At 33.9% G+C, this 70,059-nt stretch overlaps 2 protein-coding genes across 6 annotated transcripts; one reads left to right on the forward strand and one right to left on the reverse strand.

Moving 5' to 3' along the window:
• Positions 1 to 3,288: 3,288 nt before the first annotated feature.
• Positions 3,289 to 16,802, forward strand: LOC129739247 (uncharacterized). Of its 2 annotated transcripts, XM_055730672.1 has the most exons (5): positions 3,289 to 3,389; positions 3,453 to 3,638; positions 9,553 to 9,738; positions 16,187 to 16,357; positions 16,424 to 16,802. In XM_055730672.1, the coding sequence occupies exons 1-5, from the start codon at positions 3,299 to 3,301 to the stop codon at positions 16,654 to 16,656; spliced, it is 867 nt and encodes a 288-aa protein (XP_055586647.1). In that variant the 5' UTR covers positions 3,289 to 3,298; the 3' UTR covers positions 16,657 to 16,802. The 2 variants fall into 2 exon arrangements, with proteins under 2 accessions (XP_055586647.1, XP_055586648.1); XM_055730673.1 differs by lacking the exons at positions 16,187 to 16,357; positions 16,424 to 16,802 and adding an exon at positions 14,155 to 14,560.
• A 2,276-nt stretch (positions 16,803 to 19,078) lies between these two features.
• LOC129756719 (uncharacterized) lies at positions 19,079 to 58,986 on the reverse strand. 4 transcript variants are annotated; one of them, XM_055753733.1, is made up of 4 exons: positions 58,747 to 58,986; positions 21,069 to 21,401; positions 20,756 to 21,008; positions 19,079 to 20,620 (listed from the first exon to the last, which is right to left on the reverse strand). In XM_055753733.1, exons 1-4 carry the CDS (start codon positions 58,756 to 58,758, stop codon positions 19,296 to 19,298), a joined length of 1,923 nt encoding a protein of 640 aa, XP_055609708.1. In that variant the 5' UTR covers positions 58,759 to 58,986; the 3' UTR covers positions 19,079 to 19,295. The 4 variants fall into 4 exon arrangements, with proteins under 4 accessions (XP_055609708.1, XP_055609702.1, XP_055609695.1 ...); XM_055753727.1 differs by having other exon boundaries at positions 19,079 to 20,320; positions 20,444 to 21,008; XM_055753720.1 differs by having other exon boundaries at positions 19,079 to 20,329; positions 20,444 to 21,008.
• Positions 58,987 to 70,059: the final 11,073 nt, after the last annotated feature.

Below are 70,059 nucleotides of genomic sequence, written 5' to 3' on the forward strand. Positions count from 1 at the left end.
AATGACAAAAATGACAAAAATGACAAAAATGACAAAAATGACAAAAATGACAAAAATGACAAAAATGACAAAAATGACAAAAATGACAAAAATGACAAAAATGACAAAAATGACAAAAATGACAAAAATGACAAAAATGACAAAAATGACAAAAATGACAAAAATGACAAAAATGACAAAAATGACAAAAATGACAAAAATGACAAAAATGACAAAAATGACAAAAATGACAAAAATGACAAAAATGACAAAAATGACAAAAATGACAAAATTGACAAAAATGACAAAAATGACAAAAATGACAAAAATGACAAAAATGACAAAAATGACAAAAATGACAAAAATGACAAAAATGACAAAAATGACAAAAATGACAAAAATGACAAAAATGACAAAAATGACAAAAATGACAAAAATGACAAAAATGACAAAAATGACAAAAATGACAAAAATGACAAAAATGACAAAAATGACAAAAATGACAAAAATGACAAAAATGACAAAAATGACAAAAATGACAAAAAAGACAAAAATGGCAAAAATGACAAAAATGACAAAAATGTCAAAAATGTCAAAAATGTCAAAAATGTCAAAAATGTCAAAAATGTCAAAAATGTCAAAAATGAACAAAATGTCCAAAATGTCATAAATATTGAAATTTTAACAATATTAAAAATGTCAAAATAGTCAAAAGTGACAAAAATGTCAAAAATGACAAAAATGTCAAAAATTTCAAACATGTCAAAAATGTCAAAAATGTCAAAAATGTCAAAAATGTCAAAAATGTCAAAAATGTCAAAAATTTCAAAAATGTCAAAAATGTCAAAAATGTCAAAAATGTCAAAAATGTCAAAAATGACAAAAATGACAAAAATGACAAAAATGACAAAAATGACAAAAATGACAAAAATGACAAAAATGACAAAAATGACAAAAATGACAAAAATGACAAAAATGACAAAAATGACAAAAATGACAAAAATGACAAAAATGACAAAAATGACAAAAATGACAAAAATGACAAAAATGACAAAAATGACAAAAATGACAAAAATGACAAAAATGACAAAAATGACAAAAATGACAAAAATGACAAAAATGACAAAAATGACAAAAATGACAAAAATGACAAAAATGACAAAAATGACAAAAATGACAAAAATGACAAAAATGACAAAAATGACAAAAATGACAAAAATGACAAAAATGACAAAAATGACAAAAATGACAAAAATGACAAAAATGACAAAAATGACAAAAATGACAAAAATGACAAAAATGACAAAAATGACAAAAATGACAAACATGACAAAAATGACAAAGATGACAAAGATGACAAAAATGACAAAAATGACAAAAATGACAAAAATGACAAAAATGACAAAAATGACAAAAATGACAAAAATGACAAAAATGACAAAAATGACAAAAATGACAAAAATGACAAAAATGACAAAAATGACAAAAATGACAAAAATGACAAAAATGACAAAAATGACAAAAATGACAAAAATGACAAAAATGACAAAAATGACAAAAATGACAAAAATGACAAAAATGACAAAAATGACAAAAATGACAAAAATGACAAAAATGACAAAAATGACAAAAATGACAAAAATGACAAAAATGACAAAAATGACAAAAATGACAAAAATGACAAAAATGACAAAAATGACAAAAATGACAAAAATGACAAAATGACAAAAATGACAAAAATGACAAAAATGACAAAAATGACAAAAATGACAAAAATGACAAAAATGACAAAAATGACAAAAATGACAAAAATGACAAAAATGACAAAAATGACAAAATTGACAAAAATGACAAAAATGACAAAAATGACAAAAATGACAAAAATGACAAAAATGACAAAAATGACAAAAATGACAAAAATGACAAAAATGACAAAAATGACAAAAATGACAAAAATGACAAAAATGACAAAAATGACAAAAATGACAAAAATGACAAAAATGACAAAAATGATAAAAATGACAAAAATGACAAAAATGACAAAAATGACAAAAATGACAAAAAAGACAAAAATGACAAAAATGACAAAAATGACAAAAATGTCAAAAATGTCAAAAATGTCAAAAATGTCAAAAATGTCAAAAATGTCAAAAATGAACAAAATGTCCAAAATGTCATAAATATTGAAATTTTAACAATATTAAAAATGTCAAAATAGTCAAAAGTGACAAAAATGACAAAAATGTCAAAAATTTCAAACATGTCAAAAATGTCAAAAATGTCAAAAATGTCAAAAATGTCAAAAATGTCAAAAATGTCAAAAATTTCAAAAATGTCAAAAATGTCAAAAATGTCAAAAATGTCAAAAATGTCAAAAATGTCAAAAATGACAAAAATGTCAAAAATGTCGAAAATGTTAAAATTGTCAAAATTGTCAAAATTGTCAAAAATGTCAAAAATGTCAAAAATGTCAAAAATGTCAAAAATGTCAAAAATGTCAAAAATGTCAAAAATGTCAAACATGCCAAAAATGCCAAAAATGTTAAAAATGTCAGAAATGTCAAAAATGTCAATAATGTTAAAAATGTCAAAAATATCAAAACTGTCAAAAATGCCAAATCTTCAAAAATGACAAAAATGACAACACTGTTAAAAAAATGCCCCAAATTCCTATCAAAAATGTCAAAAATGTCAAAAGTGACAAAAATGGCAAAAATGACAAAATGACAAATATGGCTAAAATGACAAAAATGTTAAAATAGATTTAAAAAAACACATCTCTGATAAAAATGACATTCAAAAATTAAATATATGAGGTTAAATTTTAAAGTTTAACGGCCATTCTAGAGATTGTAAGTATGTAAACTACAACGTATAGGGAATCTTTTTTGTCCGCCCCTTATTCAATGGTTTTAGATTATTATTTTTTTTTTTTAAGAAATTGCAATGTTGGTCTGCCGCAGGTAGAAGCTTATCGATGGGAAAACCTGAAAAATTAACAAAAAAACACAGTCAATTCAAAAACAATTTTTCGATAAGAATAGCGAAAGCATTAAGTTTTTACATGAAGAACCTCACAATGCAATTTTGGAACACCCTAATGAACATACATGTCGCTTGAGCAGCAAAAATATCAACCATTCATGGAAATGAATCTCGGCGTCAAGACGCTAGCGTCTCTCATCGATTAATAAAATGCTCAACCGAAGCATCAACAGGTCCCCGGCTCAAGATAACCTCATCTGGGTAGAGCAAAAATTTCCCCAGCTTAATAAAGTGTCTAGTGTTAGTCAGTCAGTTGACTGCCAGATCCCGTACCATGATGATCGCCAACAGGTTTATTCTAATTGGTTCCGTTTTATGTGCCGGCATTTTGCTTCTCTGTGATGCGCAGAGCAGCACAAATCGAAGTTAGTTTGTGTTTTTAGTTACTTAAGTTTTATGGAAATTATGAAAAATAATTCACATTTTAGGATTCCAAAATCCATCATCGGAAATATTGGTGTACGATGCCGAAAGGGCAAGTTGGATATCCGTCGAAACGAATCACTCGCCCACATCGCAAGTCGCGGCTCAGGGAGTGCGACCATCATCTGTGGTAGGACCGAATATATCCGGTAACTCGCAAGGGTCGGACCGAAGGAATAATCCAAATGAAGGTAGGTTGAACTGATAGATTTTATTTTAAGAATTAAGGTTTTGAACTGACGATTTTCAATTCATCAATTTGATAATTTCTCACAAAACCTAACATTGTATGGTTTCAGAAATATTTTTAGAAACATGTTTTAAACTTAGCTTAGCTAAGCTTGATTAACTACTCACATCCTGCTTTAATCATGTTTTAAACTCTATAGATACTACTATTTTTTTATTATGTCTTACACGTAATCAAGGTTTTATCATGAGTATGAACCATTTGATGTTCGAACGTATTCGAGGAAACTTGAAATTTTCTTCTAAAAAATATCAGAAAAAATCAATTAAATGCATTTTTAAAAGTGCTTCAAAGAAAAAATACATAAGAAAATAATTTGTCCTAACATTCAATGGAAAAATATTTCCTTTAATCCATACTGGCATATTTAGGTAAGTAGAGCTATTTTTTTTTAAATAATAAATAAGTGTTTTTTTTTTATGATAGATCCTATCTTTTTCCCAAAAAAAAATTGGAGTTTGCTCAATATTTTTCGACAAAATTGTGTAAATTCGAGTAAGATTGCTGAAATACACACTAAAAATTAACGTGATCCGATGTTTAGACATAAGATGATTTAAACTTTAGTTATAATTATCCCATCTGATTTAAATCGATTCACTGAAGGCCCCTCACTTCCTCGATTTTTTTTTTAAATTTTCCCTCAAATCTAGCCCATACTAGGTTTGGAATATTCAAGACTGTTTAAAAGTTGTCTCAAATTGCCAAAGTCGTCAGAGAATGGGGAGATTTGTTTTAAATTTAGCTCTTGCAAAAATAATGTAGGTACCTTTCAAATAGTACAATGAAATTGAAAACTACATATTTCATTTCCCTGTTGCATGCACAGCTACTCATTCATAAGCTTCACTCTTCACTTTTTATCATTTTATGAACAAAAATGCGGACCGAAACAAAAGTCCCAATCCAAAACGAAATGCTTGTATTGGATAATAAAACTATTTATTAGTCAAACTTTGAATAACATTTCAATAATAAGGAAATTTTAGAATAAAACACAAATTCAAAAAAAATCAAATAATGATGAGAATTTATTCTCGGATGTGTTGATGAGCTTTTGAATTCGAAGAATCTCGAAATTTATAGTAAAAATATTTTTCCCTTAAAATTAATATGATAGACTAAAATCAGCTAAAATGTTCCATTGTGGAGATCAATTTTCCAATCGGGGCTTTAAAAGCCAAAAATATCTACCCATTTTTTTTCGCTGAAAAATTTAAAAAAAACGTTTAGTGCTATGATTACATACCACTTTAGTTCTACACTTTATCATTTAAGAAACCATTTTTGCGGCTTTATTCGCCAAAAATTGTATAAGCACAAGGGCTAAATAACTTAATTTCAGTACTTTTCGGTATGCAACCATTTAATATATCTGTAGATTTGTTGTCGTTTTTCAAAAACTTTCTTTGAGAGGTGTTTTACATTTATTATTTTCTACCTAACACAAAATCATTTTTAAGTAAAACTACAGTTTTTCATAAAGTAACAAAATGAAAACGAATGTGTATAACATAGAAAACACATTTTTTAAATTATATTTTCTATTTCATGTGAAATATAATTTAAAAAAAAAACCTTTGTTATTGAGTTTATCGGCTTTATCGATGAAAAGTGATGTCCTTCTAAGAAGCGACATCTCAAGATAATGATATTTTATAGATGGATAGACTGTTAGAAGAAATGAAAGATGGTGAAAACGAAAACATACATAACAATGATTAACTTCTTCATAAAAATTAAAAACTTTTAAATGAAGGGAATTAATTTGTTTTCTTTTGGGATTACCTTTAAATCTACTTCAATACTAAATGAAATTATTCCATGTTAATTGCAAGTTCCGATTTTGACAGTCAGCATAATATAGAGAATTAAAATAACTAGAAACCTCCAATCAGAGGAGCCTTCCATACAATTTTTTGCAAAATTCGAGAACTAATCAGGCAAATGGAACCAAAGTTGACATGGGTGGTTATTCGGGTACGAGGAATGTTTCTATGATTTTTGGGACTCCGCCCTCTTCTATTGGGGACAATCAAAAATGGGAGGAGGTTTTTCATACCATTCAATGCATTATTCGATAACTAAGGGTCAAAAATGACGAAATGTTTAAGCAAAACTTAAAAAAAGGGGAAATACCCCACGAATCTGAAAAATGGGAATATAATCTAATTTAAAAATATGTGAATAATTACATGAGTGAATCAGAAATTACACGAAAAACAAAAACATTCTCATAAATGACAGGAAAAAATGCTACAAAAGAACAAAAACATGACCAAATGACAAAAAACTGGAACAAAAAAACACAAATATGAAAAAAATGACACGGAAATAAAACAAAAATGACTCATGAATGTAACAAAATTTACAAAAAAAAACGATGCAAAACAGAAAAACCATGTCCTGAAATGACACCAAATACAGCAAAAAAAAATCTAAAATGACACAATTTATTTTGTCTTTGTGCCTGATTTTTCAGGATTTTTCATGATTTTTTGAGACTCAGCCTTGCAACCTTATTATCCAATGGACTTCCCTGATTTTTGAAAACAAGCCCGATTTGTGCTTATTTATCAGAACTGTCAGAAGTGTCAGAAATGTCATAAATGTCAAAAATGTCAAAAATGTCAAAAATGTCAAAAATGTCAAAAATGTCAAAAATGTCAAAAATGTCAAAAATGTCAAAAATGTCAAAAATGTCAAAAATGTCAAAAATGTCAAAAATGTCAAAAATGTCAAAAATGTCAAAAATGTCAAAAATGTCAAAAATGTCAAAAATGTCAAAAATGTCAAAAATGTCAAAAATGTCAAAAATGTCAAAAATGTCAAAAATGTCAAAAATGTCAAAAATGTCAAAAATGCCAAAAATGTCAAAAATGTCAAAAATGTCAAAAATGTCAAAAATGTCAAAAATGTCAAAAATGTCAAAAATGTCAAAAATGTCAAAAATGTCAAAAATGTCAAAAATGTCAAAAATGTCAAAAATGTCAAAAATGTCAAAAATGTCAAAAATGTCAAAAATGTCAAAAATGTCAAAAATGTCAAAAATGTCAAAAATGTCAAAAATGTCAAAAATGTCAAAAATGTCAAAAATGTCAAAAATGTCAAAAATGTCAAAAATGTCAAAAATGTCAAAAATGTCAAAAATGTCAAAAATGTCAAAAATGTCAAAAATGTCAAAAATGTCAAAAATGTCAAAAATGTCAAAAATGTCAAAAATGTCAAAAATGTCAAAAATGTCAAAAATGTCAAAAATGTCAAAAATGTCAAAAATGTCAAAAATGTCAAAAATGTCAAAAATGTCAAAAATGTCAAAAATGTCAAAAATGTCAAAAATGTCAAAAATGTCAAAAATGTCAAAAATGTCAAAAATGTCAAAAATGTCAAAAATGTCAAAAATGTCAAAAATGTCAAAAATGTCAAAAATGTCAAAAATGTCAAAAATGTCAAAAATGTCAAAAATGTCAAAAATGTCAAAAATGTCAAAAATGTCAAAAATGTCAAAAATGTCAAAAATGTCAAAAATGACAAAAATGTCAAAAATGTCAAAAATGGTCAAAAATGGTCAAAAATTTCAAAAATGTCAAAAATGTCAAAAATGTCAAAAATGTCAAAAATGTCAAAAATGTCAAAAATGTCAAAAATGTCAAAAATGTCAAAAATGTCAAAAATGTCAAAAATGTCAAAAATGTCAAAAATGTCAAAAATGTCAAAAATGTCAAAAATGTCAAAAATGTCAAAAATGTCAAAAATGTCAAAAATGTCAAAAAAGTCAAAAAAGTCAAAAATGTCAAAAATGTCAAAAATGTCAAAAATGTCAAAAATTTCAAAAATGTCAAAAATGTCAAAATGTCAAAAATGTCAAAAATGTCAAAAATGTCAAAAATGTCAAAAATGTCAAAAATGTCAAAAATGTCAAAAATGTCAAAAATGTCAAAAATGTCAAAAATGTCAAAAATGTCAAAAATGTCAAAAATGTCAAAAATGTCAAAAATGTCAAAAATGTCAAAAATGTCAAAAATGTCAAAAATGTCAAAAATGTCAAAAATGTCAAAAATGTCAAAAATGTCAAAAATGTCAAAAATGTCAAAAATGTCAAAAATGTCAAAAATGTCAAAAATGTCAAAAATGTCAAAAATGGTCAAAAATGGTCAAAAATTTCAAAAATGTCAAAAATGTCAAAAATGTCAAAAATGTCAAAAATGTCAAAAATGTCAAAAATGTCAAAAATGTCAAAAATGTCAAAAATGTCAAAAATGTCAAAAATGTCAAAAATGTCAAAAATGTCAAAAATGTCAAAAATGTCAAAAATGTTTAAAATGTCAAAAATGTCAAAAATGTCAAAAATGTCAAAAAAGTCAAAAAAGTCAAAAATGTCAAAAATGTCAAAAATGTCAAAAATGTCAAAAATTTCAAAAATGTCAAAAATGTCAAAATGTCAAAAATGTAAAAAATTGTCAAAAATGTCAAAAATGACAAAAATGACAAAAATGGCAAAAATGGCAAAAATGACAAAAATGACAAAAATGTCACAAATGTAACAAATGTCAAATAATTAAATTAGTTAAAAATGTCAATGGACCTAAATGTAAAAAAGGTCCTTAATAAACAAAAAAAAATCAAAAATGTCAGAAATGTAAAAATGTAAACACTTTCAAAAATGTCAAAATTGACAAAAATTTCAAAAATGTACAAAATGTCAAAAATGTCAAAATGTCAAAAATGACAAAAATGTCAACAGTGTCGAAAATGTAAAGATGTAAACATTTCCAAAAATGACAAAAATGTCCAAAATGGAAAAATGACAAAAATGTCAGAAACGCAAAAATTACAAAAATTACAAAAATTTCAAAAATTAGAAAAAATGACAAAAATTTCAAAAATTACAAAAATTACAAAAAATTACAAGAATTACAAAAATAACAAAAATTACAAAAATTACAAAAATTACAAAAATTACAAAAATTACAAAAATTACAAAAATTACAAAAATTACAAAAATTACAAAAATTACAAAAATTACAAAAATTACAAAAATTACAAAAAAGACAAAAATTATAAAAATTACAAAAATGACAAAAATTACAAAAATTACAAAAATTACAAAAATTACAAAAATTACAAAAATTACAAAATTTACAAAAATTACAAAAATTACAAAAATTACAAAAATTACAAAAATTAAAAAATTACAAAAATTACAAAAATTACAAAAATTACAAAATTTACAAAAATTACAAAAATTACAAAAATGACAAAAACTACAAAAAATATAAAAATTACAAAAATTATAAAAATAACAAAAATCATAGAAACGGCAAATTTGACAACAAAGACAAATTTGAAAACTATGACAAAAATGACAAAAATTGACAAAAATTGACAAAAATTACAAAAAAAATTACAAATATGACCAAAAATTACATTTTTTCTTACACTTTAAGTTTCCATTTTAAGTACCTCACAATGCAATTTTAGAACACTCTGATAAACATTCAATTCGCTTGACCAGCAGAAATATCAACCATTCATGATAATGAACCTAGGCGTCAAGACGCTAGCGTCTCTCATCGATTAATAAAATGCTCAACCGAAGCATCAACAGGCTCAAGATAACATCATCTGGCTAGAACAAAACTTCCCCAGCTTAATAAAGTGTCTTGTGTTAGTCAGTCAGTTGACTGCCAGATTCCGTACGAAGATGATCGCCAACAGGTTTATTCTTATTGGTTTCGGTTTATGTGCCGGCGTTTTGCTTCTCTGTGATGCGCAGGAACGCACAAATCGAAGTTAGTTTGGTTATTATGTGACTTAAGTTTTATGGAAATTATAGAAAATAATTCACATTTTAGGATTCCAAAATCCATCATCGGAAATATTGGTGTACGATGCCGAAAGAGCAAGCTGGATAACCGTCGAAACGAATCGCTCGACCACATCACAAGTGGCGGCCCAGGGAGTGCGGCCATCATCTGTGGTAGGACCGAATAAGTCCGGTAACTCCCAAGGATCGAACCGATGGAATAATCCAAATGAAGGTATGTTGAACTGTGTTTCGGGATTTTGCTTTGTAAAAGATTTTAGTTAAGGCTTAAGGTTTTGAACTGACGAATTCAAATTCATCTACAGACCCCGTTCGATTTTGGCAACACGCCCGTACATTTTATGTTGCCAAAATCGAATGTTGCCAAAATCGAACGGTTTTTTTTCTCAACTTATTTTTCAGTTATTTTTACAAAATAACTATTATTATTACCAAAAACGTTATTTTTAGTCCATTTCCGACCATTTGTATTAATTTTTTTTATTTTTTTCATCATGTTTTTGATGCATTTTGCACCTTTCTTGTTTTGTTTATAATGTTTGTTTTCATTTGACATATTTGCTGTTTTTGTCATTCTCCATCATATTTCAGTTGTTTTTCATCATTTTCAGTCTTTTGTTTGAATTTGTTTTTTAACTTTTTGAATTTTTCATCTTTTTGTCATTTTTGAGTACTTTATAAATTTATTAAGAATCTTTTGTTTTTATTGTTGCATTTTATCATCATTTCAGAACATAAATACGTATGTATGGTGTTTGTATAAATTATATTGTTCCTGTTATAAAGAAAACTTACAGGTAATGTTGTTTCTAAAAACCGTTCGATTTTGGCACATGTGCCAAAATCGGATGTTGCCAAAATCGAATGTTGCAAAATCGAATGTTGCCAAAAACGAACGGGGTCTGTATTTGGTAATTTCTCCCAAAATCTAAACTTGGATGGTGTCAGAAATATTTCTAGGGACATGCTTTAACTCTATTCGATAAAAACTTTTTTTTTATCTTGACTAACAGTTTGAACCCTTGAATGTTCGAACGTATTCAAGAAAACTTGAAATTTTCTTCACAAAAATTACAGTAAAGATAATTTAGATTCATTTTATGAAAGCTTTAAAGAAAAAACACTGAAGAAAATATTTCGTCGGGACTTTTGATTTACCATCAAATCTTTCGTTAAATTCTAATTGTTTTTTTTTAGGTCAGGAGAACAAATTTGCTATTTTTTAACCATTTACAAGTGTTTTTAAATAATTGATCCCAATTTCATGGGACTTCAAATTTGAGTTCGTTCATTATTTTTTGACAAAATCGTATCAATTCGAGTTAGATTTTTGAAATACTAGCTTAAAACGAACGCGATCTGATATTTGGACATGAGATAATGTAAAATTAACTTATAACTATCCTATTTGATTAAAATCGATTCACCGAATGCTTCTCACTTCCTCGATTTTTTTTAAATTATCACATGGAAAATTCAACACTGTCTCAAAATTGTCTAAAATTATTAAAGTCGACGAAAAATAAACGAATTTTTGAAGATTGGCTCCAGCGAAAAAAAAGGGAGGTACCTTTCACAAGTACGATGAAACTTGAAAACTAAAACTTTCCTTCCCCTGTTAAATGCGCAAATGCGCAAATGTAAAATATTTGTACAAACAAACAGACAGAAACAAGTGTTCCAAACTGAAACGAAATGCTCTGCAATGGAAAATAAAATTATTCTAAATAGTCAAACCTAATATCTACCAGAATTCAAAAAAATTAAAAATTTAGAACACATGCAAAATTTAAAAAAAAAGTAATATCAAACAAAAATTAGAACTTATTCTCGGATTTAAACCAACAATGATGAGCTTTTGATTGTATAGAATCTCTGAATTTATAGTTCGAAAATTTCTGATCAGTTTTTCCTTAACATTCAGGTGATTGGCTTGCAATTGAAAAAAAGCCTCATAAAAAATTTATTATTATAGTTATATAAATATTAAAGGGTGATACGGTCAAAATATGGTCAATATCAACTTGACGTATTTCGTTCAATTTTGCATTGAAAAAACCTGAACACCCCTCATTTTGAAGGTGTGTGTGTAGAATGTTGCTCCTATTTTGATTTTGGAATTCACTCTTCAGTTGTCAAAATGCCGTCCAAGGAAGAAGAACAGCGTATCAAAATTTTGCTCGCGTATCGCGAAAATCCGAGCTACTCGCACGCAAAGCTGACAAAATCGCTAAAAGTTGCCAAATCAACCGTTACAAATGTAATTCAAGTGTATGGGGAACGTTTGTCGACAGCCAGGAAGTCTGGATCGGGGGGAAATCGAAAACCGGAAGCCGCTGAGACGACAAAGAGAGTTGCCGGTAGTTTCAAGCGAAATCCTAACCTCTCTCTCCGAGATGCCGCAAATAAGCTGGGTGTATCGTCTACAACCGTGCATCGAGCCAAAAAACGAGCCGGACTATCGACTTAAAAGATGGTAGTGACTCCAAATCGCGATGATAAACAAAAAACGACGGCCAAAGCACGATCCCGGAGGCTGTACACGACGATGCTGACGAAGTTTGACTGCGTGGTAATGGACGACGAAACCTACGTCAAAGCCGACTACAAGCAGCTTCCGGGACAGGAGTTTTATACGGCGAAAGGAAGGGGAAAGGTAGCAGATATTTTCAAGCACCTGAAACTGTCAAAGTTCGCGAAGAAATACCTGGTTTGGCCAGCCATCTGTACCTGTGGCTTGAAAAGCAGCATTTTCATAGCTTCCAGGACTGTCTACCAAGGAATTTACGTGAAAGAGTGTTTCATTAATCTTCTGCTGTCTTTCCTGAAGAAACACGGTTGTTCTGTACTGTTTTGGCCGGATTTGGCATCTTGCCATTTCGGTTAAAAGGCCATGGAGTGGTACGCCACCTACAACGTGAAGGTGGTTCCCAAGGACAAGAACCCTCCCAACACGCCAGAGCTCCGCCCAATTGAGAAATACTGGGCTATTGTCAAGCGGAACCTAAAGAAGACCAAAAAAAACTGCTAAGGACGAGCAGCAGTTCGAGGCAAACTGGCTTTCTGCGGCGAAGAAGGTGGACAACTGAATATTTTTCCTGACTTTTATACATATTAAACTTGTAAAAGAAATTTAATTTGATTTTTTAAATAAACAATTTCACCGATTTACACGCGTTTTCCCTTGACCAAATTTTGACCGTATCACCCTTTAATTCAATAGTTTTAATTATTGAAATTAAGAACGAACACGAAATAATTGCGACACATTTCTACCAATAGGTAAAATCAACCAAATTTTGCACATTTTCTCACTGATGTGTATTGTTAACACGCTGTCAAACTCGAAAATGTGTTTTTCGATTCACCGAAAATGGAGGTGAACCAACGCGAGTCAAGAGAACAATTTTTTCCGAACACCTGGAATTCCCTGACCTGTCGCATCGGCAGTTGGGAAAAAAAGGTTTAACATTCACCATTCAATCGTCTCCACAGTGTTAAATGGGTTTAAGCAGCGGTTGACGCTGGACCACGGCAAAAAGCTGGAAGAAAACCGGGACCGGGACCGGTGAAGCGGAAGATTATTTAAAGCAAATCCCAATGTCTCAAGCCGTGATTTGGCTATAAAGATAAGCATGTCGCAGAGCTACGTCCATACTGCAAAGAAGAGAGCTGAACTACATACATACAAGGTACAGAACTTCCCAAATCGCGATGAGCGGCAACAATCGACGACTAAAACTCGGGCACGAAAGCTCTACGAGAAGATGCTGACAAAATATGGATGCTCTGTGATGGACGACGAAACGTATATGAAAGCCGATTTCAAGAAAATTCCGGGGTTGGAGTTTTTCACCCTCTTGCCGGAGTTCGATTTGGACGACAAATTGTCGAAGTTCGCTTCCAGATATCTCGTTTGGCAGGCCGTCTGCTCTTGACGAGTGAGCCTTTCATGACAAAGGGCATAGAAAATTGGTGAGATCTACAAATCTGAGTGCCTCGAGAAGCGCCTTTTGCCGTTCATTCAGCTTCGCTATTTTGGTCAGATTTGGCATCATGCCACTATTCTAAAAGTGTCCTGGAGTAGCATGAACTCGCCAGAACTGTCCGGAGCTGCGCCCGGTGGAGCAGTACTGGGCAGTAATGAAGCGGGAACTTCGGAAGAGCAAGAAGACAGTCAAAGACGAGAAGGACATGACAAAATGAAACAAACTGAGAAACTGGTATTGAATGGCACTGTAAAGGCTTTGATGGAGGCGAAAATACGAAAGTGCGTTAAATTAAAGGCTCCATCGATTAATATTTATTTTAATTTTAGAAGTAATAAAACTACCCTAGAATTTTTATTTCAATCTAAACATTATAAGAAAATTAGCATGACATTCTCGGTGTCATAATAGTTTCGTGTTTTCCCTTTAAATGGTTTCAGCCTCCAAAGTTTTGATAACGGAACATACCCCCAGCTTTGAACCAAGTTAACCTACATGCAAGTTTCTTAACAACCATAAAACTAAAAAAAAAATTTTTTTTTTTGTAAGTTGAGTAAGGAATTATGAATCTCAAGAACGAACAGAATCATTTTAATTTATTTCAACGCTAACAGTTCCATAATTGCTCTAAATTTTTCTAGGACAACCTTCGACCATTGATGCAGATCCTTCGATGCCGATTCAGAGTTACGACACAGAAACAAGAACTAGGGTCGATACTCGGGTAGCTGAATCGGAAGATCAAGAGTATATTAAAGAATCCGGGGTTATGCCCATCTCAAGACCTGAACCAGCTAGAACGCAGCGACCTTTTATCAGTTGGGCTTGGGTACCAGTCCAATCCAATCCACAACGAATCGATCCCAGTACTCCAGCTCCAGTCAGTTATTATGATACCAACCAGAAACCAAAGGCTCAAAAAAATAAATGTTATTATGACTGGTTTTTGGGTGAAATTTTTTGTTATCGGGAGTCCGATCCATACATGATTTTTTGGTAGTAATTTTTTAGAAATAAAGTTTCAACTCTCTTCAATGTGAACTTTCTGTACATAGAATTTGGAAAGAAAACCTTCTCAATTTGTAGGCCGATTTAACACCCATCTTCCAGCACATGAACTCAAACCCGGGCGATGGTTGTGCTCCTCTCCAAAACTGATAAGCTACTGAAATTCTTGCTCAACTGGGTTTTCTCCACAATTAAGAAGAAACCGGTATCATTGGGGGTTTTTTCTTCAATGTTCTAAACAAGATGCTAAACATATGTCTGCCTGAAGATGAGAATTTCAATATTATTATGAACATTTTTTGTCGAAAAACTTGCATCCTTAATAAGATCATGTGGTAACAAAAAATTATAAACATTTGAAAACTTTGAACATCTCTAAACTTTAAGAAGAATGCAAAAGTTCCATTTTTTAATTGTTGTGTTTAGTTTTGATTGACAATAATTTACCACGTTTTGTTTCATTTTTGTCATTTTTGTCATTTTTGTGATTTTTGTGATTTTTGTAATTTTTGTAATTTTTGTCATTTTTGTCATTTTTGTCATTTTTGTCATTTTTGTCATTTTTGTCATTTTTGTCTTTTTTGTCATTTTTGTCATTTTTGTCATTTTTGTCATTTTTGTCATTTTTGTCATTTTTGTCATTTTTGTCATTTTTGTCATTTTTGTCATTTTTGTCATTTTTGTCATTTTTGTCATTTTTGTCATTTTTGTCATTTTTGTCATTTTTGTCATTTTTGTCATTTTTGTCATTTTTGTCATTTTTGTCATTTTTGTCATTTTTGTCATTTTTGTCATTTTTGTCATTTTTGTCATTTTTGTCATTTTTGTCATTTTTGTCATTCCTGTCATTTTTGTCATTTTTGTCATTTTTGTCATTTTTGTCATTTTTGTCATTTTTGTCATTTTTGTCATTTTTGTCATTTTTGTCATTTTTGTCATTTTTGTCATTTTTGTCATTTTTGTCATTTTTGTCATTTTTGTCATTTTTGTCATTTTTGTCATTTTTGTCATTTTTGTCATTTTTGTCATTTTTGTCATTTTTGTCATTTTTGTCATTTTTGTCATTTTTGTCATTTTTGTCATTTTTGTCATTTTTGTCATTTTTGTCATTTTTGTCATTTTTGTCATTTTTGTCATTTTTGTCATTTTTGTCATTTTTGTCATTTTTGTCATTTTTGTCATTTTTGTCATTTTTGTCATTTTTGTCATTTTTGTCATTTTTGTCATTTTTGTCATTTTTGTCATTTTTGTCATTTTTGTCATTTTTGTCATTTTTGTCATTTTTGTCATTTTTGTCATTTTTGTCATTTTTGTCATTTTTGTCATTTTTGTCATTTTTGTCATTTTTGTCATTTTTGTCATTTTTGTCATTTTTGTCATTTTTGTCATTTTTGTCATTTTTGTCATTTTTGTCATTTTTGTCATTTTTGTCATTTTTGTCATTTTTGTCATTTTTGTCATTTTTGTCATTTTTGTCATTTTTGTCATTTTTGTCATTTTTGTCATTTTTGTCATTTTTGTCATTTTTGTTATTTTGGACATTTTTGTCGTTTTTTTAATTTTTGTCATTTTTGTCATTTTTGTCATTTTTGTCATTTTTGTCATTTTGGTCATTTTTGTCATTTTTGTCATTTTTGTCATTTTTGTCATTTTTTGTCATTTTAGGACCCAAATCACCACCGCAAACATCAACAATTTTGGTATACGATGCTGAAACTGGAAACTGGATAAATGTCAAAGTTGATCGTACGAGATCACCGGCAACAGCAGCTCAAGATGAAGTTAGGCAATCAGCAGCAGGACAACCTCAAATCAACTCACGTAAAACACCAAGTGGTAAGTGAATTTTATTTAAAAAAAAATATCTTGTTGCTTCCAATTATTCGAATTAAACATTTTCAGGGCATGGAACACCTAACAAAATAAAAGTATACGATAATGGTCAAATGAGACAGGTGGATGTTAACACTACTCGAGTCTCTACCGATCAGTTCAATCAGCAGAGGGGTTCATTCGGTGGATCAACTAGCATTAACCAGATGCCGGTGTGGCGTCAAGAGTCGAGTGAGCAGGCAAACGAAAATTCAGAAGAAGCATGGGTCCCGGTCCAAAAGAAGCGAAAATTTTTTGGATGATCTATTTTCGGGTAGAGCTTAGGAGTGCCCTAATTGTTGGATTTTAAACTTTCACTATGACTTACGTTTAAGAGGGAGTACACATATTTAAGAAAAAAAAAACTGCCATAAATAAATTCAAATGTAGCTTCATTTGAAGTTGAAAAAAAGCCTCAAATTCAAAATATACAAAGCCGTTTAGTGTTTTTTAAGTTTAACTCAATTTCAATGAACCCTAGGAACCAAACGAAACATATAATGCCACACATCAACAGCAGCGATAGAATACGGAATCATGAGAAGTAGCTAGCTCAAAACGAGAAGAACGCGTTTGAAATTTCGGGACATCTAATAAGGTAAATACTATTTAAAAAATTGACCACTTTTTGTTCAACAAAATCATAAAATTTGCATTATATTTAGTTATGTATTGTTCGTTCGTTGTGAAAATCTTTAAATTTTTTTCACTAAATTTCAGAGATTTTCGAGTTTCGCCATTTTTGTATTAGATTTAAGTTACGCCTGCATGTTTCACCCCATCAATCGGCCGTTTTTGTTTTGATTTTGAAATTTTGCCCATTGGTCCTACACGCTAAAACTTATTAGGCCGTTTTATCACACACAGTAAACTCAGTTACGTCAAGGGCCACACGAATAGAAAAATAAACCCCATTTTGTATAGGCGTAACTTCACGTTCCAACGAAAATGCCTCAGCTGGAAGTTTCGCCCAATTGAATTTTATTCATTTTATGGAAGTTTTAAGTGATTTAAGGATGAAGTCTGTCTGTCTGTCTGTCTGTCTGTCTGTCTGTCTGTCTGTCTGTCTGTCTGTCTGTCTGTCTGTCTGTCTGTCTGTCTGTCTGTCTGTCTGTCTGTCTGTCTGTCTGTCTGTCTGTCTGTCTGTCTGTCTGTCTGTCTGTCTGTCTGTCTGTCTGTCTGTCTGTCTGTCTGTCTGTCTGTCTGTCTGTCTGTCTGTCTGTCTGTCTGTCTGTCTGTCTGTCTGTCTGTCTATCTGTCTGTCTGTCTGTCTGTCTGTCTGTCTGTCTGTCTGTCTGTCTGTCTGTCTGTCTGTCTGTCTGTCTGTCTGTCTGTCTGTCTGTCAGCCTGTCTGTCTGTCTGTCTGTACAATAGGTATTACATGACTGGAGAAATTATCAAGCAAATGGAATTCAATTTGACATGAGAGGGTACCACAGTTCATTTTTAAGCTGTCAAGAGGGGCACTCATACAATTTTAACGTATTATTTCAAGCAAATGGTCAAATTTGTCATAGTAAAGCATATAAAATGAGAATTTCAGACTCCTTCTTCATTTCTAGTGGGGAGTTCGAAAAGGGAGAATGGTGCACTCATTTTTTTTAATTACTAGAGATATAATCGACTAAATTTTGCATAGAAGGGATTGGAGTACAAGTTTTCTTGATTTTTTAACAAGGAGACTCTCAAAATTTTATATAAATTTCCAAGTCATTTGGTCAAATATATAAAATCAAATTTGGCTTAGGGGAAGATTTTCATACAAGTAAAATATTTTTTTAGCCGAATTTGGGAACTTAAATATGAATCAATAAAAAATGAGATTAATTTTACATACAAAATAATAATGGGAAAACAAATTTGAGGTTAGCTTTTGGGAACAACGAGATATTTGAGAAAACAATAATTAATTTCTTTTGCATTACAATTCGAAATTCAAGTTAAAACTTTCATTTCAAGGTCAGCTATTTATGCATATGTAAGTAAACTAAAATTAGAATTGATACATATTTTGCACATCTAGAAACATGAATCTGTTTTTTTTTAGAGTTTGAGCACAATAAATGAGGAAAAGCAGTTAAAAAATTTAAAATTCGAATTACAGATGTTTACGGATTCATTAAGATAGTCATTTTTCCAACTTTTTGTCAATCTGCTTTTTCTCAGATTTCTGCAACACATTAATATTTTATGCAGATGAGTGTGGAATTTTGAGTAAAATAACCCAAGATTTTTTTTTAAATTTACATCTCGCTTTCTCAAAAATTCGTTGTCAAAAAAAAATTTTTTTTTTGACAGAGTTTTATGGAAGATCATGGTAAATCATGGTACGCACCATTGTGCTTCATTAGTTAACACTTCGAAGTTCAAAGCAAAAAACTAATTTGCCGATCTAGGTTAAAAACGTTCTTCTTTGAAGTTAATGTGTTAAATTTTATTTTTAGTGAACATTGAAAACATTTGGCACCTATGAAAAGCGGAAATTTTGTTATCGTGTGCAAAAATGCGAGATTCACATGATAGAGTAACGGCGTCGAAAGGCACAATGATTGGACATAGGACGGGAAAATGTTCATATAAAATCTTGACTCAAGTCCAATATATTCTACCACTGAACTGTTTTTGCAAGAGATTTCAAAAGGAAAATTCTTCAAACCAATTAAATAAAACAACAGTTTTTCTAAGGATTTCAATTTGTGGGGTTCAATTTTTTGTTATTCATTTTTTTCATCTCTCTCTTCCGCTTTTCGCTCCTTCCTAACAGTCAACTACTAAAAGGGCAATAAATAATTTACTCCTAACTTCGTACGCTTACGCACGTATACCTACAGGACTAAATTTAAAAAGGGCACTAATCACTGCTAACCTAGGGGACTACTAAATTTAATTTTTGTAAGGGGCTTTACAGCTTAAAGCTAACGCTGAACGGTCGATCGTTGAAGTGCGGAATCCGGGATCCCGGATGGGGTCCCTTAATCCCTAGCGGGGGGATCCTTCGAACTGGGCGGGGTCCTCGTTGGGGTCCTACCGGGCCATGGGCTGGGATCGGGTTCGGACCTTTGTTAAACGATTCACGGGGTCCGTGGGAGAATGATCCTCCCGGGGATACGGCTGCGAATGAACTGGGCCCGTGAGCGCTGGCTCCGAAACTTGTACCGAATGAGCTGCTGAAACTATGCTGGTTGGTACTTCCGGCGAAGCTCGGTGATTTGGGACCGTTGTTTTTGCCGGGCCTTTTGCGCGATGGTTTAGCTGCTTGGGCCTTCAGGTATTCGATCTGGGCTCGGAGCGCCTCCTTCTCGACCAATTCTTCCTCGCTCGGGGAAGAGAATTCCGGGTAGCGACCTTTTTTGAGGGGGTTGCCATCCAGGAAGTGGGTCGTTTTGATGGGTTCCGGTTCGCCGAACGGATGTTTCGAGTTGAGGAAGTTCTCGATTTGGCCCTTGGCAGCGATTCCGGCACCTAGATTGTGTTCGGCAGGGTACAGATTCGGTACATCTTGCAGTTTGAAGTTGGGTTTGAATTCTAGCGGGTTGGGATTGTCAATATTGGGGCCGTATAGTTTGGATTTGTGTGATTTGGGCTTGGTGAAGGTGTTCGGTCTGAGTTTGCTGTTGTGTGCTCCGGGTAGCTGGATGTTTTTCAGATCGAAATCTGTGTCGAATTCGGTGGAGATGGGCTTCAGCGATTGGGATGCAAAGGAGGATGAGGAGGCGGATGCTGAGTGCGGTTTTGGAAACTTGTGCTTCGGTGCAAACGGGTCGTCTAGTTCGTCACTATTGTCCAGGCTGAAACTGTTCTTGAAACCACTACTACTGCCGGAGGTGATCTTCCCGTAAGGTTTGAATTTGGAATTTCCAAAACCACCCTCGCCACTGTTGTCGGTATCGAATTGGGAATAGGGGTTGGATGCTTTCTCTGGTTTACCTAAAAGTCCTTCGCCAAAAAATTTCAGTGTCGATACGGCAGACTTCACTAGCGGCGGTTCAGCGAACCCAAAAGAAGGGATCGTCTGAATCGCCTGACTAGGGAAAAGATCTTCTAGCTTACCGACACCGAAACTTCCACCGGTCGCCCCGAACGCGCTCGATCCCCCGAAAGTGTCATCGTCCAGGGACAGTTTGTTCTTTTTGTGCTTGTTGGTCTTGCCTGATGAAGGAATGGTGCCGTAGTCGTCGAAGCCGGATGGCAGCTTTTTCACATTGCCCTCGAAGCTAAAAGAAGAACCTGAAAGTGTCGTGAGAGGTGAAACCGATTGTGCCGACGGAAATTTCTTGCTGTAGGGTGATTTAAAGCTGCTACCGGACTTCAAGCTCGAGTAGATTTCATACTCTGTCGAATCGTCCAGATGGTCTAGCTTACCCTGAACCGAAGATTTGCTAGGTGTGGGATGGGAAATGGAGAATTTGCTAGTAAAGGAAGTTTTCGGTTTGGCGTCCAGGGAGGGTTTCAGAAAGTCTTTGCTGAGGAAATCAAAGTTCCCGGCCGACTTGTAGCTGTTGGCATTCGTCGTCGGGAGTTTGTGGTTCTTGAAGCCTAGTCCGATATCTTCGTCCGAGGTAAAGTCCTTGGCGTTGGAAAGCTTCGCATCACCGAAGGTGAAATCCGTATACGACTGGAAGTGAAAAAAATCCATTTATAAACAGCTGATTCAAACCAAAAACCTAAATCAAACCGATATTTTGTCGCCAATGGTTCCAGAGCTCTGCTTGAAGCCGCTTCCCCTGCCGCCGAAGGAACTGCTCCCCCCGGACGAGGACACCGAGGGACCGCTACTGCTGCCGGTACCAATGGTAAACGAATCGCCTACCGTATACAGACCTTCTGAGTGGTGCGAATGGTTGTCCAGTACGTATTTCGATTCGGCACTGGATGAATCCTCCTGGACGATTGAAGCCTCGGTTGAGGTCGTTGTGGTAGGCTTGTTTCGCCGGAACAAACCACGGCGCCGCTCGTCGCCTCCCGTTTTCGAGAGGGCCGGTGACGTTAGCAACGCCACGAGAAAAAGCTGTAATCGAAAGGAAAAGAAGTGTGATAAGTTCAAGTGAGGGGCAATCTTTTTGAAGGAAAATATCACACGGGGTAAGCATGAACTGTATTTCAAACATATTTCCAATATGTACTGGTGAATGTGAAAAGACTTTCACATATTTGGTAAAGGATATCTTCAATGTAATCAAGGAATTTTTCACTGTAAGTTATGTTTGTTAACTAGTTTATCAGTCTTATCCTTTTCAGTCTTATGTCCTTTTTAGTCAGAACATTTCCAGATTATGAAATTATCGCTCTGCAAGTTTCCGCCTGTGAGGCGAACCACGCTTGGCCTACTAATGTCTTTAATCCATTTTAATTTACGATAAGTCATACCTCAATCATTAATTGGTTTAAATTTTTTATTTTCAAAATAAAATTTCCATATTTTTATGATTGAATAAAAAATATAATCCTCCGAAAAACAGATGGAAAATCACGAAACAAGGCAACTTCTAAGCGTATTTTTTCATTCTAATACGGCATTTAAAAATCTTTCTTTCTTTATTCTGAATATGGCTCATCAATTAGGTCTAATCTGCTTATTCATATGCTTATGATACATACAAAGCTAGATCTTTTTGGCATCCCGGTGAGTAGTAAAAATACATTTACTACTCCCACAAATCAGACTCTACTTCAATAATGAACTTCCTTGGAGGTGGAATTATCGGTATAAGATTCTATGCCGGACCGGCATTAAAAACCTTCTGATAACTGGCATTGTCCTCCCAATGCAACCGCATTGCATATGTCTGAAAGAAACCAAATAAAACATATCTCAAATCTTAGTACAAAACAAAGCAGGATGGAAACAATAAGCCAACAAGGATATTGTCGAATGATGTATCAAGCGCCGTGTCTGTAGGCACACTGTGCAAAAAAAAAACATTCTTTGTTTCCAACCGACGCGTCGGCAAAACTCCACCAGCCAAGATCAACTGTGCGTGTGTATGTAAACCGATCGGCAAAAGAGAACAGTTTCTAGTTTCCCATTGGGTTTTATTTGGCTTCTTTCATGCAATGCGGTTGCGATGGAAGAGCAATGCCAGATATTAGAATGCTTGTTAATGCCGGTCCGGCATAGAATCTTATACCGATAATTCCCCCTCCAAGAAAGTCCATCATTGGGGTAGAGTCTGATTCGTGGATATTTTTATATTGTTCAAAACAAAACAGAACGTCTTGGAAGATTTTCTTTAATCTTAACCAAAACGGATATGTGAGGCAGGTAGGGTGATGATCAAAGTGTAAAATATGTATGTATTAGTATAAGTTAAATTTATAATTAGTTTGTGCAAGGATTTTTTATTATATTTATAGATGCTATGAACTAATATCCTAATTTTCTTTTTCTATTTTTCTCTTCTCTTTTTGTTCTTTGTTTTCTTTTTATGTTTCTTTGGTCCAGTGATGACCAATGAGCTTCGAATTTGGAAGAAATTGGAAAACCTTCAAACCATCTTCTAACAACATTGGACCCAGGCGATGGTTTCGCATGAAATGGTTGTTAACCTAAGGATTAAGTTAACAATCAACTGTTGAATATGGAGTGTCGTAACTTGGTGAGAGCTGTCCTATTTACTTCTAATAGTTTTAATATTTTTAAGCACATATACAGACGTAAAATGTAAATGCTTGTGGATACTCCACAGTCTCGATCCCGCCCTTGTCCTTTTCTAACTGCTATCATGAGGAGTTATTATTCTGTTTTGCATTCTGTCCGTATTCCCCCGAATTGGATTTAAGGCAGTGTATGATGATGCTACAACGTCTCATGATCGCTTACTATTCTACGTCATAAGAATGCATGTTGTGCGTAGGATTACAACCCTAGCTGTTCTTTAAACCCGCTTGGTTACTATTTTTATGAGACTCGAAAGCTGATTTATCGAACTTATAATTTCACGTTGTCTTGTTAACTGGCTTGGAATTGGTATAGTTCGTAACATATATCTTTCATCTCGAGCGCCCCTCTAAACATGATTGATAATTCTTGTCAATGCGCTTAAACAGCCAATTACACTCGCCTAATAATTTTCACTTAGGCACCCATGCTGTCCTCTCAAGTCGCCTATAAGTTTTCCAGCTGTCCTCGCTTGATATTCTCTTCACTCAGGCTGTCCTCACAACACGCATTTGAATTTTCTAGCTGTCCTCTCAACTTGCTTGATATTCTTAGCAATACTCAGGCGGCTGTCCTCTCAACTCGCCTTTGGTTTTTCAAGCTGTCCTCTCAACTCACTTGACACGTATCCGTGTCAATGCATTCAGGCATTCCTCTCAACTCGCCTATGGAATCCAAGCTGTCCTCTCAACTTGCTTGATATAGTCTTCAATATGCTTAGGCTGACCTCTCAACTTACCTTTGAATTTTGAAACGGTCCTCTCAACTCGCTTGATATTCTTTTCAATACTCAGGCTGTCCTCTCAACTCGCCTTTGGATTTTCAAGCTGTCCTCTCAACTTGCTTGATATCCATGTCAATGCGTTCAGGCTGTCCTCTCAACTCGCCTATGGAATCCAAGCTGTCCTCTCAACTCGCTTGATATTCTTATCAATACTCAGGCTGTTCTCTCAACTCGCCTTTGGATTTTCAAGCTGTCTTCTCAACTTACTTGCAATCATTGTCAATGCGTTCAGGCTGTCCTCTCAACTCGCCTCTGAAATACAAGCTGTCCTCTCAACTCGCTTGTAATTCTAAATATCATAAATAAACCACTCCTCAACAGTTGCTTAAAATTGCAACTTTCTCCTTATCCACTCACTTTACACTTGAAATAAGCATGGACGTAGTTCGAAGTTTTTCTGTTTGTTATTTTCAACTACTTAAATGCCAAAAAACTGAATAATTATTCAACACCATGCTTTCCTTTTCTTATTCTGTTTGCATTACTTTCTGGTGATCATTCAAATCACTGCGCTTTCTTGAAATCATTTTTCACAAAATGGGTAATGAAATTATTCACTTAACTCACTTTTTCAAATAAGTATCCAGTTTAAATTTTAGGGTCACTTGATAAAAATTATTTTATCGTGAACCTTCGTCAACATTTTTCTTTCCTGTTCGTTTTTTTTTCAATTCCGATTCGTCTAGATCGCCCTAAGCGGCTTTAGAGTAAACACCTGCCACGGTCGCCAAATATGCAGACTGGTCCAGCGTTCCATCGTGGCTCTGCCGGGTCACTTGGTCCCGTTTGGCTTGCTCACCCGCTTGCACTCGCTGACTGACTGTCTGGGCGTGTGCTTGCTCGTGTCGGATGACCAAGAGTCAGATTAATACATACACATGTGAGCACAAACATAGTCAGAAACTGCGGTGAATCCGTGCTCCCATGATGGATAACCAACATACAAAACATACATAAAACCAAGCTTTTGAGTTAAGCGTCAGCTCTCCGATCTATTTGAACGCTATAAATATTCAAAAAAAAAATTCTACTCGCTCATTTTCACCACCTTTCATTTCTTCCAACTTTCTAACCGTCTATAAAATTTCATATTCTTAAGATGTCACTACTAATAAGGCTTTCACTTTACACCGATAATGCCAATAAATCAAATAACACACCTTAACTACGGTGATTAATCTTTTATTTTATTTTTTAAACTGATAAAATTTAGTAACTCGTAAAATTATAAGTTCAAATAAAAAAATATTCACAATTTTGATGAAAATTTTGAGATATTTAATATATATCAGTTAAAATCACAAGTTGATGATTATTATCGAGAATTGAAAAAGCTTTTCGTTGATTTTTTTTTTGTGAAGATTAGATATGTAGATTATTATTTCCAATAAAATCCAGTGTCAACATTATGTATTACTTATTAATTAAATATTTTCAATCCTGTAATTTTATTTTCTAAAAGTCTTTTAATGTATCAAAGTAGAAAATATTCTCAATTGAAAATTGGTGTTCAATTTCTAATCTTAATTGTAGAGTCTATCCATATAATTTTCTGTCTGTCGAGAGACAATTTTCATACCAAACTTTTTGTAATAATTGTGTTTCAGTCAAACCTGATTTTTGAGTTCGGAAAATGGGCTAGTTTACGGTGATGTTGTTTCCAAAAATTTGATTAAAATGTCATTTGAAACGAAACGAAAAAGTAAATGTTTTACCATATTAAATGTAAAAATCTTGCAATTACCAATGTCATAACCAAAAAATTAGCAAAATTTGAAGAATCATAAAAATTTGTAACATCATAAAAAATTTCAGGCAGACTGAGCTTAAACCTATTTCGCTTATATGGATTCTCTTAACAATATTTTCTGTTGCTACTTTTCTGAACAGAACGTTTTATCTTAAAACAAGGCCTGATTAAAGGGAGAGCAATCGGGGCAATTGCTTTGGGCCTCCCGGCTCAGGGGGCCCCCGAGGGAAAAAAAATTTCAACGTTACTTCAATCGAACTACTTAAAGATCTACAAATAAAAAAAATAGCCAAGAAAAGGGAAATGAATACTTAAAATATAACTACTATAGGTGCCCTTGTTAAATAATATCTAGAATAGTTTTTTCTCTAACATAAGTTAAGGGAGCCCCCCAAGAGTAAACATTGAAGGAGTTCTTCCGCAATTTGCGGGCTGAAAATATCAAAATTTTTGGTGTTTAGTTTTAAAATTTTCAATACAAAATATGGACAAATCTAGTGGGAACCGAATTATGTGATTATTCAAAAAAACAAATTAAGAAAAATACATATAAGGAAAAACACGTCAAAGATTATATTTTTTTTTTGTTTTATTTTTTTTTTAAACACATCAATCAAGGTGGTTAAAGTCGTTTTACATACTCCCAATTCAGATAAAGCGGAAGAATATAATAAAAGCCGGTTCCAGTGAATCAAACATTAGGTTTTGATTATGAAATATTTTCTCCACATTTAAAAATTTTATCGATGTTTTGGGTTGGAGTAATTTTATTAATAAATTACAGTTATTATCAGATTTTGAAAGAAGATATTCAGTACAGAAAAGGTAGAATATAGAAAAATATATCAATTTTTCATTTCAAACAAACGTCCTGCACAATAATAAGCTGTATTACGTTAACATAAAATTTTACATCTATTTTCGAGGAATTTTATAATTATGCAATTCATGAATACATTCACATTTTCAATTTAAATAGAAATCATTGTCCTCTTTGTAATAAATATTTAAGAATTTTACTCGGAGAATATCCGGGTTAATGCCGGGTATTATTCAAACTTTTCGTTTTTCAATCACCATCATTGAAATTTACGTTCGTTTTTAGATTCTGAGCCCTTTTTCCTCCCTTTTTTAAATACAATTTCCATCCCAATTTCCGTCTAAGATTTGAAATTCGAAACATTTTTAACTGATTAAACCGATATTTTATCCTCTGCTGAAATAAATATACTGCATACAGCATATCATTTTTCAAATGAACATTATATTTATTATAAAAGCGATCTCATTGTAGAGTTGCTAATGTAATTGAGTGATTCTCTAAATATGAATAATTCTATATTTTATATTCTTATCATTTTCCACATTCGATTCATTGAGATTTTCAGTTCTTGTGTTGTTTGTTCAGTAACTGAAGTTCAGTTTAATGGTTTTTCTGACGTTTGAGAACTCGAGATCTTTGTTTTGGGGGGGGGGGGGAAGAGAACTTCAAACGCGTTTTTCTCGAAAACACATTTTTAAAGTCAGTGGACATCGTCATTTGAAAACTACTTCACCGATTCTTTTCAAATTTGGAACATATTTTCTACATATAAAATACCAAACCCCAAAGATTTTCTTTTTTCTTTACTTTGGGGAGATTTTACAAATAAAAAAATGGCGGATTTTTTCGTGAAAAATCGTAGTTTTTACTTCAAACAGCCGAAAAAATTTCATAAAATTTTTAAGTTAAATAAAAACGTTGGGGTCCAGAAAAACATCTATAAAAAATATTTTGCTCTAATTTTATGACTTCAGATGATTCTGTGCTGAGATACAGTGTCCACCGCAAATCTTGTTTTCTAAAAGGCATCCCCGAAAGTGCTCCGTCACCGGCTCATTTTTCAAAATTTTTCTACGAAAAAATTACTAAATATTCTTTTAACAATACTTTGTAAAATGCAAAAAAATTGTATACATTTGCTTGAACGATAGCTCTAAAAAAATCGTGAAAATGGGGTTTTATTAACCCGTTAGACCCTACTCCCCCTTTAAAACCTGATGGAACTATTTTTTTCCGATTCCCCCGCCATGATGGAATTTCCGCGGTGAAAACTGGGGGAAATCGAAATAAAAATGTGTAACATGGTGGAATCGATGGAGCAGCGATTCCACCATGTTTCACTTGAACTGTAAACCAGGCTTAAGTTTGAAATTATGATACTTCTCAATTGTCATTATGTAAATACTTCTCGATGAAGTACACACCAGACGTTATATGATGATATAAAAAACGTTGATAAGTACCTATATATCAGAGCTTTCATATTTTATTCATTTATACATTTTTTATTCATTTATACACATTTATGTTTGCACGTGATCGATTAACAATGTATATCAGAAACTGCCTTTTCTGCAGACAAAAGCGTTATTTGAAGACAGTATGCTGAACTCATCTCCAGTTCTTTTACACGTTTAAAATGTTTTGTATACTTTGGGATGGCATTTGAAAAAAAAATTGAATCAAAAGGGCCCCTCGAGATAAATTGCCCCGGCCTACCCAGGGCTAAATCCAGCCCGGTCTAATTCCTAATAATAAATCATAACAATATTATAAGGATATGAAACTCTCAAAATATCAATGAAAATACTATACCATCGTCGATCGGTGAATGTAAAACAAATTTTCTATAGTAAGAGATTTATTATAAATATGCGTTTGTTGGCCAATCGAAACATTTAAAAAAAATCGAAAAGTTTCAATTTTTTAACAAATCAGCAGGTAAGACAATGGAAGTAGAAGTATTTCCCACGAATAAGCAGTAAATGACTCTGGACTCCCTCCTTTTTCACTTTTTATTTCAAAATTTATTGATTGATATTTTTAGATTTAAAAAAAAATGACGTTTTCAAACATCAAATCACAGATATAAACGCCTTTCAGTCAAGTTTGACGAATTTTAGGTAAGATACTCTTTTACTGTGCATACTTGACGCGGAAAGACCCATATGATAAGACTTAATATAGTATGCTCAAAATGTAAGTGTTTCAAAAGCAATACAATGTTCAACAAATTTGCTATTATTTATTTGCTTTAGGTTTCACGATTCATTTTGCAAAGAATTCCTTTGTTGAAATTAGAGTTTTGGATGTATTTTTTTCCCAAGTGCAACGAGCGAGTGCCAGATAAAAACGATATGCAAATGTATCTCAAATTTAATCATCAATATGTTAAAAACTGTTCAGGCTGAAGATGTAAAACCTTTTTTTTCGAGATTTAAACACATCCCATACAGCTACTAAGCTGGGTGATTAAGTTCGGAAACACTTCCTGTCACGATTTCGTACGAGCAGCGATAAAAGAAAAGTAAATTATACGTTGTCCAACACCTGCTTCCCATCAGGAAGGAAGTGGCCATTTTCCATTCGGTTTTTCGACTCCTAGTTTTTCTCATTGTGTTTTTACATCTCGTGCAAACACTTGCTCGAAGCACTTCATTTTATCTTTTGCTGTTTTCAATCCATTACGTCTTAGTTACATTCCACCGAACAGAACCGGTTCAAAAGTGGGTATCAACTGGCAATTGATTTGCCTTCGACTTCGGCAATTGATGAGTTGATGGCTGATTGAGAGTGCTGCTGAGAGAAGACCCCAAACACGCATTCATGTAAGTGGTAGACCTTTAGGGGCGTTTCGCACTCAATGAGGTGCTGATTTATGTAAATTATCACAAACAAACAATGCGCTCGATCGTTTGGCCGGCTGACTCGAGGAATTTTCTCAGCATCGTTTTGGATTTGAACAAGAAGTTGTTCATCAACTGCCTGCAGGTAATCTTCGAAAGAGGCCCTCCCCAAAGCAAAACGAATATAAAGAAGAAGAAAAAAAACTTTAGAAATTGAGATAACATTGTAACTGCACGTCATTCATTCATTCATGCCGTGTGTAGGTAGTGGCTTCATAAAGTCATTAATAGTAGAGGAACGGTTTACGATTCCACAAATGTGAGGTAATAGTTTAGCTGAATGGCTTCATTTTTAGATTAGCGCACGACAGCAAGGGAAAGACAGAGAAGAAACTTTAAGTGAAACCGTTTAACGCGCGCAGATTTGAACAGCAGCCAGCCAGTCAGCTCGCGATATGATTTTTTTTTCATCTTGTTTTGTTACGGGTGTGATGATGAGTTATTATTGTTCGACCAATTTCGTAATAAATCACAAACACATCATATGAGCAAACGAAAGTGAATCTGACACCTGAAGAGGTGCTTTTGACCCGCGCGAAAGAGTTCGCAAATTGTGGCCACACATATTTCCGGCATATGTCGAGAGTAGTGCTTCCGAAGATGGAAGGCAGAAAAAACGAAACTTTTCATAGAGACTTCAACTGTGCTTTTTTTTGTTTTGTTTCGCGCCGGCAGCTGACGGAATGATGAATGATGGTTAAAAGCTCCTCAAAAAATTCGACGATTAATTTATGGTTTATTTCCGTGCATAATCGAGAAGCAAAATGTGCACGTGCATCTTGAGTTGGCAGACTTCATTTCAATTGAAGTCGAATAAAGAGCCAGACTTAAGATGTTGAGCGAAAATTTCACTTGAAATTTGAAAAAATTTAGTTAAAATTATCGAATTCAGAAGAATAACTCTTCATTCAAATACAAAAAAGTGAAAAACTGTGTCCCCAACAGTTGGACTTGAGAGACGTGAAACATGAAACTATCCATGTGGTCCAACGACCTTCTGTAGTGTGGCACTTAAAGCCATACAGGCTGCTGAAAACTCACATTGGTGAACTTGATCTGTGGTATTCTCTGTTTACCTTTTCCATGGTTTCCACTTTCTAAGTACGATCGGATTGCTATGTGAAAAGACAAACCAGATCTCAAACTAGCGAGGAAGAATGACCCTAATGGGTTGCATTCCTATAAAAAAAAAATAATTACTTATAATCAACTATTACAAAATAAATTGACCCATTCGATTGAACTTCCGGAAAACGATTTCCAATCTTAATAAAACCAACTGGATGATCATTGGCAACTGCTAAATCGGAAAGTGTTCAAAATTGTTGATTAATGGTTGTGCACTCCTAGATATTTAATCTGATGTACTCTTTTGACATCAGAATAAATACCTAGGAGTACAAATAGATGAAAAGTTAAATTCCAAAGCTCACATCGACTACACAATTCAGAAGATTGCCAGAAGATCACCATTGACTAGGGTTGCCATCCGTCCCGCAAAAGCGGGACATGTCCCGCTTTTTTGTTGAATGTCCCGCCGTCCCGCTTTTTCCTCGAAATGTTCCGCTTTTTTTTCTTGGAAAACTTTTACAAAGTTTACTGACTTAAACTGAAAAAAATCAAACTTTAATCTCAATTTGAATTCATTGGTTCAACAGAGAAAAACTTTCAAATATGTCTTTCAGTCATTACAACTTCATTAAACGAGCTGAAAGGGTTTACTTAAAATCACTTGAATATTTTCAAATAAGAAGATCTTAAGAAGCGATGTTTATTCCTACTTTTATCCCTATGGAGATTTTGTCATTTTATAAAATAATTGCTTTATATCTCATTTGAATGTTGATCATTCATATTCATTTTTGCATGAGAATTTCTCATTTTAAAAAATATATTGATCAACATAGCAATTTTTCATGAAAAAGAGCTCATTTAAAAGGCTTATAATTCATATAGATATCACTTCAAAAACCTTCATGAAACTTTCACAGTTTTCCTTAACAAAATTTTGCTCAAATTCATTTTCACGAAGTTATTGTTGTTTTTTCGCTAAGTAATTAAGGAAATTTCACATAAAAAAAGTATTGTTTCAAGCTATTAAATCTACGATATCTAATTTTTTTTAAATTTGAAATCCAAATTTTCCCACTGTGCAATGCTATGTGAAGAACTTTGGTATGAAGAAAATATTGTTTTAAATGCTTCCAAATAATAATAGATCTAAATTTTTTCGCCTAAATCTTAACTAAATTGCCTTATACACCGCATTTTTTGACTCAATTGTTCAAAGTATATAAATGGGAAAGTTTTCTTGAGTTTTAAAATTTTACCGCTGTGTCAAATCCTCCGTTTACAAGTAGGACATAAAATATTTTCTCTCAAATAACGTGTTAATTCGCGAGAACCGTGGAAAATAACCGTGCTTATTGCAAAAAAAGGGCAAATAGAAGTAATGTAAGAAACACTGAGCAAAATCAATCCACGTTGAACATAAATCCTTATGGTGCTCTCTATGAACAACTTAGGCTGATGGTAAATGTATAAGTTTGGCTAAACAATCAAGGTTTTCTTTCAAGAGTTTTTAATGTCCCGCTTTTTTCGGCTGTGTCCCGCTTTTTTTCGTGAAATGTCCCGCTTTTTTCTAAAAGTATCTGGCAAGCCTACCATTGACTTACAATTATTGCAACAATTATTGATAACTCTTATGTTTTATATGTTGCAATGGTTGTCAGTAAAGCAGAGGATTGCGTACAACAGTATGATTTTTATCTACAAAATGAAAAAAGGAATGTTACCAACTTATTTATTGGATGGTCTGCAGTACGGAATTGATAACACAGATACAGTCACCGACCGTGGCCTAGAGGATAGCGTTCAAGTCTTCTAAGCCAGAGGTCACGGCATACATAGTACTCTTTCTGTGGGCTGGTGGTGTTAGCATCAGTAAGATGCTGTCCATCATATCCTTGAAAGATGTACGCTTTAGTCATAAGAAGAATTTAGATCTCTTCACAGCAAAAATTTTTTAAAAGTATACGGAGTCTAAAACACGAGTAGTCTAATTTTTTACAAGTGTAAATCGAAGACGATGTAATTTTCAACTCCTTTTGATGTAATTTTAGTCTTTTTTCAAAAAGTGAATAGAAATACATTGTTTTGCTATAATTTTACATTCCGTGATGTAAAAATCAAGCGGTTAATGAATTTTATATCACACACAGTGTAAAATTGTAAGTTTGATTTAAAATTAAATGAAAAAGTGCAACTTGTGTGGCGCGCGTCAGATACAAAGTAAACAAGTAAGAAAATTATTCAAAAACGAGTCGTAGGCGTAGCTCTAGCATTTCTATAATCCTTCAAAAGCTGGTAGGTTCATAATAATGTCATATTGAAAAAAGAATGCTGTTGAAATTAATCAGTTTTCTCTCGATTGCAACAAGATCAGATTTTTCGCAGTGGCAGTGATTTTTCGCAGAAATTTTCGTCAGGACGCGGACCGAAAAATAATGGTGTTCTGGGACGAATCGAGGATCCTGATGACGGCCATCTGTTCAACATCACCGTGCTGGGAATCATCGGATGAAACAAAAATTCCAGGTTGACGCTGTGCGTGATGGTATATATCATTTAGGTTATTTTTGGAAATATATGCGAAATTAAAATTTTAAAAGCAGTGTATTCATTCATAGACAACAGCAAAACCTGAATATTTAGCAAAGATTTCTAATATTTACGATAATAAATCTTAAAATTTACATCCCCGTCTATTTTTACACGAAGGCTTTCATCGTCCGATTTCGTGCATTGTTTTCGATCTAAATTTACACGCCTCAAAAATTACATTCTTGAAAAAAATACATCGTGATAGAATTTTACATCAAAATCGATGTTCCGTTTTCGTGCATCGTTTTCGGTCTAAAATTACACGAATTTTTCTTGCTGTGTTCAAAGAAACGTGAAGTATATGTGGGTTCGTTTTTACAAAAAAAAAGTACAAAGAGAGCCCAAGATTTCAGATTACCAAATATGAAAAAAATAAATTATCAAACGTTTTGTGTTTGACTGAAAATATAAAACAAAGTACCACGGAGCATCAAAAACAGTTCAAACCATGGCCGTAGAAACGTAGGAACCCCCCCCCCCCCCCCCCCTCCATCAAATGCAAGCAAGGTATTCAACTCCACAATCAAAATTCGTTATTCCTAATCAAATTTTGATCTTTACTCAGAACTGACGCATTATTGAGAGGAACTCATTTCTGAATAATCAATTTCAAATAAGATGTGACTCATTTCAGAGATTCTGGTTCCTTATTATCAAAATCGAAATTGTATATGTGTTTTCATATTTTTGACTATGTCCAGTTTAGGGATCTTGATTTTCAGTTCAAATTATCATTTAAAATTGAAATTGAAAGCTGTGTTTGAAATCGTCGTTTTACATTTCCTTCGTAATTTGATTCATGATTTTCGAAACTCATACCATTTTTAACATTAAGTTAATAGTTTTTCGAATATGAAAAAAAAACTTAGAAATCATTCTGAGTTATTGTTTTATATTGAGATTCAATGTTCATGAATTTGCAAGTCAGATAGAAGTACATAATTTAAATAAAGAATAATCATTGAAATCCAAAACATCCGAATGATAATTATGGATTCATAATTAAGGGCTCTGAAACTGATTTCAATTCATTGCTCATAATTCCAAATTAAGAAACCGTTTCCATGTTCATTTCAGAAAACTTATTGGAATCCCGAAACAGATTGAAAAATTAAAATTTTGAATTCAGGTTTTAAATTTAGATTCAGATTCAGCTCGTTAATGAGTTCCAGATTCAAAATAAAATGATCAAGGTGACCATTTCGGTAAGGAATTAAAATTACAAGAGATCGCAGGTTCATCCTTCCAATTGTTAGTTTGATTATATAATTTAACCAAAGTCAGTTCATTTGAACAATTTAGCTGAAAAGGACAAAAATTAAGTCAAATTTCAGTTCGTTTTGCATGTTTCGTCTTATGTAAAACTAATTTTTAAAAGTCATTCACAGTAATTGATTTTTAATGAAAGGTAATTGATGATAAAGAAAGATGTTTCTTCTCTTAAAAAATTGCAGGGAATTCCATATGGGTTGGCGTATTGTAAAACATTATTAATTTATATTTTAGCCTGAAATTTAATTCTTGAAACAACTGCAATCTTGCAGTTGTTTCAAGAACTAAATTTTAATCTAAAATATTTAATTTGAATCGAGTTTGCATGAAATCGATTTGAATCGCAAATTTTTTATCTTTCACTTTTACTTTTAAAAATTAGATTAATTTTCAGATTTTTTTTTTCAAAATTGAAATATTTCTATAAAAAAATATTGTAAGTTCAATGCAAATGAGCAAAATTAAGCTGGCAAGGTTACCGGGTTTTAATTGAACTTGCCCGAATGTTAATTAAACAAAATTGGAAAAGATTTGGCCTGGTCCGGTTTCCCAAATTTTGGAGTAAATCTCCTTACTTTGTGCAGATTTATTCACTTTTTTTGGAATATCAAACGAAAAAATTCAAATTTCATCATTATAATTTTAATTTTTGTCGCCTAAAAACGGATTTTTTCCAGCTAGATTTATAAAAATAAACATAAATGATTTTTTGGGAACCTGAAATACGATTCAAAATCTGATTATGTTTTTCGATTAAAAAAATGATTCAATTGTTTTCTATTCTTCATTTTTGTTGAATAGTTCAAAGATTTTGTCTAATTTTTCCAGATATTGTCCGGATTTTTGTTTGCAATTTTGGAAATAGAATGCCCGAATTTCACCAGCTTTTAAATAAATTAGCCTGGATTTGCTCGGCATTGATACATGCGGGAAAATTTCCGGCAATCTTGAGCTAAGTTCACCAGATTTTGATGCAAATACTAAGATTTCAACCATCGATGAAAGTAAGTTTCCTTTTTTTACTTGAGGATTCTTTAAACAAATGCTAATCAAAATTTCAAAGATTTTAGGATGTATTTTACATGGGGGATCATGGACCACTTTTTTTCTTTGTTTCATAACTCCTTCATAAGAAAAGATAAAATTAAAAAAAAAACAAACGGAAATGTTTTCTACATTTTTGAGGTATCATTAGGCATTTTTTGTTATTTCTTAAATACATTAATTTTCCGAGTTTTGACTGTTTTAAAGAAAGTAACTTTTTTTGGATTTTGAAAAACTGTGGGAAAACGTGGACCACCAAATCCAAATGGACTAGATATCGTGCAAAGTTTATGAGTTGACCCAAAATTGAAATTTCATAATTCATTTAGTTATTTTAAAGCGATTTCAGATGAGGTAACTAAAAAGAGAGTTGTGTATGATCGAATAGTTTACCTAAACCTGGCATTGTTCGTCTCTATCGCATTACAAAAGATGGACAAAACATTTTTCCATAATTCTTCATTTGGCATAAGAAAACCTTACAAATAGTAATAACGTATTTTAAGTTCTGAACGAGTGTAAAAACACCAAAATATGGAAATTGGTTGCGTTCGTGTGACCTATTTATGTTTCATCAAAAATTCCTTTTCCACCTGAAGGAACATGACAAAACCGAGATCATAAGCGTATGAGCATATTTTTTTTTTTTCTGTACTTGAGGTCTCGCACGGATGCAATTTTGCGAGCGCTTGTCTAATTATGTAAGTACATTTTTTTAGGCTAGTTTCATAAAAGAAGCATATGATACGTACATACGCAAAGCAACGAAGATGACAATTGGATTGGGATTTTTATCTCAACACACAGCTGAGATATTTGAAGTGGCCCACGTTTCCCCATGGCCAACGCTACCCCAACGCTGCCTATTGGTTTTAATGATTAATTTTCCTATAGCCTACATCAAGAAAAAAATTTCATCCAAAGACCGCATCACATTTGGACTTGTACCTGAAAAGTTTTCAAGTGAGATTTTCTTTTATTTCAATTTATTTTCGGTTTCAGCATCCGATTTTACATTAAAAATTATCTTTAGTTTACAACATTCAAAAATGCTGTTAACTTGTGGTATTTGATCAAAAATCTGTAAATCTACTTTCATTACGAAATAAGAGTGTTCTTTTCCGAAAACTCCCGATTTTCTGAAACATTGTGAATATTTCCAAATTTTTTCTAAACAAATTAAATTTCTTGTGTTCTCTGATTATGACATCATTTTCGAATTTTAGGCAATTTTATCTAAATGTTTTAGCAAACTGAAAATCTGTCAGCTGATCAATAAAACCATGAAACTTTTATTGAAAAACTGAGCAAAAGCAATTCAAAAACAAAATAAACTTGAGATATGAAACGGATTCACTCATAAGCCTTTGTCGCGCGCGGTCGTGTTTTCCCGCTGAGCCGGGTTGGTGAAATTTGCGAGGCGAAATTGTTTGAAATTTTATGAACCGGAATTCAACGAGAAAGATTTGAAATTGTATGATTGTGAAAGCGGTTTTAGAATAAAAGTGACCAATGTGGTGTTTTCGTCCACAATTAAATTTGTGGAAGATATATTTCGTTGCAGTAAAGGAGCCTCCGAAAGGCTGGTGTTGATACGTCTGGAGTGGTTTTGGAATTACAAAAAGTGATTGTATTTATGGTGTTTTTTAAGTGTGATGCGATATTTGCCTGCCAGGCAATGGCCTTATTTTTATGCTTCCGTTAGTGTCAGTTGGCTTGGAATAAAATATGGAAAATGAGAAAAGCACCTAGTGAAAATTAAAAGTACAAAAAAAGTATGGGCCGGCATCATTTAGTTTTCCATCCCTTGACGTGTTCAGGCATGAGCACAAGAATCTACCGGCTTGCTGCAATTAATCTCGATAAATTTGGGTTCCAACTAACAAGAAGATATGAACGACATGGCAAAGAATAAAAAGCAGCGCATTGATTGATAATGCGTGGGCGAGCGTGGGCCATTTCAAACTAAAAAATCAAATAAAGGGTGATGTGTTACCATGGTTTATCGTTTGAGTATATAGTCTGGATTGTGTGCTACATGGGAGTTTGTTACCAAAAATAAATTAATAATTTGTGGGTGATTTTGAAACCCGGTTGCGACGATAGGAGAAATTACCAGTTAATTTCCCCAGAAGCAGAGTCGGCGCTTGCGGAAAGGATACCGGTGAGGAAATTCCATGTTGCTATTTAACTATCTCTCCTTTACCCCGCTTTAGTAACATTAATCAGGTTATTCCCGCACTTTCCCACAGGTACAAGTGAGATGCAGATACCATAGATAAGGTCCTATATGAAATTCATTTCTTCTCTCTCTTTCCTTTAATCACTTGATGGTGGCCCGTAGAAAATTCATTCAAATCAAATAGGCGACGATTGTGCTCCATTCGGGTCCGCATGTTATTCGGTTGACCGAAGACATGTCTCAATTCAATCCAAAAAGGACAGAACAGAAGCACTTCTACGGTACGGTAAAAGCAGGTGAATCCATTCGCTCTATTTTCCCTCATATGTGGGATAAATGAAAGGAAATAGTTCAAGACTGTTCTAAATTTTTGCTATTTTATCTAATGACTATGAATTTTTAGTAACATTAAAGAAACAAGAATCCATTAACTGATTTTTGAGAAGGATTAAAACCAATAAAATTTTCACATGTATAATTTTCCTAGAACCAATAATAATTTTTTTCAGTATGCTCAACTCAAGAGCTAATTAAAACCCAAATCTCTGCTTTAATAATCATATTTTTATTAAACTTAATTCCATATACTTTTCACCCAACTGCTAAATAAAAAAATATCCTGGCCTATGATATTTTAACTATTTTAACAATCAATTTAAGACCACACTGGGCTTTTCTAGATGCAGCTGCAAATTTAGTTTGTTTTACATACAATATTTTAGGAACATCGATAAGGATCTTCAATTTTCAAACAAACTGGGACGCAAATTTGAGTACCCCGATGTGAGTTCGAGCCGCTCATGGTTTTGTATGGCTTGTTGGATTTTTTTTCATGGTGCAATGTGGTGATTTATTCAATTTCCAGCTATCGACTTGGACATCGCCTGAAATATTCACCTCAGCACGGGATTCTTTTATTTTCAGATATTCATGGAATTTACAGTTTCAGTTATTAGTACACCCAAAATTCAGCCTCTGTGCCAATGGCGTGTAGTCAATTTCATAGCATCATTGGTACAAGAAGATAACGCGACCGGCACTGATTCGATTTGCGCCCACCGGCATTAACCTCCCAGCGCAACCGAATTGCGTATGTCTGAATGAAACAAAATAAAAACGTTTTCGCGTCCCTCCCCATCGCATCACAAGCCGAAGAAGGATGGAAATAAATACCGGCCAACACCAGGCAGCCAGCGAACCGAGCACTGTGCGTGTGAATGTAGCAAAAGCAACAACAAAAACATCCATCTAATTCAATCAACCGGCAAACACGGCTAAGCTGTGCGTGTGTATGTAGCAAAAGCAACAACAACAACATTCCTTCAATTCACAGGCAAACAACACCGGCCAAGCTGCCCGGCTTTAGCAGCTGTGTATATGTAGCGTGTGTATGTAATAGCAGGCAGTAAGCAAAGCACAGTTCTCATTCAATGGGTTTCCCGTTCCTTCACTCCCGTTCCCTTTCCCGTTTCCATCTTAAGGCACAGGAATGCATTGAAAGGAGGCCAAACGCCGGGAAGCCGCTGTTGTACGTTTTTGTGATTGATCTGTAACAGAAAGCCTATGACAAATATACCTCGTCCTGCATGAAGCTCGAATAGTACACTGGTTAGAATGTCGGACTGGCAAGACGATACAATTGGTGATGTGAGTTCGATTCTCACTACAGCGCTGTGGTTTTAATTTTTATTTTCTTGTTTCTGGGATGAATTATCCAATAGGAAGGAAATCCCATAAAATGTTTTTCTTGTTTCGCTTGAATGTAGTGGTCATCATTTTGGTTGGGAGCCGAGTCCTTATGCCAGTTACGGTTTTTCAAACATACCGTCTTCGGCACAGTGCACATTTCAGAGCATTATCGGCACAGAGATTTGCTAAAAAGGCATTGGATTTTTGCAACCTCTTCTATGGGTGTACACTTAAAAATTGTGCAGATTCTCTTTCCTCGAATCTCACTGTTTACTTTTTATTTATATCGCAATTAGCGTCGGAATTCCATATAATTTAATAGTTTATTTCCTACAGCATGTACATCGCCAACATAATGTAAACATTTTTTATAACAATTTGTTCATTCATTTCCTTGAATTATTATTAGTAGGACGTGGTCATGTTTACTGTTCTTAGTTTTTTGTACTTAAAATTAATCTATCATTTTCGATATATATTGTTTCAAATTTTTGCATCGCAATACTTAAAAAATTGTTTATTTTAGATCAGATGGAAATAAATATGGTTATGATACTGATTAAGGTTGGTTACAGCTAAAGGTAAGCTAAGTGTGTCTTGAGGTAAGTTGGTTATAAAGGTGAGGTTATTCTGTTGTATAACTATTTATTGATTATATTATATAAGAACGTTCAATCAGTTGCCAGCTGGGCAGGTATCTACACGCATGCGGAATACCTGTCGAAGATTCATAACACTGAGAATGTTATGAATTTTATACGGTTGCGAAACTGTTTGCTCGTTCTACAAATAAGACATACACATACACGAAATTCATTCATTACATGACAGTTCACACGAAGCCATGGTGTCGGGTATGTGCTAAGGTGCATTGAAGATTGGCCGAACTTATAATCTAAAGAATGCAATTTAGCGCATACGTTGGCGAAACTGCGGTGAATCCGTGCACCCATGGTGGATTATCTACATACATACATACATACAAAATAAACTTGAGATATGAAACTTTTTCATCCATCATTCGTTTCTTGAATTACCTAAACCTGGTTACTTCCAAAAAAAAGTTTCCGCGAGTTAATCCGATGGTTAATTACTATCTAGAATAAAAAATACCCTGTAATTTCTGAATTTCTAAAAAACAAATTTCAACTAGTTCCAAAAATTGTTATCTGTATCTGCTTAATTTTGTGTAGTTTTCGAAACTGCATCTGTGTATTTGTTCTTAAAACGAAATAAAATATTTCTTTTTTTCAAGAATAAAAGTTTAAGTCAAAGTTATGGGAATTTGTTTGTGAAAATCATTCTTAGCATAATTTCCTTTTTAGAAAACTTTCCAAACATACCCTGAAAAAAGGTTTATAGCCAAAATTTTCTTTTTAAAATCTGGAATTTATCAGATCAATGGTATTCTAAATTTTGTAAATTTATTTGTAAATTGTATTTGTAAATCGCTGCCTGCGGAATATCATCCGCGCTTGGTGGCCTGGCAACTGGATCTCGAATGAGGAACTACATCGCCGGTGTCATCAAAAGGCGCTAGAAATCGAGATTCGGGAACGTAAGTGGAGATGGATTGGGCACACGCTGCGAAGAGATGAAAACGAGATTTGCAGAGAGGCGCTAGATTGGAATCCAGAAGGTCATCGAAGAAGAGGCAGACCCAGAAATTCGTGGCGGCGAAGCCTAGCCGCTGAAATCCAAACTGTCGACGAGAATCTTGACTGGGACCAGGTGAAGACGCTGGCTCCGGATCGTCAACAGTGGAGGTCTTTTACCACGGCCCTATGCACCGGAGGATCGGCGCGGGATCATTAAGTAAGTAAGTAAGTAATGGTATTCTAAAAGATTGCTCATATTTTACTGATTTTCTAAATGTATTCTAAATTTAAATCTCCCAATGAGGGTTCAAAAATGTAAAAATGTCATGCAAAATATTGTCCTCTAAACTCTGAATCTGAAATTCTAAATCAAACTAAAGTTTATCAAAAGAAACAATCTAGACTCAGAACTAAGGCCAAAACGTCGAAATCTTATCTCAGGTCCACAATACTCCTACTGATTTTTTTTTAAATTCTCATTTGTTGATAGATATTAAAAGACTACTCGGTACTCGAAAATTGCTATCAAAAGTTATTCACAAAAGAAGCTGATGAATAAAATTTGGGTACAGCCCTTAGTCCTAAACATCGAATTTTCAATAGGGTTAGACTCACTAAGGTTACCAGATTGCGTGGATTTTGGTCAATGTATTCACTTTATTAGCCAAATCAAAGAAAAATTTAAATCGCGCGATCGACCAAATTTTGCGACTAAAATAATTTTTTGAATTTTTTTTTATTTGGATAAAATTGCTGGCTGATGTGTTGCGACAGAAAAAACAATTTATTTGAATTAGTTTCTTCTTGATTCTGAAGAACTCCCAAATTTGGCTGGATATTGTCCAGATTTTAAGTTGTAGGCCCGGATTTTGTCAGATTTTTTGATAAAATAGCCCGGAATCGCCCTGCCTGGATAAGTGGAAAATATCTGATTATCTGATTTGCTTAGGTTTGAATCATTTCCGATGTGCTGGTTCCATTTTTTTTTAAATAAAAACCAAAATTTGTTGCCTGTGATTGGATTGTGGAATCTTTATCCTGATTCGAATCTTGGTTTTGCATTTGAAACTAAAATAAGATTGTTTTCTGTGTTCAAAACTCATCACTCCAGAATATTCGAAGAAAACTTTAAAAATTACAAACAATTCCATATATTGAATATTTGAAATTCTTTCTCTTAATTTTTATGCAAAATTGAAACTTTAAAAGTTTCAAAATGTTGATCCAACATAGAAATATCTAAGTTTGATCAATCAGAATTTTCATTCAGATTCACTAGTTGAATCACGAATAAATAATTGAAGAAAGAATTCGTATAGAAAATCAAGGATTCAAAATTCAAATAAGAGATTTCTGTTTAAAAATTCTGTTTCTGATTCTGTTATAAAATGCCTTTCTTGGTTTATAATTATTGGGATTTTTTTATTTTAATTTAGATTCAAATATCGATTTCTAATTAGGAATTCAGAATTTTTATTCAGGTTCAATATGCAGATTCGAAATTGGAATTAGTAATTGCCCAAGAAAAAAGCACAAAACAGGTGGAAACTACTATTTGAAAATATGATCTGAATTCATTTACAAGATTACGTTTCTTGAAAACTCTTGAAGTTTTTATTTAAATCTTTTTTTTACAGGAGCTTGAAAATGAAATAAATTATTTTTAATTTGTTTTAGTCCTTTTCGATGTTGCCTTCCATTTCCCCTATAGGTGTTTTTTCGGTCTTGGGCTATTCTCAAGTGTTTTGGCTGCTATTTTGAGAATTTAGTGCCGATGTAATTGCAACACAGTTGTTCAGTTTTCTTGCCCTGGATATGGCTTTTCAAAATTAAGGTTTTGAAGCAAATATAAAAATTTAAGAAACAAAACATAATTGGCTTTTGTAGAGAATTTTTTTCGTTTTTAAATGTACATGTCGATATTAGAGTGACAAGGGATGGATGGAAAAAAAATTATGGTCGAATTTCGGAAACCGACCATATACCATTGGTAGCTTGGCCAAAAAAACTGAACTGTGCAAAGTTTCATGTCAATCGGACTATATTTAAGGGTGCCTTAAAGCGCTAGAAGTTTCTGTTTTTTTTTTGAGTCTCAAAATGCACATAAGTATTTTAATTTTTTTCAAAAATTTAATTACTGGGACTTGATCTTCAAAAAATCGACCAAGCCCCAGAAAGGTGATTTTAAGCTCAAATTTTTTTTAAAGATAACACCAGATCCTGATCAGATCATGCATGTTTGAATCATTAGGCATCAAAATTGAAAATAAGGTTTTCCGGATTGAAAATAAGGTTTTCCAGATTCATTTGATCCCTTCTCATGTAAGTTTTGGTCGGTGGGGATTTTTGAGTCGATTTTTTGCAAAAAAAATATCGAGATAACACCAGATTTCGACGTTTCATGCATTTTTTGAGTTATTTGGCATCGAAATTAAAATTTTGATTTTTACGATTTCCTTTGGTCTTTGAGAGATTTTTGAGGGTCAAAAACCGAAACTTTAAGCGCTTTGAGCAAGGTTCGATTGAGCTGAAATTTTGCACAGGTAAGGTTTTGGACCAAGCTACAAAATGTATATGGTCGATTTGCGAAATTATACATGACCCATTTGGCTGCCACCTTGCTGCCAAAATCCGGGCTTTTGAAATACAACACATTTGAAATACAACACAATTTGTTTTTTTTTTCGTTTAACTTGCCAAATAAAATAAATAAATCCAGGCAAAATCCGGGCAAATTCTGGGCATTATTCAATGAAATCCGGGCAACCGGGCCGAGCCGGACTGTTCGCAAATTTTGTAGTGAATATCCGGGCAAACCCGGATAAAACCGGGCCACCTGGCAACCTTAAGATAGGGCCAATTGAAGCTTTTTTTCTCTAACTTGTTTTGTTTATGTTCGCATTTTGAGAAATGTTCTGAAATGTTCAGAAATTCGTTGAAGAAATGGTTTGGATAGAGAAGGTAATAACTGTATTTAGATTTCATTGCCTTTAAATATCGTTCACCGTTGATTAAGTAAAATGCGCGAATTTAGGAACAATGCTCCAAAGTCAATTATATTTTACAGCTAAATATCTTCGCATTTTTGCAACCAAAGTTAACTGTCAATTTGCAAAATAAAAACACAATAAATAAAACAACACCCAGTAAGCCCAAGCCGGCGGCACTAGCAACATCGGCCAGTTTCCTCGGAATCGGAATGGTCGTCCCCTTAGTAACATGCCATACGTAATAGCACTGACGACGGCTGACTGGTAACAGTAATGGCAGATTTACTTTCTTCATCACACTCGTTTAATGGTGAAGTTGTAACAGGGACCAGGAAATGCAGAAGCAAGCCACCCCCACTTATGTTAAATGAAAAAAAACTACTTACTATTCCTCGAAGAAACTTCTCGCTCCACGTCAAGACGGCATGGACACACGCGGATTCTTGGATCTTGAGGGCAGGTTTTTATTTTATTACTATGTCCCCTTTCTTCGAAGCTGGATTGCACTGAACTATATATTTACTCGTAGGCAGTGGAACAATTTATGACCGAGATATAAATCATATAACGATCGGTTTCGATTGAAGAAACGGTGATTCGGATCTGGGACGGCTGCTGAAGTTTTCGAGTGAAGAACCACTACCGGGGACATTCCGGTTTGCCGATTAGCTTCAGGGGTATTTATTGCATTATTGTCACGTGCTTTGCGTGTTGATTGCATTGATTAGATCAAGTTGGTTATTATGTAAGGCTAATTTAACATCCACTAATGATGTCGATCGGGAGATATTTTCCGATATTATTGGAGCATTTAATGTGAAAGGCTGTAAAATTATCAGTCCATTAGTATGCCCGGAATGCTAATGATGGATTCAACATGCATAGTCAGGCAGAAGTCAAAACTTAAGATTAATGTTTAGAAGGGTTAAGTCCAAAACTAAAAATCCTTAACTCAAATTATAACAGATAAGCTAGAAACATGCTTCTTTACAATGAGATTATATCACAACAAAGTTACTTAAGCTCATTGAACACAATTTATCTGTGATATTTCTATAGTCTGAGAAAAACTAGTTCGCTTTTGCATAATCCAACTGGGATTAAATAATTCAACTAGAGTTCATTGCCCTCACCAACGTTAAGATTCTACTGCCCAGTACAATTTTGCATATGGGAACGGGCCAGTTTTGCGTAGTCGATCGTAAATACACAGCTCATACCATGTTGTTCATTCCATTTAATTAATCTCTCTCAAGTGAAGCCGGTTTTCGTCAATGCAGCACGACGGCGCTTGATACTTTTACAGAAAACAAGTACGTTACATGCGGGGAAAACAAGACATAGATTCAGTTAAGCAAAAAAAATAGCACCATTATATGGCGCTGGAAAAACTGGTCGGTCGTCGAGAAAAACGAGAAAAATAAAACAAACTGTGGCAGTGGGTTTTTCTCACTGGCCGGCTTATCTTCTGGTTTTCTGGTGGTCGAAAGTAGGAAGAGATTAAGAGAAACGGGTTTCAGTTCAGCACATAAAACTAATTTATCATCTGGTAGAATATGAGGAAGCAGAATCTCATCGGAGGGTTAAGCGTTGCAAGCCTTTCTTTTCATCGCTAACTATAACGATTTATCCAAGAAAAGGTTCGTCGCTTGACTCTGCTCGTGGAGCGTTGAAGTCTTTTCATACGTTTCATATCTAAATAAAGGGCGGGACTCGATTTTGCAGTTCCTCGATCATCCGTGATTTGATTATCCGTGTGTTTTGTCTCAATTATCCGTTCAAATTTTTTTTCGTGATTCTTTCAACTTTGAAAATTCATAAGAATCCAATATTTTCCCCTCGTTTTGATTTGAATGTTATTTCAACTAAGAACAAAAAGTTGTCCAACGAAATAATACATTTAAGCGTTATTATTCCTTAAGTTAAAGATTTTCTTTACTATATTTCACGCAATTTCCACAATCTGGATTGTTTCTACATATATTTGCAAACGATTCGGTTCTGTCCAAGTGCTAATGCAATGGCTACAAAGCCATTGAACTCCGATGCATTGCAATTAATCTTACCATCTCAAATCATATTGATTGGTAGATCCACAATTGAAAAACGAATAGCTTTTTATCGAAAAAGTTTCTTCGTCATCATAGAATGAAGAATTATTTTTGAGTTGGAAACACTCTTCATTGTTCTATTTTCTCGTCGTTGAAACTTGCAAAAAATCTTCCACAACTCTAGAGGAAGCATTTTTTCGGTTCAATCCTAAAATCTGGGCCGGATTTAGTCATTGGAAGGACGGGGCAATTTTGATTGGGGAGCCCCTACGAATCGATTTTTTTCATTTGCAAATGCTGTCCCAGAAAATACATAATATTTTAAACATACAAAAAAAAAACTGGAAATAAGTTAAGTATATTGCCTTTAAATAACCATTATATCTGCTTAGAAAGTATTGTTTGGATTTTCAAACAATAATTGTTAATACACCACGTGCAATCATTTCGGAAGAGTGCATGTAAAATGCGCAAATATCTGTTACTAAAATTTGTGTGTAGAAAAATTCAAGGAGAGATAGTAAAATGTTTTTCATTTCATCAATAATCGAATAGTTTAAACTTTATCAAAAGCAGAATGAAAATTTTCCTCATGACAATTGGGAAGAAGTTAGTTAGAATCCAAAATCAAAAACTTAAACAAAAGAATTAAATTCAAATTGCATAGAGATTCAGGTATAAAAGTTCAAGAGTAAAATCCAAAACTGAAAATCAGATTTAGTTCAGAAGCACAATTTAAGACACTGAATCAAATTCATAATATCAAATCAAGATTTGAGACACAAATTAGGAATGAAATTTAAATAGAAACTTAAGTCAAAGTTATAATAGGAACCAAAGCAGGATTTTCAAATTTATAATTCATAATTCAAATGTTTATTTGTATGTCATATATTCTAATTTTGTGTGTTCTTATGAATGTGACAAAATTCACGTTTGAAAACAGAAAATCACAATTGAAAAAAGATTTTGTTTTTTTTTTTTTTAGGAAAAATGGTGTAGAATGTGTAAAAAAAACGCGAATTTCGATAATGACTAAAAAGCTAACATCAATTTAACATTATTCATTCTTATACTTAATAAGTTAACATTGTTTTAATAAGTGTTTAATAATAATAAGTTAACATTTCAGTTTTAATAATTTTATTTTCAGCAAAACTTGAGAACTAAATAATCTTTTTTAATATCAATAACACCCGGCATTTACCTGAATTTTTCTCGCATAAAATTCAGGAATGTTTTTACAAAGTCTTCAATAAATTCAAGGAATCATGAATGTATTCGTAAATTACATATTCATAAAATTCTTCACAAATAATGCAGAAGTTTAAAGGTATTGTGATAAACCTTGTAAAATTAAGCCGTTTTTAACAAAAATGGGGGACTTTTTTTGTATGTTCCACCAATTCTATACTGCACAACACTTTTTAAAAACTGATACTGAAATTTATTCAAATTTTGACAAAGCTAATGAAATGTTATTTCGGCCGCCATTGAATCCTTAAAGTAATTTCAAATTTAAAGATAATATCTCATCATCAAAGTATTTACTATTAAGCTGAAAAATCCTAAATCATATCTTTTATCTATATATATAAAAATGAATTTCTGTCTGTCTGTCTGTCTGTCTGTCTGTCTGTCTGTCTGTCTGTCTGTCTGTCTGTCTGTCTGTCTGTTCCCTATAGACTCGAAAACTACTGAACCGATTTGCGTGAAACTTGGCAGGTGGGGGTATTGGAGGCAGGGCAAGGTTCCTATTGTGGTTTGAGACCCCTCCCTCTCTCATGAAGGGGGGGAGGGGCCTCCGAAACAAAAGACAATTTTTTGCATAACTCGAGAACCCATCAAGGAAATGGTATCATATTTGGCATGGGGTGGTATTTTGGAACGAGGAGTATTTCTATGAATATTTGGTACCCCTCCCTCCTTTCAGTGAAGTGATAGGAAGGAGGGAGGGGGGCTACCTTACAATTTTTCATATAACTTCAGAACTAATCAAGATATTGGATCCAAATTTGGTATGGGAAGGTATTTGGATACGAAAAATATTTCAATGATTATTTGAGACCCCTCCCTCTTTCCAGTTGAAAAGGGGAGGGGCCTCTTTCATATTTTTTTACATAGTTCAAAAACTAATGAAGCAAATGGAACCAAATTTGGCATGGGAGGGTATTTGGATACGAAAAATATTTCTATGATTATTTGAGACCCCTCCCTCGTTCCAGTAGGGAGATATAAAGGGGGGAGGGGCCTCTTTTATAGTTTTTAACATAACCAAGAAAGTAATTAAGCAAATGGAACCAAACTTGGCATGGGCGGGTATTTGGGGACGTGACATGTTCTAATGATTGTTTGAGACCCCTTCCTTCTTACAGCGGGGAGGAAGGAAAGAGGGAGGGGAGTTTCATACAATTTTTACTGCATAACTCAAGAACTACAACAGCAAATGGAACCAAATTTGGCATGGAACGATATTTGGGTACGAGAAATGCTTCTATGAATATATGGTATCCCTCACTCTTTCGAAGAGGTGGATGAAAAGGGGGAGGCGAGGTCTCCCTTACAATTTTCAGTATAACTGGAGAGCTGATCAAGCAAATTGAATCATATTTGACATGTGAGTGTATTAGGATACGAGAAATGTTTCTATTATAAATTTAAGCCGTACCTTTTAAGCGGTAAGACATAAAGGAAGAAGGGGGGGTTTCCATTTTTTTTTGCATAACTCGAGAATTAATCGAGGAAATGAAACCAAATTTGGCATCAAAAAGTATTTGAGTACGAAAAATACTTTAATGAATATTAAGTTATCACCCCTCTATTGAAAGAAGAGAACGGAAAGGGGGATAGTACTCCCTTTCAAGTTTATACATAACTCAAAAATTTACTACGTAAATAAAACCAAATTTGGCATGGCATGGAATATAGGAAGGGAAGAGGGAAGCTTACATTTTTTTTTTTTTTAAAAGACATACACCGTCTTAGCCGATTTAGGCTTTACAGATCGAATAAATGACGTGGACAACTTAAGTTTAACATTTAACACCCAGTACCGAGATGGGAATCGAACCCATGCCATCAGTGGACCAGCGATTACCGTCTTACCACGCTAACCACTCGACCACCGAGACGTACAACTTTTAACTTTTATTTTACAAAATCCGAGAAATGGACAGTACTTAACATGGAAAATCATTTTGGTATGACTCTATGATTATTTGACACATCATCCTCCTTTCAGTGAGAAGGTATACTTGGGAGGAGGAAGGTGAGCCCAATACAATTTTGTTAGCATATGTTCTCAATTTATGCTTACGAAGCCAACAAATGGAAACAAATATGGCATGGAAAGGTACTTGGTTACGAGATATGTTTCTACGATTGTTATAGACCCTTATGCTTTACAGTGTAGAGAGGAGAAGAAAGAAGGGGGTTCCATTTAAATTTTGTTGTAAAGCTTAAAAACCTAACAACCAATGGAACAATGTTTGATACCAGAAGATTATTGGGAACGAAAAAAAAGGGTATGATTATTAAAGATCACGATCTCCATTCAGTAAGGGGGAAGGGAAGGACAGGGGGGGGGGCTCTCTCATCAGTTTTTAGCATAAATCCAGAACATATCAAGAAAAAACAACCATATTTTATCAGTCGGATTGTTTGCGTACGATTAATTTGAGACCCTCATTTTTTAGGGCGAAGCTTAAAGAAAAAGATTTAAATTATCAGATCTTTAACACAAATTTATAGATCAAGATTCAGAGTATTAGTTTAAGATATTGATGTGTTGCAATCCGTAACTCTAGCTGCAGTTCCCATTCTATAGCGGTTGCTTATGAATTATTTTATAATTTGATTTAAAATAATGCCAACAAAACAATAAAAATTTGAATGATTTCTGAAAATATCATTTGATTCTGAAAGGTGTAGCAAAGCACACCGGGTCAGCTAATTCAATATAAAAAAGTGATGTTTTGTTGATTGTATTTTGAACATTCTCTGGTCTGGCCCGGTTAACAGAATATATAAAAAAAAACAAGTTTTTATCTTGCTAGTTTATTTGTATTATTGAAAAAAGAAAAAAACTCAAGTCGAGTTCGTATTCTTAATTCCATATTGATGGAGTTTGAAAAACTATTTGAAAGCTGCTGAAATGTTTCATTAAAAAAATAAATTCTTCCTTCATTTATCTGAATTCACTTCGCTTTGGATTCTGCTTAAATTTGTCCTGGAAAAGTGTTCACAAATTCAAAATCAAATGCCTAGATTTTTTGAAGAAGTTTTTGAATGAAATTCAAGGCGAAAATTCTGCAATGCTTACTATAGGGCTATATTGAATTACTCAAAATTTTTATTTTCAAAACATCATGCTGGTATGGAATATTCTTCTTGGTATGAAATAATTTCAGTCTAAATTTTATTTTGTGTTTCTTGTTCTTCTAAATGCTCAACAACACTTTTAAAAGCGATGAATGAAGTTTTAAATTAAATTAAATTTAAGATTTTTTTAAAGCAAAAAACTTATCGTACTGCTGGTTTGAACAAATTTTGTTAAATGAATTTAATTCTTTTCTAAACTTCATTTTGTAATGTTAGAAATACTTGCAATGATATCATTATAAATTTTTAAAAACTGTAGAGTTTAACTCTTTTAGATCACATATCATCATTTTTAAAATATTATTCCTTAATTGAATTAAATAAATAATCAACAAATTCAAAATCAGATTTTTTTTAACGTAGATTTGTTATTTCATCAGTTATCAATGATTGATTTCACCTAAACAAATGTATAAGCTTACAAACTCCATATCCAAACCCACCAAAACAGTTATCTATTAAGGTCTATTAATAAGTTTTACATTTATTGAAAAAATAACTTCTAAAATGTTACAAAACTTTTCTTTTTCATATATTGTTTTAATTTTCAAATAAATTTACTGAATTTTAATGTAAAACTATATGAATTTTATAAAGTAAATTTTAAAAGTTGGTTTTTGTTTTTCAAATTCTAAATTGAAGTGTTCTCCGACCTGTAGCACTTTTTTTTCTTAACACCATTTTCATTTTTTTTTTCTTTATATTTCCGACTTAACGGAATCGTATCTTATTACAGTTATTGGATCGATAGCAAGTAAATTACCAGTTCTGCATTAAAAGTTTAAAAAAAAAATATTGCAAAGCCATCGTTCTCACTTAACACGGTGTACCATAATAAAACGAAAAAAAAGTAGGAGCCCTCCAATAAAAATTGGCCCGGTCCCCCGAGAGCTTATCCGGCCATAATGATAAAACAAAAATTCCCAAATGATCGTCTATCTTCAAAAAAAATTAAGAACAGACCTAAAGCATTCAATATTTATAAGTTTTTGTTAAATTTTCAGATTCCGAATCTGGTTTGAAAATTATAAACAGTTGATTTACCCGTTGGAGCTCCTGGATTGTCAATTTGATACTTCTGACTAAAACTGCTATATCTTTCTTGTTTTTCAACTAATTTGAACAAACTTTATAGTTTTAGAAACCTGTAATCTTTTATATAACTTAAATATGTGTCTAAGACAATATTCAACTGTATCACTTCGTTTTCCCGATATTCAAAGTCATAGAGAAAAAAATCCCAAAAAACATGCTTTGGAAAAGAGAATCAGCTATGGACTGCTCTAAAAAATTCAATATTAGAGCTTCAGAAAGCTGAAGTGAGAAGCTATATGATCCGTACAATGATATGCTTTTGAGAATTTTTTAGGACCATGACATTAAAAAATTTATTAAAAAAAAGTGATCTAAAAACCGTTCTTTTCAATCTATTTCAACGTCTATTTACTGCAGCGCTCACGTAATTACACCACTAGAATCGGTATAAAACTGCCATTCATACCGATGAGCCTTGCCTATGATTTGATTACGAAAATCTTGCGTTTTGATACTCAAAACCAAGTGCAAAGTTGAATTTAGATGTAAGAAAATCTGAGAAATTCAAATTGATGAAAAGTTCAAAATAGAGCTACCTGAGAAAATACGCCAAAGTATTAAATTTCATATATCATGAATCGAAAGATGTAAAATTATAATTACTTCAACTCCAATCCAATTTTTAACAAATTTCTACACTAACTGAAACAATTTTGGTGGTTCATTGATTGAAAAGTACAATTTTTACAGTGTTAATGGTTATTATAATAAAAAAAGTTTCAATAGACTATATCCTTGTGCGCAATACATAGCTGCTGAACCTGAAAGCTAAAGTTTTCTTAGGCACTAAGTGATTTTTTTTAAATTTTATAGCTGGTCTACTGTTACTTTTTTCCGAAGAATGTTCTGCGCTTTCTTTCCTTACACTTTGACACTAAAACTACACTTTATAATAGACACTTTATAATAAACCAAAAACATATATGCTTAAGGTTTAAGATGGAATTTATAAAAAATTAGCTTCGTAGCAAACCAACAAATTATTTCATTTTTGTTTTTCAAATGAACAAAGACACATAATTAAAAAGTTTACCATTTCCCGCCAAATCAAAACATGCTGTTAGCACTAAGGTACAAAATTGTAAGCTATTGAGACCTTACTCTCTGCAGAATGTTATTAAGATATTTAATGACAATTCTCCATTCTTTATAAGTTTTGTCCAAACTCAAGAAAAAATTTGCTTTCCAATAAAAGTTAAAGAAGATATTTCTGAAACTTGTGGGTGAAATACATATAGAAATTTAAAAAAAATGATAGAAACTATAAATCAAAGGGGTGAGAACTCCCCCCCCCCCCATGCCCCCCTCTCTTTGAGGTTCCAGAAAAACAAGCGAGGTATTCTACTCTACACTCAACATTAGAAATTCTTAATCAAATTATGATTGGTAAGGTTATTCATAAATAACAATCCTTACTCAGGCATAATTCTTAAAAATCGAAAACTAATCCACGATTCAGAATTCTGCTCAAGGTTTTCAAAACGTTATTGCTTGTTGATGGAAATTCGTTTCTGAACAATGCATTTAAATAAGATTATACTCATTCTATAGGTTCTGGTACTATATTATTCAAATCTTAATTGCAATGCTGTTTTCATATTCCGGATTCAATATCCAGTTTGGGATTCTTGATTTTAGTTCGAATTATCATTAAAAAAAACGAAAAATCCTGTTTTGCTAACCGCTTAAATTTGAATTTTGTTTTGAATTTCTTTCAAAATTTGATACATGATTTTCGAAACTCATTTGCGTTTTCAATAGTAACGCATTTGATATCTCAGAAATCGCTGGACCAAATTTAACTAAAATAATACCTTTAAGTTAGCGAAAGTGTAGTGATGAACTTTGTCGAATATAGTTTCATTATTGAATTTATAATATTTAAGTTATGCATCGAAATATAACACACTGGGGGCAAGCAAAAAAATGAGAAATCTAGTTTTGGGCAGTGTTCCGAAAATCACTCAATTCTCATGAGAGACACTGAAACGTTTTCAACAGCGAAAGCAAAACCTAAATTGTCGGTTGGTTTATCTCCCACCGGGCAAAGATTGTGTTCAACAGCGCTGCTCCGAGAATCAAAGAAATAAAATTTGAAAAAGAGACGTTTTTTCTCCAGTTGGAATTCTCAACTGAGTGAGGAGCTACCTGATTTTCAGTTTCTTCTTTCAGTCGATAACTTTTCTTGCTCAATCACTCACTCACTCACTCGTTTACTGATCGATGACCGAATGCTGTCTGCCTGATACATCTTGCTTTGTTGTTGCTGTTGTTGGGGAGGACCAAAATACGTATGAACATATGTTTCTGCCACTTTGCCAGAAAGTACGCAGGCAGTATGAACCGATGCAAGGCCGCATTGATTGAGTTTGAGTGAGTGAGTGAATGGATTTTCGAATTGGATCTTGTATCAGTAAGTGTCTCAATCACTTCTGATACACCAGGTAGTGAGCTTGAGAGATCGACTTAGATGCGGATCCGCTCTCGCTTTTGAATCTTGTTTACATTGACTTCGCATTGTCGCTCTGCCGATTCTCCAGGAAACAACAGGCAGCAGCAATCGGCTTTGAATGTCTCCAACTAGAAACCTATCCTGAGCGTTTCTTCCGAGTGATTTTCGGAACACAGGTTTTGGGTCCGCAATGTGTTAAGACAGGCATGTCAAACTGGGAGTTTGCGGGCCGCATGCGGCCCGCGGTTTTAGTCAATGCGGCCCGCGAAGCCCCGTTAAATTGTTACAAAAAAAACACTACTGATTTTTATGTAAAATATTACTGCAAAAAACTTAAGTTGAATGTAAGGTTTTCAACTTTATGCAAAGGTTTTTCGATGCCGAAATTTGTTTCTCTGAACCACAGTTTGAGGTGATTTCCGCTTCCGTGGAGGATTGTGTGTACACATTCATATCGTAAACAACATAAATATCTTCCAAGTATTTTGGTTCTATTATTTTTGTTTTACCGAAGGAACAACAGACATATTGTGATATTTTTTTAATTGAAGATTTACGTAAACGTGAATTTAAACATTATTCTTTGTATAAAAGAACATCCTAAATAATCAAAAAATTTCCGAGATTAAATTTGTGATTAAAATTGTAAAATGAAAAAAATAATTGTGTTTTTAAAAAATATCTTCAGCAACTGTTCATAAAATTATCTTTTTCTATAATCTGACCAATAAACTGCTCTTCGCACATATTTTTTTGACTTCTTTTCGGATTCAGAGGTCGATTTTAAATTTGAAACTTGACGTCGATAAATAAAGTTCAATTTTTTGTAAACAATTGCTATCACAATATGAGGCCCTCAGAGCCAAAGGGGTATAAGTGCACAAAAGCTACTTCCGAGATAGCACGCTTCAAAGTTTCTTTGTTGTGCGATTTTCAATATACTTTTTGGGAAGTTGTAGTGTTTGTCCGTTCAAAGTAGTATGAAGATAAAATTATAAAAATCTGAAATAAGTACTGAATAAAGATTTTAATACAACTAATGGTTGAAATCTGTTTGCGAAAATAAGGGACACCGATAGCAATTTCCAATTTGCTCATTTTCAATGTATTATTCACCAAGAGGCATTATGCGCAAAGCAATTAAAGTTTCAAAATGTGCTAAAAGTACGCTGGCTTTTCTGCCACAAAATATTGAAAAGATTTTGTTTTGCTACGAGAGGAAATAATATTATTTTTGGAAATGAAAGGTGAACCTGTTAAACATTTTCAAGCAGACGACTGGGTTCAGGATTTGACATTGATCTCACTGGTCACCTGTAAGATTTGAACTTAAAACTTCAAGGAAAAGAAAAAAAATCATAAGTGCTTGTGATGATGTAAAAAACTTTCAAGCGAAGTTACTGTTATTGATCAACCAAATTTCCGAAGAAAACCTTGTGCACTTCTCTACGTGTCAAGAACTGAAAAGATCAAATGAGGCTGCATCATTTGGTAAATACGAATTTCACCTAGAATCGTTACTAGATGCATTCAAAAGCCGTTTTCGGCTTAATTTATACGAACAAGAATTTTCGTTGTTTGAATCTCCATTTTCGTTTGCTCCTAAAAATGCTGCTGATAATTTGCAACTAGAGTTGATAGAGCTGCAGTGCAATTCTTTATTAAAAGCAAAATACATTGAAGGGGCTGTACCGAATTTTTACAGCTATTTGCCTGAACGCTACGTTGAGTTACGGAAATTTGTTGCCAGAATTCTTGCTATGTTTGCAAGTACCTATCTATGTGAGGAGTTTTTTCCATAATGAAAGCCATAAAAACTTCTTATCGTTCGAGATTATCTGATACAAATTTATCGTCAATAATGAAAGTGTCATTGGGGGATTTTATTTATTATCTGACAATTTGCGCCGGGGGTCTTCAGATTTTCCCCAAAATTGAAAATTTGGTTCATTTTTGCGACTTAAAAACACATGTATTTTTTCAGATTTCTAACATTTTTATTTTTTGAGTTAGTTTCGGTTAAATTTTTTTGTAAATAAAAAATAACCATTTTTCAAAGCTACATAACTCTGTTGTTTCTCAACGGAAATTATAAAATAGCACTTCAAAATGCATTGAAATTTTATCAGCTTTCCAAATAGAATAGTTGAAAAAAATTAAATAATGACCTTCAACATGAAAAATTGTAAATAAACTTTAAATGGCGTCTAAAAGTACCGTCTGCACCACAAAATATTACATTGTTTCCATGTTGTTAGAAGTGCTTGCTATCTTCATATGTGAGTGCAGTTGTTCGACCATTGTTTGTTTTCGATGCAAAAAAAGAGATTTATTGTCATTATTTATTTCATAACTCTTCAAGGTGTTAATGGCCCACTTTGGTGTCTTCAGATGAAAGTTGCATCATGAATCGAGCTATACAATGGTATTTTTTACAAAATATTCGGTGGTGCAGACGGTACTTTTAGACGCCATTTAAAGTTTATTTACAACTTCTCATGTTGAAGGTCATTATTTAATTTTTTTCAACTATTCTATTTGGAAAGCTGATAAAATTTCAATGCCTTTTGATGTGCTATTTTATAATTTCCGTTGAGAAACAACAGAGTTATGTAGCTTTGAAAAATGGTTATTTTTATTCACAAAAAAATCTAACCGAAACTAACTCAAAAAATAAAAATGTTAGAAATCTAAAAAAATACATGTGTTTTTAAGTCGCAAAAATGAACCAAATTTTCAATTTTGGGGAAAATCTGAAGACCCCCGGCGCAAACCCGTCAGATAATAAAAAAAAATCCCCAGTGACAAATTAACTTCAACCTGATATTAATAAACAAGTATCTCAGAAAAGATGTCAAGCATCAAGACAATAGATATAATGCATTATAATAAAAGATGTTAAACATTAAATGCTTTAATAAAAATTTAACGCAAAATTTCATTCCAAGTTTACTTTTAACTATATTCAATTGTATTGTATCTAATCTCCGCGAAACTTGATCATCAAAGGTTTTGATTGGTTTCTATTCGAAGGTCTAGAACTCAATTTTTCAAAATCTCATTTTTATAAAAACTTATACTTATTTGCAAGTCGTAATAATAAAAATAATAATTTCAGATTGAAACCCAATACATCAGAATTGAAATTATAGGTTCATGATTGAGAATCTTGATTGCATTGCAATTTTTGGCTTGTAACGGTAATGCTGATTTGAAAGGTAATTTCAGCTATTGTTTTTTCATATAGCAGAAATCTCATTAAAATTCGGCAACAAATCTAAAATAAAAATTCTGAATTCAGGTGCAGAATTCAAATTTAGAATAAATATTGATAATTTAGATTAAGATTCAGCTTACAAATTACGGGGGGATTTCATATTTTGTGTGTATTGATTAACATTTGCAATTGCCGTTTTTTCAAGAGCCAAATTTCAAACTAGAATCTAAAACTTGGAATGAGTTTTCAAGAATCTGATTTGAACCGCATAGTTTTAATCTATTTCTATTATTTTTGGAAGTTTGGTTTATTTTAAAAGTTTCTTTATGAATAACTAATTCTATGTTCAAATCAAGTAAGCTAAGTTTACCAGTATTTTTGAGCAATTTCAGAAATTTCATTTCATTACTAAAGGTTTACTTATACAAACATAGCTTACTATTTCAAAGATTTAGGGATGTATTTTCAAAAGTTTCTATTTTATACGAAAATTGATTAATGTAGATGAAGATCTATGCATATCAGCACACTTGTATGACTTTTTGCAATTGGTGCAATTTATTTATCCGTGAGTTCAAATGTGTAGTGGAAAAAATTAACTGCAATAGTTATGGATATGAAAAAATTTAAAGAAATATAAATAGTTTTGATGTTTACAACAAGTTCATGAATCATTTCCAGGTTTTTAATACAGACCCCGTTCGATTTTGGCAACATGCCCGTACATTTTGTGTTGCCAAAATCGAATGTTGCCAAAATCGAACGGTTTTTTTTTCTCAACTTTATTTCAATTATTTTTACAAAATAACTGTTATTATTATCAAACACCTTATTTTAGGTTAATTTTCGACCATTTGTTGAAATTTTTTAATTTTTTTCATCATATTTTTGAAGCATTTTCCACTTCTCTTGTTTTGTTTATAATGTTTGTTTTCATTTGTATTATTCCCGGGTTTTTCATTCTTCATAATTTTTTAGTTGTTTATTGTCATTTTCAGTCTTTTGTTTGAGTTTGTTTTTTAACTTTTTGAATTTTTCATCTTTCTGTCATTTTTGAGTACTTTATAATTTTTTTAAAAACACTTTTGTTTTTATTGTTGCATTTTATCACCATTTTAGAACATAAAAACGTATTTATGGTGTTTGTCTTAATAAAATTGGTCCTGTTATAACGAAAACTAAAAGGTAATGTTGATTCTAAAAACCGTTTGGCACATGTGCCAAAATCGAATGATGCCAAAATCGAATGTTGCCAAAAACGAACGGGGTCTGTATTTAAGATTTGATTTTATTTAGTAGGTTCCGAATAATAGAAAACAGTTTGAATGATTTCCGAATTAACTTTTTGTTATCTGTACAGAACACTTTGTATCGTTTTCTGAATTTGATTGATAAACAACGCTTCATTGTTTTATGTGATAGTTTTTACGATTTGATTGTCAGAGTATGACTAACCATAGTGCTTAGAACATGTTTACAAGAGGTATCCGGTGAGGTGAACTTATAGATTTTTTAAAACAGGCTCTTGCATCTTGCTATGCTTAACGCTTGTATTTTTTAATAGTCGAAAGTTGTAACACTTTTTCTTGTGAAACTTCAATAATATTTTGATTTTTGTTGACAAATTCACGAGTTTTCGCTGCGTCGACATATGCTTTCCATTGATCACTACTCCTAGACTTTACCAAAACCTCTCTTCAACTTTTTGTTTATGTTCACTGTTTTAATCATCAAGAGGTATCATCCATCTTTAATATCTCATTATGTAAGAATTATACCCAAAAATATGATTCACATACCAATCGTAACATATTTCTTCTGCTTCTTTCCTTAATCCGCTTATATCACTGGAACAAGTTCTCTTCCAACTGTCTCAACAAATCACTGCCCAAACTGTTCACATAAAGTTTACACCCTTAATTTCCCAAACTGCCCGTCTCATGTATTGCCCGATGCTAATTTTAACAACACCCTTGTTGATGTCCGTGCGAAACAACCCGTGCGATCAAACACAACTAACCGTACCGTAACATAACCATAACTAAGCACTAACCGGCGCTCGGAATCGATTTTATAGCTTTCCACGTGAGGGCTGTATGGCGGCTTTTCTTCGGGTGAACTTTTTTTTGAAAATTTCCAAGAGACCCGCTTCTCATCGGGTTTCGACCCACGGCGGCGGCGACGGGAGAAAAATGAGCCCCACTTGCCAATTACCTAGCTGGAGCCTAGAGATCTCAATCAGCAGCAGCCGAACGACGTGAAAACTAGGCTTGAGAGTATGTGCGAGATCTCGATCGGTTTCGTTGAAACCGAAACCGACAACCGAGAGTAAAAGTGTTTCACTCTCGTTTGGTGGAGCAGCTGGAAAAAGCTCTCACTACAAGGCCAATTGATCGTGAAGTCGTGAACTTGCTCCTCGGTAGCTCGCTCACCGATCATCGTTAGGCTTCAGATTCTCCCCCGAGGGGCTGATCTGTAACGGAAGCAAACACCTCAACGTGCCCCTTTTGCCCCCGGAGCCAATTAGGCCTATCTTGGTGTGCAAAATGGGATTTTCTTTTCTACCTACAATTCAATGGTAACAATCATGATTCGGAAGAAAACTAAGGCAGGCATAGATCGCGATCGTCGCGAAGACAATGCAATGCAACGCGCCTAGAGGTCCGGACCGGTGAATTTCCTCGAGATCTGCATCAGCAAGCGGCATCACAGAAACATAGGGCTCTAAGGCAACCAGCGATCTGTAACTGTGCGTATCGGTTGAACGCTTGTAAGCAGCAGGTCCATCGTGCGGTTTCTGGCTTGTGGTCACAATCTCGGTGATCTGCTGTGCAGATATGGATCGGAAAACAGTAGGATTTCTCAGATTGATCTTATCATCAACTGATCCAGTTATTTCCGATTTTCTAATTCGGTTGAAGTGTTCTTATCAAACGTTTAACACAAAATTTTAGTAGTTTAACCACCTTACCACTAATTAACATTATCATGTTTATAAGTTTTGAGGTTGATTAGTTCTTATTGCTAAAACCTCAACCTATCTATATTTTTACATAACAGTTTTTCAAAATTCTTAAAATTTCTAGATAAGCTCGTCCGGGAGTATTTATTTAAATGACATTCTCAAAATTTAGTGCAAATTTTTTAATAAGAAATTGCCAATGTACACAATGGTTGAAAAGATGAAAAATGTTTCTCTTTATTTAAAGGATATTAGGTTCTAAAAATGGTTTACCTTAAATTTGCCGTAGTTTTTTTCTTATCATTTCTAAAAAAAATCCTGAACAATCATTTTGGAGGTGTGTAGGTGTTCATATGCGGATTTTGACATTAGATCATTAGTTATCAAAATGGCGTCCAAGCGAAAAAAAATGTACGTTTCATATACATTATAAAATCATCTTATATAACTCGAAAAAACAGCATTTACGTACTAAAGTGGAGGCAATATACATACATATTTTTAACTTCTGGCTTATGCGATAAGTGTTGTAAAAATTGGACGATATACAACACCTTTTACCGTACATCCTGACAGTATGCGAGAGAGCGCAAGTTTTGCTCTCAATGCATGCAAACCGTTGCCAGCGACAATATTTGCTGCTTCTCTCATTGGACAGTTTAACCAAATGGACCCTCTGATTTTTAAAAATCTGGTTGCACTGCTAATCGCAGAGAGAACAACAAGGTTGTTTTCTCACTTGAATCCCGCACGCGGGAGACATATTGTCAAACATGGCGCAATTTTGTCATATCCGAGTCGGTAGGCTTTAACTAACCATTTTTACGATCATTTACTTGGTTTGGTAGGAATTACGTTTCGCATAAACATTGTTAACGAGTTGAGCTGACATTTCTAATGCGATGTTATGTTTGCTGGGCCGTCACCAAAGTAATCAAAGTGTTCGGGAAACGTTTGTCAAAAACTAGGAAGCTTGGAACTGTGGAAAATCGAAAGCCGGGATCCGTAGTGACGAACAAAAGAGTGTTTAGCGCATTCAAGCGCCACCTCAGACCAGGCTTCCGAAAAGTACTGGCGAACGACAGTATTCTTGCGAATGTCGCACATGAAAGCTTCCCGAATATTTCTTCCCCGACAGTTTTAAAAGGAGCGGTCGTGCAATGTACAGCGATGGCTTGTTTTACCTCATGCGAGAGTTTGTTCGTGGGTATGAAATTTTTTTAAGCTTCGTGACAGTTTTGGGAAAATCTTCGTGACAGTTTTCAATGCGTTGAATTTCGCATGACAGTACTACTTACTCCGTCCGACTGTAGCCGAGATTCGCTCGGGCTGAGTTGATTTCGAACGAACGTATTTTCCTTTTGCTTGAAGCTACTGCGGGTGGTGATCACCCCCATCACCCTCCCCTCCCCTCCCCTTTTCGCCTAATCTGCACCGGCACCACATATCGAGTTACGCGCCGATCGTATGCTGCTGCTCAGTGCGAATAGATGGCTCGTGCGATCTATTCGAAACCGAGCAGCAGCGCATACGATCAGGCATGGGTACGGTATGGGCTCGACAGTCACCCGTGACAGTCCTGCCCAAACTGTCACGCCCTGCAGCCGACAGTTAGGATGAAATTATTTTCGAAACAGGAGGCATGAAGGGATGAAAACCAAACTGTCGGTTGGGTTCGCTACAGCTTAAAGCACAACACTTTCGGCAACGCATGCTTTGAGCAGATTGTTCAGACACAGCCTGGGTTCTCGCACGTGTGCGATGCTGCCGAAGCATTACGATTCGTTACCGACGGTACAGCAGCGAACCGAGTGGTAAGGAAAACCGAGACAGTTTGTTTGGCAAGAAAAAAGCTGTCATAGCGAAGCTGTACTTTTCGGAAGCCTGCCCCAGACTCCCGTTCGAGATGTCGCCAATAAGTTGAGAATATCGTCCACAACCGTGCATGAAGCTAAAAAAAAGAACCAGAATAAGATTATTATATTAGAAGGTATTAAGGTATTAAGAAGACATTGTTGGCAACGTTTGATTGCGTGGTAATGGACGACGAAACCCACGCCAAGGCAGATTTCAGAAAACTGTTAGAAGCGAGAGTTTTGCGGCGAAGAATGTAGATAAGGTGATTGTACAAAATCAGGCGAACAAAAAATCGAGATTTCTTTCTCATATTCTGGTCCGCAATGTGTCAAGATCCCGGTGAACTTTTTTTTCTGAATGTTTCAGTTGTTTCTGAGATATACACACTTTTGTACAATCTGATAAAGTTGTATAGAATATTCTATATGAGCCTGTACGTACGAAAGTGGAGGCAATATACGGACCAAATTTTGCTCACTTTGAAAATATAAAACTTTGTATTGCGTTTTCAACAGTTTGATAGCAACTTTGCTTTGCACAAAATCTTAGGATTGTACAACTTACAACTTTCTATTGCCTGTCTTACAATTTGATTACAATTTCCTTTTGCAGGTAGCCTAAGGTTTGTACAACTTTCTTCACCATTTAATACAATTTATTGTCACTGTATCCCAAAGCAATTATATTTTTCCCTTATTACCATTTTACTATGAATCGCCGTGAACATAAATACAATAGAATATAATGTTTACTGCGAAAAGATTGAACCATATACAACTTTATGTGTCTCTTTTTCCTCAGTCACAACGCTCCGATCCCTGTCCTTCGATACTTCCTCGGCGCCATTTCATGTTGATACATACAAGAAAATTTGTTCATGTACAGTTGAGAGTTCCGTTTAAAAATCAGTTGATCGTATAAAATACCACTGACTGCATCATTTCGGACTCCAATTTTATTTATAGATGGCGTTTTTCGATATAGGGGAGATGGGGGCATAATGGCCACCTTAAGGAAAACGCTTATTTAACCATAGAGAACAGCTGTAATATGTGAATTAGATCATTGTTTCGTGTTCAGACACTTGGAGTCAATACTAAGAGTTAAATTTAAAATACCATTAAAATGAATGGACGTGGCCAGCATCGTCATTGAATTGTTGAAAAAATGTAAACTTCTTTCAATCTTGATGTGTGAGGTTTTTTTTATCACCGCATAAAATATTAAATATAATTATTTATGTTTAAAGCGCGTTTTATAATTGAAAAAAAAAACGTTTTTATTGATTATTCACTCATTTCTAGCCATAAAGGCTTCATGAACTTCTGAAATGGACTTTAAAATTATATTTATAACAATAAACTTGAGCTCAAGATTGAGTGCCATACGGAGAATAGTAATAAGGATTAGAATGAACTACCTACAATGCAAAAAGACACACCCTCATTTAACAGATTTGTTTATTTGTTTATTTGGTAACAAATCAACGGATCACATGTTGATCCCAATGATTAAATTGATTAAATGGATACAAAACAAAATAATTAAAATTATAAAAAAAAAGTTTACACAAACTACCTTGACCTAAACGCTATTAAAATTTTTCTTCTAAAGAAATCCCTCGATGTACCGAAATCAAAATGTTCAGAGTAACGGTTGAACGTCTTGATCACGCCGATCAATGTACTATTTGCCCCGTAGTTGTTTTGACGAAGGGGAGTGTAGAGCTGTAAATTCCGGTTCCGTAGTCCTTGAGGTCTGACACTAATGTTGATTGATTCCAAAAGCGAAGGGCAGTCAATTTTCGATGTCAGGATATCGGAGACAAACAAGGCCCGTGTGACAGTTCGACGGGCTTGTAGCGTGTCTAGGCTAATAAGGTTGCAGCGGTTCTCGTAGCTTGGAAGGTGGAACGGGTCAGACCAGTTCAAATGGCGTAGAGCGTATCGCATAAACCGTCGTTGTAGAGCTTCGATCCGATCAGCGCCATTCTGATAGAAAGGGCTCCAAACTGCCGATGCATATTCCAGGATGGAACGAACGAGGCTGCAGTAGAGGCTTTTCAAGCAGTATACGTCTCTGAAGTCCTTCGTCACGCGGAAACATCGCTTTATCCACTATATAGTTTGTATGTGTCTTGAAGTCAAGGTTTTGATCAAGAATCACACCCAAATCTTTGATGTGGTTCACACGGGCAATTAAGTGGTCCGAAAGGTAATAATCGGCGGAAATGGGATGCCTTTTGCGCGAATATGTTATGACGGAACATTTATTGCGGTTCAACGCCAGGCAATTGTTGTTGCACCAGGTAGCGAAAAGGTAGAATTGTCTTTGTAGTGAAGCAGTGTCTTTGGGGCCTTTGATTACGTTGAACAATTTCAAATCATCAGCATAGGCGAGTTCGGGTCCGTCGAGCAGTAGAAGAGCGTCATTAAAATAAATAAGGAACACAATCGGTCCTAGATGGCTCCCTTGTGGAACCCCGGAAGTAGCAGAGAATTGTCTGGAATACAAATCCTCAGTTCGAACGGTCAGTTTTCTTCCGATCAGGTAGCTACGGAACCAATTCAATAGACAACCGCAGATTCCAAGACGTTCGAGTTTGGCAATAGCAAGTTCATGATTAACCTTGTCAAACGCGGCAGACAAATCTGTGTAGATTGCGTTGGTTTGGATACCCGCTGTAAAACTTTCTTGCACATAGGATGTAAATTTCATTAAGTTCGTACTAGTTGAACGCTTGGGCATAAACCCATGTTGGTCATTGGAAAAATACTCCTTGCAGAATGAGAAAATGGGGTCCAGAATTACCAGTTCGAATAATTTTGCAATTGCGCATAAGGCAGATATTCCTCTGTAATTATTTATATCCCTTTTGTCACCTTTTTTGTGAACAGGAAACATATAAGCATCCTTCCACAGCGAAGGGTAAACGGCTCTGTCCAGCGAAGCTTGAAATATTCGTTTAATTGGAGACAATAAATGGGGCATTAAGCGTTTCAGAAATGTGGCGGGTATTCCGTCCGGTCCCGAGGAAAGAGAGTTTTTCATTTTTGCAGTCGCCTTTAAAATAGTTTCCTCTTCAATTGCAATCATGTTTTGAGATGCGTTTAGGGAAGGAACGTTTCGAACAGCGTTAGCTATTTGATCGGCAGAGATTAAACCAGTGGTAAAAACACTAGAGATTTTTTTAGCGAGCAGATTACATATACCGAGATCCGAACTTGCAGTTTCGCCCTCCAAGAACATGTTGGTTGGAAGTCCAAATTCTCTCCGCTGATCTTTGACATGTTTCCAAAACGATTTAGAACTATTCTTGAAGTTTCGTTGCAGTCGCGTCAGATAGTTCCTATAGCATCGGCTGCTAGCTTTTCTATACGCAGAATTAAGTTTACGGTAATGGTCTTTAGCGTCTTGTGATTTGTGCCTATTATAATAGCGGAAGGCTTTGCATTTTAAAGTTTTCATCTGGCGTAATTCTTTGGTGATCCAGGAAGCTCTTGAATTTTCATTCACCAAACGTTTCGGAACATGACGATCAATAATGTAACTGATGACATGTGAAAAAGTTTCAGCCGCGGCATTGGTATCAGAAAGTGTAAGCTCGGATTCCCAGTCCACAGAGTCTAACACATCAGAGATAGCTTGAAAGTCTGCGTTTTTATAATCGAGAAAAAATGCAGCTGGTTTTCTAGAAGAAACATCCAAGCCGGAAATTTCAATTGAGATGAGCAAAGCTGGATGATGACGAACCAATTTGACCAAAGGCACAGGAGCTAATTCAATTGTCGGCATTCTAATTCCTTCATTCACGAAACATAGATCAAGCATACGTCCGTTTTTATTCTCGACGCTATTGATCTGACGGAGAGTAGCTGTGCTCAAGGAGTCAAAAATAATTTCGGAGAATGCCGAAAATGAGGAACGAGCTGGGTCAGGATATAAAAATCTGCCTTGAGAGGGACACCATTTGATACCCGGTAAATTGAAATCACCGATGATTAATATGTCGTCTTCAGGTGAGGCAAGCGACGTGACTTTGGTGAGGCAGCTGGAAAACGAATCGGCAATAGAAAAAACATTTTTTTGAAACAAAGAATAGTTATCTGAAGATTTGATGAATAACCTGAAGTCTAGCTAACCAACATCAATTGATAGTGATAAATCTTTCATAATTATTTCAATTTTTTAAAGCTAAAATCAGTCAAGTTTTTCAGTTTCAGTACCTAGTTTTTGGGTCTTGGGTTTTATAATTCCTGATTGGATTTTTAAGGCATAAAAAAAGTATGAAATCTTTTGCAATATTACTATTTTAAAATATAAAAATACCATATAGATAAGGTTTCGTATGGATTTGAGTGTAGAAATCTTAATTCTCAATTTTTACCGGGATCACGAGAATTCCCGGCATTCTCGGTAAAGTCAGATTTCCCGATTCCCGGCAACGCTGAAATATCCGAGCAATGTACACTTTGGCTGCCTCTGTGATGAAAGAAAAAATTAAATTCAAAATTAAATTTTATTCACTAAGCTTACTTTCGCTTATGAACTTACCACGCTCCAATTTAAGAAGTTCACTTTACAGGGTAGCTTAAACTCCTTTTACTAACGAATTCCGTCAAAATTGTTTAACATTTCAATAATTGCCGGAACATTTTCTTAAAAAAATGCGTAAGGACGCAAACACCAAGTCGACAAACTGTTTATTTTATTTTGCGTCCTTTGTTTTGCACAATAACCCGGTGTAGTGCAAAAAGTCACAAAAACAAGATTGCACTTGAAAACGAGAAAGTCATTGTGCGTCCTGAATTCAAACCATATTCCATTAGACTGAGTCGATTTGGGGTCATTTTGGAATTTCTCAAACCCTGGGGTCTAAAAAGCTTCGTCTTGGTCCAAAACTCATCCATGATTTTTTGCAAAATTTTTAAGTAACGTTTACATGAGTAAATTTGAACTTTGAGGTTTGTATGGGAAAATTGAAAATTTTGTACTGAAAAATCAACATCATTTTTGTTTTGTTTGTGGAACCGAGCCAGCTGACGGTTTTTGTGCCAATTTATAAAATTCCTGAAGGAAATTTTCCGCTGAACAACTTTGTCCAAGACCATAACTTCGTATCTCATTAGGAAAAAAAGTTATTAGCTGTTTACCAGGGGTATGTTTTTTCGCACTAATAAACAATAAATTCAATTGACATCCCTGCAGAGTGCCTAGCTAGGTATTGCGTGACTTCTTTCCATGCAACAGTTCGCGAGGCTCAATCAGTGATGTCCATTGAATTTATTGTTAATCAATGCGAAAAGACATACCCCTATTAAACAGCTAATAACTTTTTTGTCTTATAAGATACAAAGTTACAGTCTTCGACAAAGTTGTTCAGCGGAAAATTTCGTTTAGTAGTTTTATAAATTGGCACAAAACCCATCAGCTGGCTCGGTTCCACAGACGAAACAAAAGTGATGTTGATTTTTCAGTACAAAATATTCAATTTTCCCATACAAACCTAAAAGTTCAAATTTACTCATGTAAACGTTACTTAAAAATTTTGCAAAAAATCATGGATGAGTTTTGGACCAAGACGAAGCTTTTTAGACCCCAGGGTTTGAGAAATTCCAAAATGACCCCAAATCGACTCAGTCTAATATTCCATATCATATCGACAAAAATAAACGTAAAACAAAGCATATGTTTATCAATCGTTTACCACCAACAACTCAATTTTGTCTGTCAAAAAGAATATTCAGTGTGAACAAATAAAAATACAAACATCTAGTCAGTGATGAGCGGGTCGTATGAGGTAATGTTATAGATTTTTTTACTGAGAAGTGTACTTGATGAGTTTTTATGAGTTAGTGATGAAGTTTCGAAACACATCAATGCATTGCAATGATTCAGCAAATGATAAATATTAGTTTGAAACTTGTTCGATATTTCTTTCGATCTTACTCGAAGTACTCAATGATGTACAATTAGGAAAAACAGAAGTCACACATGAAAGTGCACGATGCTTAGAATTGGTTCCATTAGGTGAAATTGTTCGTCAGTAATGTTTATATTAGATTGGACATAGCTATGTTGGCTCTCCTAACTTCGATGATCGTTCAAAAAGTGTAAAAACTTATTCAAGGCTGTTTGTTATTTGGCAGTTTCTGTAGTGAACAAAATTATGATGGTGCGCACTTTTTCTCAGCAGCAAGTATTTCTAATTCTAATTTTTATACAATTGCGCCCTTTTGAAAAATTGTTATTTTTGAAAAGAACTATCTAGAAACAGTGCTATCTATTGGGATTGGGCCAGCTAAAAAGAATAAAGCCTGCTCTTTACTCTTACACTGATTTCCATAAGAATGACAGCTAATCGGAGTGAAATTAGAGTGAAGGCTATTGCTTTCTCTTTTTAACACACGAGAAATCGTATTCCGAGATTGCGAGCGCGCCCATCGCCCATTGCATCGTTGAAAAGTTACAAATCAAGACAATGTTTTTCGTCAGTTTTTAACGGTTTCTTCAAAAGAGAGCATTTGAAATTTTACACAAGTTTCTGAAGATTTCTTGTTCGTAGATCTGTTAATTTTAACCGATAGCTCCAAATGGAGCAAGCCGAAAATTTTATCGTTGATTAAATTCGAAACTGCATGTTACAGTCTTTACTAGAGGTATGTTTTTTTGTTTAAAGTGTTTAATCGTTGTATGAAGTTTAGTAAATAATTGGTGAAATATCTAGAAAAATAGAGAGAATTTGTATCTGCATCTGTATCTGTATGTACATTGCCCATTATTCGTGATATCAATTCAAGTGCAGTTTTTGTTTAATAACAACTTTAAGGCCAAAGCGGAGATGGTCGATGTATTTGCACGGTCACTTGTTATGGAATGACCCATACATTATCCAAGGTTTCAACTTCTTGTCATGTTTCACATAAGAAAAATATATCGAAGCTTGATATTCAATTCAAAGAAATCCTGTTTTGAATACTGTGAAGTAAAGATGAAAAAATTTGTATAAAACTTTGAAATTTTCAAAGAATTTGTTTTCAATATCACTTACTTCCATCGAACCGATTCAAAGCATAATGTAGTCAATAGCTATTGGCTGTGTTTAAATAGGCTGTATTCTATTAGCTTGACTAGAGTCGTATTGTTTACATGTTAAACCAAAATGAAATTTAAGAGATTTATCGTCGTGGGTGGTATGGAATTTTAATCAGATCTTAGAGTGAAAAAAACAATAAAAATATACACCAAGAAAAAAAAATGACGTTTTTTCTTAATATTTAATTTTTAGTATACACATTTATAAATAGAAAAAAATCGTAAAATTCATAATATGAGAAAAACTTTTATTTTTTTAACAACTTTTATAACATTTTATTTTCGTGAAAAATTATCATTTTCAAGAGTGTTTGTACCTGAAAGTGTACCTTAACGATATGCAGCACGTGTCTAGGGCCGATTAAATTCAAATCACCGGTGGTAAGTTTCGCACGCATCCTGCCAGGGCCAAAATGGACGCATACGTCCGAAAATCGAAAACCGCAACCCCCTGAAGATTTACGACGCTTAATCGTGACTAAGAGATCTTCAAGTATAAAGACCCTATCCACCCACTCACCTATAGAGCTAGCTTGTTACCTATAAGGCTAGAGATTTGCTGTTTCTATTTCCAAAAAAAAAACTTTCCATCAAAATAATCCACGGAAAACGCGATTGCCTTAAGGGCTTCGATTACGTTGGGGAAAAAAGGGTCTTCCAAAATAAATCCATCGGTTGCTAGGTGTTTTATTTTTCCCCCGTTGCACTTGGCTGGTCACTCTTTTCCGGTGTAATATGTTTGGAGCATAAATTTAGCGTTTGATACCTGGTGTTTTGCTATTTTAGAAACAAGAAATCATTGAAGGAAAGCCATTCAAATTTGTACCCGCATTAATCCATTCTCATGCCGGACCCGTGCTAGGCTTGGCTCGGCGATTTATGCACCCGAAACCGGCCACATTTGTCAGTCAAGTGGACTATATTTTTCAATTACGACTTTTCAAAACAAATAACAGGGTAATCTCCCGTGCAACTTCATGTGATGGCGCGCATGTGGCAGTCCCCGATAAGCAATTAATGCGCCAATTAAAGTAATACACCCATTTGGATTAAGCCGGTGTGGTGTGGTCCTCGGAACAGTTTATCACAACAAAAAGTGGCAGAAAATAGGAAAAACATGACGTAGCAGCAGCTGCAACAGGTGTGTCCGTTGAGGCTCTCCGATTGCGCTTCCTAGCCCACGCAGCCCAAAGATGGA

The sequence above is a fragment of the Uranotaenia lowii genome, chromosome 1 (genome assembly GCF_029784155.1).
Source record: "Uranotaenia lowii strain MFRU-FL chromosome 1, ASM2978415v1, whole genome shotgun sequence".
NCBI lineage: Eukaryota > Metazoa > Arthropoda > Insecta > Diptera > Culicidae > Uranotaenia > Uranotaenia lowii.

Excerpts from the sequence above, each read along its gene's own strand:
- LOC129739247 (XM_055730672.1), top strand. The coding sequence starts at position 3,299 with ATGATGATCGCCAACAGGTTTATTCTAATTGGTTCCGTTTTATGTGCC. Across the intron at positions 3,390-3,452 it reads GCAGAGCAGCACAAATCGAA|GATTCCAAAATCCATCATCG; the intron begins GTTAGTTTGTGT and ends TTCACATTTTAG. Across the intron at positions 3,639-9,552 it reads AAGGAATAATCCAAATGAAG|GATTCCAAAATCCATCATCG; the intron begins GTAGGTTGAACT and ends TTCACATTTTAG.
- LOC129756719 (XM_055753710.1), bottom strand. Across the intron at positions 21,009-21,068 it reads CCATTGGCGACAAAATATCG|TCGTATACGGATTTCACCTT; the intron begins GTTTGATTTAGG and ends TTTCACTTCCAG.